The sequence below is a fragment of the Dreissena polymorpha genome, chromosome 11 (genome assembly GCF_020536995.1).
Source record: "Dreissena polymorpha isolate Duluth1 chromosome 11, UMN_Dpol_1.0, whole genome shotgun sequence".
Classification (NCBI taxonomy): Eukaryota; Metazoa; Mollusca; class Bivalvia; order Myida; family Dreissenidae; genus Dreissena; species Dreissena polymorpha.
The window spans coordinates 9,762,351-9,834,439 of NC_068365.1; the positions used below are offsets into that span (position 1 = coordinate 9,762,351).

Sequence of the window (72,089 nt, forward strand, 5' to 3'; positions counted from 1 at the left end):
CCATCATGGTAAAAAGGACATGTGGAATAGCCTGTAAGTCCTTCCCGCGAAGGGCCAGCTTTTTCTGGCCCTTGTACATGGGGTCAGCTATCTCAACGCGCATGCGCAGTTCTTTTAAGAGTTCCTTGTCCATATACGATATGCGACTGGATCGTATCATGTTTTTCTTTGTAAAATCCCGCTGTGTAAATCTTTAAAAAAATATCTTATTTATATTCAGCTGCAGTTATCTATCACCCGTCTTCCTTACAAAGATTTTAAACTATTTCGACCACACATGTTCCACAGAAAGACTATATTATTTCTTACCGCGCATTTAAATATGAACATTTGTTCAGATAGCGCCACATTTGTAAAAGCACACAACGACAATAAGCCTGTCCATGCGTTCGTGAAAAACGTTAATACAAGCGCAACAAATTTATTACCACAGCACTTTCTCATAACAAACTTTATTTAAATCCCGCTTAACTCAAAATGGATCAATATTCGATCGTTTGCAACAAATGTAATTTTAACAGTTCGCATCAAAGTTGAAATGCCAAATGCAGCGTGCTGTAACGTATAAACATATCACACACGTGACATGTTATGACTGAAAGGAAAACAAATTGCTGGTATTAGCAAACAATGAAGTTCTAATGCGGTTTGAGAATATCCGAACAAATTGCAAAGATTTTTCCGTGGGCAAATTTAAAATGGAAATCTGATAATACAGCGATAAGTTTACTTTCTTATCTAATATAAACATATGTAAATGGTAGAAGCGTTTAAAAGCAAACACAAATCAACTGCTGTTCGGTTTGAATGTTCTAACCAATAAGCTTATGAACTAGTGGGTAAATATAAGATGTTGATAAAACACTGAAATCCGTGTGATTATTTAATGTTTAATTTATTCAATTACCTTAAAACGTCCTTTTGTTTGAAGTAGAGCAGATTTAACTTGAATTTGACTTATTTATGAACAAGTTCCCATAAGTTCCCATAAAGGTCATAGCAAATAATATGACAAACAATCAAATTCGTTGAATTTATATCCTCTGCAAAACAAATGTTTATGGACGGGTGCAAATCTCTTGATATACGGTATAGTCCTATAATTACAATTGTCCTCGTGGATACACCCATGAAGTTTCATGTGGAAATCTAGTAGCTTATTTGACTTATAACCCTGAAAAGTTACATAATACGAAAAATGGCAATAACTCTTACTTAAGAGAGTGTATGGTTAAGGATTTTTTTGGAAGGAAATTCTCCTCAGTGATATCTACACACCCATGAACTTGCATGTTGAAATCTTGTCTTATATCTGAGATAAAGCACTGAAAAGTTACATCATACAAACCAACAAAAGGCAATAACTCAACATGTAGAGTATGGTTATTAAGCATGGTATCAATACACTCATGATGATTCATGTCGTGATTCATGATTCATGTCGTGATTCATGTCGTGATTCATGTCGATGTCGTATATAGTTTCTGAGATATAGCCATTGCACGATTTTGTGACAGACGGACGAACGGACTGACAACGTCAATTCTATATCCATTCGCTTTTTGCGGGGTATAAAGAGTCGATGCATAATAATAAGATTTCCCCATAAGAGTAACTGTTTTAAGCATACATAAAGCTGGTGTAATGAAACGGGATAATGGTGTATCTATAAAAAACAAGAATCACTTTATATTAGATCATTATATGATAAGATATTTAGCTTGGCCGGGTAGACTTGTATAATCAACAGCACTAAAAACTTCTAGCTATACAATGTCATCAAACAAGTAAAATACTTTGGTTCATTTTAAACTTTGAATAGAATCCGACAGCACATATGACGCATTAATTTAGAACAACGGTGTATGCAATCGTGGTATATACTAAATTTAGAACAATACCATTTTGTTATTTGCAAAAAGATAAAGAATAATGCTCTGTGAAAACCAGAATTAATTCATGTGCGTCAATAGTCGCCAGAGATTAGCGGACTTCTTCCTACTAGCTCAACTATCCTATGCGGACTTAAAAGTCTAATCTGGGACGACTCAGTCTAATTTGGGACGACTCAGGCTAATCTGGGACGACTCAGGCTAATCTGGGACTACTCAGTCTAATCTGGGACTACTCAGTCTAATCTGGGACTACTCAGGCTAATCTGGGACTACTCAGGCTAATCTGGGACTACTCAGGCTAATCTGGGACTACTCAGGCTAATCTGGGACTACTCAGTCTAATCTGGGACTACTCAGGCTAATCTGGGACTACTCAGTCTAATCTGGGACTACTCAGGCTAATCTGGGACTACTCAGGCTAATCTGGGACTACTCAGTCTAATCTGGGACTACTCAGGCTAATCTGGGACTACTCAGGCTAATCTGGGACTACTCAGGCTAATCTGGGACTACTCAGTCTAATCTGGGACTACTCAGGCTAATCTGGGACTACTCAGGCTAATCTGGGACTACTCAGGCTAATCTGGGACTACTCAGGCTAATCTGGGACGACACTTAACGAACATGCATTAAACTCCGTTTTCCCAGAGCTAATATAATCTCATATAAATATAGTTTTTCAAATACATAATTAAAAAAGTCATAGTCCATGAAAATTTCACAAATATGTGTCATATCATGATGGAACTGAAATAATTTACCACTTAATTTGTTTATCGGCGATAAAAAAAAACAACTCTTTTTTATATTCTGATTTGTGTATATTAATTTCCGCGCATTGGGCACAGTTTGTTAACATACTTCTTATTCTGAATTAAATCATTGACCTTAGTTTCGCTTCATCAGAGCAATTTTATAGAAGATATCAGTTGTTTTCGACAGATAATCGATTTTAATTAACAATTATTATATGACAATCGACTGGCGGATCTGCGATATGGCGTAGTTTATTACCCATTCATGCCTAGCGTCTAGAAAAAGGCCTTGGCAAATAGCGTAGCCCAAGATGAGACGCCGCATGATGAGACACACACTGTGTGTCCGTCAGTCTGTCACATTTTTCTGGATCCTGTGATAACTTTATAGTTCTTAATATTTTTTCATGAAACTTGGAACATGGATAGATGGCAATATGGACATATGCACGTCATTTCATTTTGTTCCTACGTCTAAAGTTCTGGTTGCTATGGCAACAAATAGACTAGAAATACTGCTGAAAATGGTGGTTTTCTGGATCCTGCGATAACTAAAAGTTCTTAATATTTTTTCATGAAACTTGGAACATGGATAGATGGCAATATGGACATTGTGCACGTTATTTCATTTTGTTCCTACGTCTATAATTTTGGTTTCTATGGCAACAAATAGACTAGAAATACTGCTGAAAATGGTGGTTTTCTGGTAACTTTAAGTTGTTAATATTTTTTCATGAAACTTGGAACATGGATAGATGGCAAAATGGACATAATGCACGTCATTTCATTTTGTTCCTACGTCAAAAATTCTGGTTGCTATGGCAACAAATAAGAAAAATATTCTGACAATGGTGGAATTTCTGACAATGGTGGAGCCGGTAGGGGACTTTTATTGCTTGGCAAGTCTTGTTCATACGATGTCAATTGTGCAAGTCATAATAAAACACATGTTCTGTTCTTACATAACACATTGGGATGTCCCCGAAATATGATCTTCAGATTATAATGTGACAAAGTCATTTACTGGTGTTGTGTCTTTAAAATTGTATCTGAAATCTGGCTATATAAGCATATTTTAATTCTTTACTGAAAAACAGACAACGTATTACATTTTTAACAAACGTTTTATTCCCATAATTTGAGAGACATTTCACCCAGCTGTGCGACTGATGTTTTAAAGTCCTATGCATCGTTCTGGAAAAACTAGGCTAAATTCATTTGCATAAAGTGTCGTCCTAGATAAGCCTGTGCAGTGCACACAGGCAACTTGTGCAGTGCACACAGGCTGATCACTGACGACAAGTCACTTCAACTGGACTGAATTCTGTTTATGAGAGACTTCTTTTAGAGCTCACGCGGATCTGGGACGACTTTATAAGTACATGCATTAAGCCCAGGCTCTGTCTATTTTTTTATAATCCACAACAATTTTCAAACTCGGCAACATGCACCACAGCTGATGTCAGAAGGGCCGGCATTTTGAGCGTGTTTGGTTCGGTAGCTACACACTAAATATGTGTATGTGCGTGCGTGTGAATATGTAATAAAACTAATATTAACATAAAATGTTTATTTGTAAAATTGTATTGGATATTCACAAATTTAATAATTCAACAAAACACATGTTCCAATAATAAATAATCTGTAATGTTCTAAGATACGACATAATTACATATGCTTTATTTATCATCAATAGTTTTTGCTTGAAACAATCCAAAGTAAATCTCCGCAACCTTTGTTGCCTTTTCCATTTTTGATAATCATTAAAAACTGTTTAAAATTATTCATAAAATTCAGTTAATCGAATTAAGTCTTGACACTTAATTATACAATATCCAAAAGCCCGCTTACCGATATAATATTGATGATGAATAGCTTCTTATATGGACTAAATGAGAAACAACAAGGCTATTGTCAAGCAATATGGTCCCCTACCGGCTCCACCATTGTCAGAAATTCCACCATTTTCAGATTATTTTTTTTGGTTGCCATAGCAACCACAATTTTTGACGTAGGAACGAAATGAAATGACGTGCATAATGTCCATATTGCCATCTATCCATGTTGCAAGTTTCATGAAAAAATATTAAGAACTTTTAAAGTTATCGCAGGATCCAGAAAACCACAATTTTCAGCAGTATTTCTAGTCTATTTGTTGCCATAGCAACCAGAATTTTTGACGTAGGAACAAAATGAAATGACGTGCATAATGTCCATATTGCCATCTATCCATGTTTCAAGTTTCATGAAAAAATATTAAGAACTTTTAAAGTTATCGCAGTATCCAGAAAAGTGTGACAGACAGACTCACAGACAGACAGACAGACGGACACACAGAGCGCAAACCATAAATCCCCTCCGATGAAATTGGTAGGGGACATCGCAGGATCCAGAAAAGTGTGACTGACAGACTCACAGACAGACAGACAGACACACAGAGCGCAAACCATAAGTCCCCTCCGGTGAAACCGGTAGGGGACAAAAATGCCATTCACAATGACAACCCAATGATGTACACAGATAATCCATATCCCTGGTGTTGCAAGGCTTTGGAACATCTTCTGGCATACAACCCTTTTTAAGTCCAAGTGAAATGCTCATTTCTTCTGTTTGCCAACTTTCTCTTTTCGTCTTTTCACATGCTTTGGAATCTTTGTCAGACGTTTTTCCTTCTGGGCTTCTTTCACTATTCGTTTCCTTTCCTGAAAAGACATACATTATGTTTAAATGTCAAAATACTTATTTGATACAATGACTGAGAGTCAATACATTCTACTCATATACTTTAAATACTGTTCAGCTTCTTTTGGATATTTTTTTATATTGAGGTAGGCTTATCACGTATACAACTCTAAACTTACTTATTGTAACATTTTAAAAAGGTTATCAGTAAATTAAAACGATTTCAGAACTTTGTGAAAAAAAAGAGTTGTCAATTCAAATACAAAATGTCACTGATGTATGTTGACACCATAAAGTGTTCATGATTATGCATTCTTCATGTACATCACAATGTCTATAAAACATACATGTAGTTTTATTTGAATAAGCAAATAAGCGGAATTGATATCACCTGCCAAATAAATTTTCTTTGCGAATGGATGCAGAACTAAAAGAAGAACGTACAATAACTCTTATTTAAGAATGTGAAGAGTTATAGTTCTTGTGCATGGCATTTCTCCTTGTTGATATCTTTACACATATGAAGTTTCATGTTAAAATCGTACAGCATGTGAGATATACACCTAAAAGTTTAATCATACAAAAAACAAAGAGGAATAACTCTTATTCAAGAATGTTTAGGGTTATGGTTCTTGTGCATGGTACTTATCCTCGTTCATATCAATACACATATGAAGTTTCTAATTAAAATCTTACATAGTTTCTCAGATATACCCAAACAAAGTTTGTGACAGAAGGATGAATGGACAACGCCAATCTATACCCTCGGCCATTAGCAGAAGATAATAATGCTCTGCACAATAACAATATCCCTAGGGCAATACTTCAATTAATATTAAAGACAGAGATACGGTCCTTATTCATTGTACCTCCTCTCATACAACCTTGTACAATCCTATTTTATCTATTTTAATATCAATCCAATCCAAGAAATTTCCATACAAGGACTATTAATTGATGGACAAGGTATGATAGCTTTAGCAATGATTGCTTTAGCATTCATACCTACATAACCATTTATAAACTGCTGAATGGTACCTTTCTAGAGTTTGGTGATTCATCTCTATCTCGAATGAATAGTTTTGTTTTTTCCTTTTTATTCTCGCAATCAGAGTTGTCCTCATTCTCTGAGGCATTTTCATCGCTTTCTGAATTTGTATCCTCCTGCTCTTCTTCATTTACTGACTCTGTGACAACGCTTTGTGTGTCCTGGGTGTCTTCTGTGAGTCTGGTGTCTTTGGTAGATGATGGGTCATTCGCAGTGTCTTGTAGTATAGTAGGCATCTAGCAACGATTGTTGACATTAGAACGCAAAGCTCAAAATACAAATGCAATCATGCTCCAGTGTGCGTATCATTTCAGTACCAGATGAGTCAAACTACTGCATTCTAGCTATTATGCTATGCTGAACAAATATTTTAAAATGTAATGACTCAGCCTGGTTCATGCCGTCAATAATAAAAAAAATTGCTTTCCCTAGTCTCTTATTTGTGTACATGTATATAAAAATGTCAATAAGTTAGTACTGTGTCCATATTCACATAACTACTAAGGGAAATCTCACCTGAAGTTGAACTTCATTTCAGATACAATATTTTTTACAAATTCCAATTATTTCTGCTTACAAAAGGTAAACATATAAACCATTAACCCTTTCCCAATCAGAAGCAAAGTGAAAATGGCTATGTGCAAACAGCATTAACCCAGAACAGCCTGCGAGTAACTCGCAGTCTGTTAGGTTTCATGCTGTCTGCTGTCTTAGCTAAGAGTTGGAAATACAGCCTTTTAAACTTAAATATAGTAAGATAGGTCTTTAATTAAATTTAACTTTCTAAGTGACAAATGTGTTAAAATATGTATCTAAGTGGTAAAGGGTTAAACAAACATTAACTTGTTTAAATTATGTAAATGTGAAAAGACCTACACAGGCAACAGTCCAAGCGGTAAGAAATTTCATCAATCTAAGAAATACTCTCTTGTTTACCCCAAGGACCTTTGTGAGTACGCACCCTGGTATTTATATTCCATTACAATTGCACAAACTATCTCTTTAATACAGAAACTTATTAAAATTTGACAGTTAATGTGAGCTGCAGTGAACAAGTACTGTACATAATTATCAATCTCTAAATGAATGGTCAAGACAATATTGTAATTTAGTATACATTTACACATGTTCTTTCTAAAACTATGGCAAATTTCCATTATAAAATACTAGCTACTGGAGCAGAGTTCGACATTTTACAGTGTGAAATCAGAGGCCGTAAAGCTGGGAAAGCAGACAACTTGTATGTGTTATGAATCGCAAGGGATCCAGACATAAGCCCCCCAGGACAAAACCCCCCCAATGAAAAAATGAACATTTGGACAATTGCCCCCCAGTAGAAATGACAGGTAGGATATAAGCCCCCCAGTGCTTATTTTGCATCTGGACATTTGCCCCCCAGTGCTTATTTTAGAAGTGGACATTTGCCCCCCAGTGCCTAATTTTCAATGACATTACTCGATTGAGCAGATAATCATGTCCAATTATCACCACCTGATTACTCAAAACCTTTGAGATGATAATCCATTTATCCAATAACCACCACTGAAAGGCTTAAATAATGGAAGGGATAAATAAGGCGACACTGGATTTGATCTCTTCTCTGACTTTCATAACTTCTATGGCTAAGTGGTCAGCATCCTTACTGTGTGTTGTGGATGATGTGACCATAGTAACCTGAATATATAAAAACAATAATTTAATATTGTAACTAATGATAATAGAAATGAAACATTTAATTTATTATATATAAAATTATTTTGTGACGTTTTGTATATCTGTTTGGAATTAATTATGTAAATTAATTGATATTTTGAATGTTGGTAAAGCTTACAAATACTACATTTACCTTTACTTCAAATAATTAAATTTGTGAAGTTATGCAATACTGTCTGGAATTAATTTTGCAAATCGCTATTTTAAAAGTTATGATAGCAAAGATAACAAATAGCATTTTAATATTATACTTACATCAAGATTAGTTGTCAAGGTTCCTTTACATGAAGCGCTTCTGCGCTTGGAACATTCCCAATGTATTGATTCTTTACGAGACTTCTTTTTGGTGTAAGAGTACCCATCCTTCAGTAATTTCTCAGACCCTTTATTACTCTTAATAATTTCCATGATGAAATGTATCATTTGAAATGTGATAGTTTCGTTATATACTAAGTTTTAGTTAATTGTCACTCAAACAATGTAACTACAAAAATAATTGCCTTTAAATGTTGTTATATCATATGTGTTCACTTTAATTATCATTATTTGTACTAAGTTATGATAATTATTATTGATAATCCTTTTGATTGATTAAATAAAGAAGCCATTAATTTTCATTAACAAGTATATGATCAAAGCCACATGTCACACCTTTAACAAGCTGATTATCCTTTTGATTGATTAATTAAAGAACAATTCTTTAAGATGTTTGTTTTACCTAAGATTAGGAAATTCAAGTGAGTTTCTGGACCTTTTTTATTTCAAATTATAATGATCCAAGTTTCTATGATTATATATTTGTGAGATATGAAATAATAATGAATCCAAAGACAGAGATATACTAGTTTAATGGAAACAACATATGATATTAGCACTGGGGGGCAAATGTCCTCTTCTAAAATAAGCACTGGGGGGCAAATGTCCAGATGCAAAATGAGCACTGGGGGGCTTATATCCTACCTGTCATTTCTACTGGGGGGGCAATTGTCCAAATGTTCATTTTTTCATTGGGGGGGTTTTGTCCTGGGGGGCTTATGTCCTACAATCGAATCGCAAATATCTCTTAAGTTCCAAGCAAAATTGAGAAAACATTACTGTATTTGTAAAAACACTCTAGACTGTGTGCGTCGTCATACAAAACATTCATGTCTCTCACTCACCTGCTGGGATCCTGACAGATCTGTCGTAAGACCTGTGAGCTTGCTGTACAGCAGCTGAAGGGGAACATAATATATTAACAGTATTAAAGAAGGATTCTCAAAGCAAATTCGTTTTTAATCAAGTGTCTTTTAAAATCAAATTAACAACTATAGACGAATCTTTTATTAATTTTGCATAAAAAAATAATGTGTAAATGCAAAGACGATTCAAATTAATTATTTTGAATGAGTAATGAAACTTTATGATGGGTCAGCTGAACAAACATTTACATCAAAAGTGTTTTATCACACAATTCTGAAAATCCATGCATTAAAGATCCAACAAATATGTCAGATTTTATAAATCCATGAAATTTTATCTCAACAAAACCAAATAAATCTATGGTATTGTTGTATTGATGGATTGTACGCACTTTTTTAAACAATATTTCAGTATCACATCAGTCAGGCTCACTTACCCAACTCCAAGGCATGCTAAGTTTATCAGTACATATGCGCTTACTTGAGACAGTAACTTACAACAGTCCTTCGAGAATCAATGGTAGTGAGAAAATGGCCGAAGAAATATCTTCATAGCCAATCCCCACATAAGTAATGTGGTGAGAAATAGAATGGGAATTCTCAGGGAAAAAAGCACTTAATACATGTGCCGTCCCAGATAAGCCTGGGCAGTCTGCACAGGCTAATCAGGGACAGCTCTTCATGCACCAACTTGATTTTCAAAGAGAAGAGACTTCCTTAAAACAAAAAATTCTATAAAAGCACAAAGTGTCATCCTTGATAAGCCTGTGAAAAATGCACAGGCTAATCTGGGACGACATTTCATGCAGATGCATTGAGCCCCATTTTCCTGAGCATGGCTCAATTATAGTGGTCACATAAGACCTGAGGTTATAGGACTAAACAACAGGCCCTTACCTCGGTTTCATCCCCTTTCTTCTGTCTGTAGAAATCCCTCTCAAAGTCTACCACCTGATCAAGGGTGCGGGGGATGAACACATTCTTAAATACCTGGGGACAGAAAACACAGACACAACACAATCAGTGCAATCGGTTTCTCATCAAATGTATACATTATATAACACAGTAGTTCAAGAAACACAGATAAAACAAACTGAATATTCAACAAAATAATGCTTAACAATATTTTGGCAAAAGTAACAATTTCAACTGTATAAAACAACTGGAATGGAATGGATTAAAGGTAACAAAGTGCCCCCTATTGTTCATTAGGCAGAAAAACTTCAAAGAACAATTCTCAAACAAATTGTTCAGCTTCCCAAAGAAACAAACTTAGAAGAGTAATGATAAATAGATAATAGACATTTAAACAAATAGGCTTAAAACAATGCATGTGCGTAAAGTATCTCCCAGATTAGCCTGTGCAGTTCGCACAGGCTTATCAGGGACAACACTTTCCGCCTAAACGTGATTTTCTGTAAGGAGGGACTTCCGTGAAACTAAAAATACCATAAAAGCGGAAAGTGTCGTCCCTGATTAGCCTGTGCGGACTGCACACTCTAATCTGGGACTACACTTTACGCACATGCACTAAGCCCAGTTTTCTCAGAACGCGGCTCACATTAAAATTCCACTGACCTCTTCGTTAACCTTGTCCTCCTCGGTGACATCCTCTGCAGTTCTGCCGGCCGTGAGCTTCATACACTTGTCCAGATACTGGTCCAGATTGTCAGCCGTGATGGTCACATCAGTCACAAAGTCAAACAGCTCCTTCACTGTCAGTGTGCTCACACCCTTCTTACGGAAGTATTCTGTCAAGCACATTTCACATATCAAAAAAGTATTCTATCAATTACATGTCCAAAAAGTATTCTTTCATTGACATTTCCTGTATTTATTTAGATATTATCCTTCATAAAAATAAAAAACCCCATTTATTTCGCACTAAGTTTGAGGTTTGATGCTAAGTTTGGCTAGATTGACTACTCTAACATCTTTTAGTTCTCTTAAACAACAAGAGATGTGTTGGCCAGAAACACAATGCCCCCTATTGCGCCGCTTTGAAATAAAATTTCAATATATCATTTGGCAGGTTTAGAAATTATCTCCCTTTTAAAGATTATTACTTCCCTTGGATTGTATTTTTTGACTTTTGACCTTGAAGGATGACCTTGACCTTTCAACACTCAAAAATGTGCAGCTTCATGAGATACACATGCATGCCAAATATCAAGTTGCTTTCAATATTGCAAAAGTTATTGCAAAACTTTAATGCAAGGTTAAAGTTTTGGGACAGAATGACAGACATACAGGCCAAAACAATATACTCGCGAGTATAAAAGCATAACATGTCGTTTTAGATTGGCCTGCGGGGACTGAACATGGTAATCTGGGACAACCCTTTACGCACATGCACAATGTTAAGTATTCTGTCAATGAAATTGTACATCTAATCATTCCTTTTAACACAAAAATCCATACAAGTGGATAGTGTTGTACCAAGTCCTTGATTAGCCTGTGCTGACTGCACAGGCTAATCTGGGACAACCCTTAACACACATGCTCATTAACATGGGGCAGATCAATTTAGGACCTTAGTGACTTTATAGTTATCTTCCTTGACAAATAGCAAGCAAAGTAGACCAAATTAATGTACAAGCAATAATGTTTTAAATTATATACATTCAAGAGCAAGTATTCTGTCAATGACATTTCACACAATGGTATGAGGCAAATAAATTATGGATCTTAGTGACTTTCCAATTATTTCCCTCGACAGGAAAAGTCCAAGGTAAAACAAAAAGCACATACATGTAGGTCAAACTATTTGGAATCTTCTTTTTTGACTTTCCAATTATTTCCCTTGATAGAAAAAGTCCAAAGTAGAACAAATAGACATGTAGATATACATGTAGGTCAAACTATTTGGAATCTTCTCTTTTTATTGTTGTTCTCCATAGCGATATGTTGCCTATTAATAAGTAGTATAATTTGTCATGTCTTTGATAACTAAAGCAGCTAGAAATAACATTTTGTAATACAGATCAGTAAGAAAAACACTTATCTATAAGCAGAATTAATTACGGTATACATCACCAAAATATTGTATATAAACATGAACTATGCAGCACATAATGATCAACAATAATAACCAAGTAAGCCAACTATACTGACTTGTCTATTTTTGTGAGGATTCAGGGGAAATAACCGACTTAGGTCTCCAAATCAAGATTCAAGCATTTGTTCTAAAGATAAAAAGTGTTTTTTCATTACAAATAAATGTCAGTGTTATATTTTGGTCCTTTGGTGGAAGTTTGGCAAGACCCTTTGAATGGGGAACATGACAACAGGTTTTATTTTTTATATTATTAATTTTGATGAATAATTGACGGTATTTATTTACAAAAACACCTCCATCATTCGGATAAGATTGGTCGTACATTATAGCACATACAATCTGATGGGGATTTTGAAGTTAACAGCAGGAACATTGGATAAACAAGCAAGGATCATAACAATACATTATGTACAGCCAGAGGTTTCGTAACTATTAAAATCCAGACAGAAAAAAATATAATAATAAGACCCAATATATTGCTAGTTTTTCAAATTCAAATTTCAAATTCTTTTTTTTTTTAATCATGAAGCTGATTATACTGTAGTACATAGTTTGCAAACATACCACACCTTCTTCAAGATGACTCTCACAGGCCAGCCTTCCCTTTTAAGCATGACAATATATTTAAGCCTTACTCTAGGAAATCGAGGCTTCATGCACGTGCATTAAGTGTCAACCCATTTTAGCACTGTCAGCACAGGCTTATCAGGGATGACACTTTCAGCCTACACTGGATTTTTGTTTAGAAGATACTTCCTTTCATAAAAATCCTGTAAAAGTTGAATGTGTCTACCCTGATTGGTGGACTGAACCGGCTAATCTGGGACACTTTACGCACATGAATAAAGCCCCGATTTCTCAGAACAAGGCTCATCTATACAAGGTATGGGCCAGTAAGAGTTGTGTGCCGTACCTGTGACGTTGGTGCAATCTTTCCTCAAGAACTCCAGGGCGTGTGGGTGGTCATGTTCCACGGACTGGGACACGTCTATTACATACAGGCTACCCTCGTGCACTCTGGTGTAAAGAAACGCAACTATGTATGTGGAAAAGAAACACAACTATGTATGTGGAAAAGGAACACACCTATGTATGTAGAATATGAACACAACTTTGTATGCTGAATAAGAACACAACTACGTATGTCGTAAAGGAACACAACTACGTACAGTATGCCATATAGGAACACAACTTTGTATGCTGAATAAGAACACAACTACGTATGTCGTAAAGGAACACAACTACGTACAGTATGCCATATAGGAACACAACTATGTATGCTGAATAAGAACAAAACTAGGTATGTCATATAGGAACACAACTTTGAATGTTGAATAAGAACACAACTTTGAATGTTGAATAAGAACACAACTTTGAATGTTGAATAAGAACACAACTACGTATGTCATATAGGAACACAACTATGTATGCTGAGTAAGAACACAACTACGTATGTCATATAGGAACACAACTTTGTATGCTGAATAAGACCACAACTACGTATGTCGTATAGGAACACAACTATGTATGCTGAGTAAGAACACAACTACGTATGTCATATAGGAATACAAATCTGCTCTAAATTAGTTCTCAAAAAAAAGAGGAGTTTCTTCTGTAATTTACACGCCTGATTAAACTCAACCTCAAGGCAATTTTTTATTGAACAAATTAATAAAGACGTTATTTTTTATTTCCAATTTACAATAACACTTTTTATCAAAGGGAATTATGACAATTATCTCTGTTGTTCTTTTAGATGCTTTAGATGCACCTAAATCACACATTCCAGACCACTTACAGCAGGTTAAACTCACTGAAGTCTGCGTGTATGAGTCTACAGTCGTGATAGAGGGATCTTAGGATCTGTATACATTGTAGGTAGAGTTCACGGGCCTTGGACTCGCTCACCTCACTGTCCTTCAACAATGGGGCAGGCCTAAAAACACAGCACAGGAGATTGTAACAGTGGGGCAGGCTTACATACACAGCATAGGAGATGGTAACAGTGGAGCAGGCCTACAAACACAGCATAGGAGATTGTAACAGTGGGGCAGGCCTACAAATACAGTATAGGAGATTGTAACAGTGGGGCAGGCCTACAAACACAGCATAGGAGATTGTAACAGTGTGGCAGGCCTACAAATACAGTATAGGAGATTGTAACAGTGGGGCAGGCCTACAAACACAGCATAGGAGATGGTAACAGTGGGGCAGGCCTACAAATACAGTATAGGAGATTGTAACAGTGGGGCAGGCCTACAAACACAGCATAGGAGATTGTAACAGTGTGGCAGGCCTACAAATACAGTATAGGAGATTGTAACAGTGGGGCAGGCTTACATACACAGCATAGGAGATGGTAACAGTGGGGCAGGCCTACAAACACAGCATAGGAGATTGTAACAGTGGGGCAGGCCTACAAATACAGTATAGGAGATTGTAACAGTGGGGCAGGCCTACAAACACACCATAGGAGATTGTAACAGTGTGGCAGGCCTACCTATACAGTATAGGAGATTGTAACAGTGGGGCAGGCCTACAAACACAGAATAGGAGATTGTAACAGTGGGGCAGGCATACAAACACAGAATCGGAGATTGTAACAGTGAGGAAGGCCTAGAAACAAAACATAGGAGATTTTTCATGCGAATCTAAAATTATAAAACAATCCAAGCTCACCTTAATAGCACATTCGAGGTCCATTGTGCCTGTTCTGAGAAAGATGGGCTTAATGCATGTGCGTTAAGTTTCATCCCAAATTAGTCTGTGCAGTTCGCACAGGCTAATCAGGGACAACACTTTCCACTTTTATGGTATTTTTTGTTTAAAGGAAGTCCCTTCTTACAGAAAATCTTGTTTATGCAGAAAGTGTCGCCCCTGATAAGCCTGTGCGGACTGCACAGGCTAATCTGGGACGACACTTTACGCACATGCATTATGCCCAGTTTTCTCAGAACGCGACTCCAATAATAATTGTATGGTTATTTGGGAATTTGGCAACAATTGTTCAATGTTTTAAGAGTACTTTGATGCTCCAGGAGTATGTTAATGTTCTTAATATACTTTTATCATTTAAGATTGCTTTGATTTATGAGTAATACGAAGTTTGATTCTCCAGAATACTTCTAAGATCTATAAACACTGATGCTCTAAGCATACTTTGATGCTCTTTAAAAGCACTTAAATGATCTTAAAGTGCTTTGATAAGTTAAGAATACTTTAATACTCAAAAAGTACATTGACGTTCTAAGCGTACTTTGATGTTCAACGAGAACTTTTATGTTCTAAGAGTACTTTAATGCAACAAAAGTACTTTGATGTTCTGATAAAGCTTTGATGTTTTAAGGGAACTTTGATGCTCTAAGAGTACCTTAATGTTGTAATAAAACTTTGATGCTCTAAAAGTATATTGACCTTCTAAAAGAAAGTTGATGCTATGCGCATCAAGGTCACAGGACTTCCTTGATCAAAGTGAGATGGGATACATAATTTACATTTTTTTTCCGTTAATCTTTGATCCCCAAATCTTTAAAATATAAACAGAATTATAAAAATAAATACATTTACAACTGCAATTGCCAACAGTCACTGGAGGATTAAAGCTGAATATCTAAGTAGCTGGTCACGTGCATTTTCGTTTGCCCAAGATTACTCCTTGGCTACACTAGACAAGCTGTTTAAACAGTTTTTGTGAGTGTACAGTACATTATTTTGCACATGAGCTATGATTTGGCAGCCTGTAATTATCTTTAAAGGGTTAGGAGGTATAATGACTGAGCAGACAAACAGTTTAAGTGTACCATCCTTCTGTTCCAATGAAGTCCATCACCAGGACATGGCTGCGTAGCAGAATTGGCTCTGGACAGGGTACACCTGCTTGGTGGAGTCTGAAAAACAGCACACATAATTCAATAGCCAAAACAATTTTAAAGAACTTTTTACGTCATACCTATTTGTATGACTTGCCAAGAAAAGCATGATTTGCATAAAAAATGCTTTTAATTATTTATAGGTTTTCTCAACCAAATAAAATGCAGGTACATTCAAACAAGTACAACATTGTTATTTATGTCCAAACTACTTCCATAATCACTTTTGGGATGGCATAAGCCAGTAGTAGTTAAGAGACCAATGTATATGCTAATTTATCTTATAGAAGATAAAAGTAAACAAAGTGGTATCCCAAATAAACATTTATTTCAACCCCTAAAATTTTCCCCTAAAACATACTAGGCACTCAGTCCGCACAGGCTAATCAGGGACGACACTTTATGCTAAAATTTGATATGCATTGATACGCACATGCATAAAGCCCCATATAATACCTTGTGAGATTCCTCATTTCTTTTTCAGCCCAAGTTCTCACCATCTTACGTGGGTTGTGTTTACAGTAGCCGTGCCTGAACCGGAACTCTCCACTAACATACTTGTCACGGTCCTTGAATATCAGGATGGATGTCTTATACACCTGCAATAACAGAACACAACATAAATTTCCCGATGTATCACTGAAGGTTACAGTAGTATAGTCTTATAAGGGTGGTAAGTTGTCCTACTCACTACTCAAGCTTTTGGTAGAAAATATTGGCAGTAAACCAGTGCTATATAATATCACTGGCACCCATGTCTTAAAGAATTGGCAAACAATGTGGTTTCTATAAAGTTGTGTAAACCTAGATGACAAAGCACAAAACAAAAGCTGTCTCCATTGGAAGACATATGCCCCCGAAAAACGCTTTTTTGAAACCTAAACGCAGATTTCGAAACCTAAGCGCTGACCTTAAGTTCAAGGTCAAGGTAAAAGGTGTCAAAATTTGTGTGCGTATGGAAAGGCCTTGCCCATATACACATGCATACCAAATATGAAGGTTACATCTAAAGCGACATAGAAGTTATGAGCATTTTTCAATGATTCAAGGGTCGTAACTCAGGAGTGTATGGGTCAATTCGGCTGATTATCGAACTTGACCTAGATGTTATTACCTTACACATTTTCATGAAGTGTGGCCAAGATTCTATGACATTTGCTCGAGTTATTGAGCGGAAACAAGAAAAACCCAATTAAACAATGATTCAAGGGCCATAACTCAGGAGTCTCGGGTCAATTTGGCCGATTATCGAACTTGATGTACATGTTATTGCCTTACACCTTTATATGAAGAGTGGCAAAGATCCTGATCATTTGCTAAAGTTATTAAGCGGAAACGAGAAAAAACCCAATTTAAGGATGATTCAAGGGCCGTAACTCAGGAATGTCTGGGTCAATTTGGCCAATTATCGAACTTGACCTAGATGTTAATGCCTTAAACATTTTCATGAAGTTTGGTGAAGATCTGATGACAATTGCTTGACTCATTGAGCGGAAACTAATCTGGACGGACTAACTTACTAATTTACTAACAAACGAACAGTGCGATTTTAATATGCCCCCAGAACCGCTGGTTCCGGGGCATAAAAAAAGACAGAAGGCAAACACAACAGCTAATCAAGACCATTAGACAAATGGGTGAACAAATGACACAAGTATCATTAAATCAATTTCTTTAACTACATGCATAAAACAGCGCCTCTCTCTGTGAAAATCGAGCTTAATGCATGTGCACAAAGTGTTGTACCAGATTAGCCTGAGCAGTCTACACAGGCTAATCAAGGAGGACCCTTTCCGCCTAGACTGGATTTTTGTTTAGAAGATACTTTCTTCAAACAAAACAAGAGACGTGTTTGTGAGAAACACAATGCCCCCTATTGCGCCGCTTTGAAGCCATTAATTTGACCTTTGACCTTGAACAATGACCTTGACCTTTAGCCACTCAAAATGTGCAGCTTCATGAGATACACATGCATGTCAAATATCAAGTTGCTATCTTGAATATTGCAAAAGATATAAAACTTTAACCAAGGTAAAAGTTTGTGACACACACATACAATGACTGACTGACACAATGACAGACAGACAGGCCAAAAACAATATACCCCAATATCTCTCAATCAGGGGGCATAAAAATTCAATAAAAGTTGCAAGTTTTGTCCTTGATTAGCCTGTCAGGACTGCTTATCAGCAAGTATAGTTCATGCATCAAGCCTGGATTTCCTAGATTTTCCTAGAGCTCAACTCAAATGTCGATTGTCATCCCCTACCTTGATAGCTTTATCAGAGCCGTCCTTTGTGTCGATTGTCATCCCCTACCTTGATAGCTTTATCAGAGCCGTCCTTTGTGTCGATTGTCATCCCCTACCTTGATAGCTTTATCAGAGCCGTCCTTTGCTGTGGCGTGATACACGTTAGCCTCCTTGCCCGTGCTGATACAGCCATTGACCTCCGTGATGACTCCACGACTGATCATCTTGAAGAGGATCATACGCGTACGCGGGTCCATCACCTGCTCAGCAGTGGCACGGTCTGACTTATCCTTGCCCCTCAACCTGGGAGAACAAACCATCTAATTGAGCCTTGTTTTGGAAAAACTGGGCATAATGCATGTTTGTAAAGTGTGGTCCCAGATTGCAGTCTGCACAGGCTAATGCATGTTTGTAAAGTGTGGTCCCAGATTACAGTCTGCACAGGCTAATGCATGTTTGTAAAGTGTGGTCCCAGATTGCAGTCTGCACAGGCTAATCAGGGTCGACACTTTCTGCATAGAATTAATTGTTGTTTAGAAGAGAATTTCTTTACTAGATAAATTCTAAAAAAGCTGAAAGTGCTGTCCCTGATTAGTCTGTGCAAACTGCAAAGGCTTACCTGGGATGACACAGAGACTTAACATACATGCATAAAGCACAGTTTTTCCAGAACAATAAGACAATGAGGGTGAAGATACTACTGAAACACTTGTGTGTATTTATTTCATTGTGTGCAAGCAAATGTTAGAATTTATAATATAAATATATTATGTCTAACACAAAAAGCATAAATAAGAACAGGTTAAGAAGCATTAAGTGCAGGTAAAAGAGAAATACATTTTTTTACCATAACACAGGCAAACATCACTTTGTTGTTTAGTTTTGTAAAGAAATGCATTTATCAATAACAGTATGATTCAAAGTATTTTAACAATGTTTCTGTTTCCACATAAACTGGTAAATATAAAAGATTCAGACATTTTATTTTCCACAACATTTACTGCATGCTCCTGTATTATAACTTCATACAGCCTGCACACATATCAGATGTTCTGTAACATATGCTGAAGATTTTCTTTTTCCAGCACCATGTTTGAATCAAAGAAATACACCTTACGGTATAAAATTGTTTGAGACAGCAAACATGTGCAATATATTTTATGACATAATTTTGGTTAAGTTCCATTTTATCATTTCAATTTGATGTTATTAATCTTTTTTTCAGCCATTTTATTTATATTTTCTAAATATAGGTAAACAAAATAGTGGGATAAATAGAATACCTTGTAAGTGTTGACATCAGCGTTTAATTGCTCAGCACAAAAACCCAAGCCTTGTGCCAAGGTGTTCTATGCATCACCAAGTTAAATCATCTGTATTAAAGAGATACCTGATATAGTGTTCTCTATACTTTTTGTATAAAAGCTGATTTTTTTTTTTGAAGGACGTTACTGTTACCCTTTTCATCCCTACCTCATATGATCCTGCTGTTTTCCCTTTGATGTGAGAGCTGAGGAAGCAGAGCTTGTCAGTTGTGGACCCGTGTACTTCTCTATATAATATAAAAAAGATACATGGCTTAACTAGTAGGGTATTTTGTGGTTTCTGTCCAATTTAATTTACACATTTTATCACGAAAGGGTTTAACATGAAAACAGAGTTTTATCAACGAGTGACAGAATTTGACGGCAGAAGCTGTTGCTTTTACAATTAAACTTTCACAATCCTGATACAAACATAAACAAGAGCACCGCCTTGCGGGTGCAGACCGCTCATCTTTTTTCTTTTTAAAGGTGAAGGGACTCTCAATTTCAATCACAAAGGAGGGAGGGGTGGAGTGAAGAGGGGTGTATAGTGTGGGGGTGTGGACATTTATTACATTATCTTCCAAAAATGCGAAGAAAAAAAAAGCAAAACAAAATTTAAAAAAAATCGGGGGTGGGGGGGGGTGGGTGGGGGGGGTGGGGGGGAGGGGATTCTTGGGTGCGATGGTTGGACGGTATTTCAAAAATAAAATAATAAAAATAAATATTTGTGTTTTTTAACCGTTTCAAAAAAAATAATTTGGGGGGTCGGGGTGGGAGGGGGGGGTAAAGTGTGAGGGTGTGGTGGTCATTTGTGAGATGATCTTACAAAAAGGTCAAGGTAAAATTCAACTTGCCAGGTACAGTAACCTCATAATAGCATGAAAGTATTTGAAGTTTGAAAGCAATAGCCTTGATACTTTAGAAGTAAAGTGGATCGAAACACAAAATTTAACCATATATTCAAAGTTACTAAGTCAAAAAAGGGCCATAATTCCGTAAAAATGACAACCAGAGTTATGCAACTTGTCCTTTTACTGTACCCTTATGATAGTTTGCGAGTGTTCCAAGTATGAAAGCAATATCTATGATACTTTAGGGGTAAAGTGGACCAAAACACAAAACTTAACCAAATTTTCAATTTTTTAAGTATAAAGGGCCCATAATTCCATCCAAATGCCAGTCAGAGTTACATAACTTTGCCTGCACAGTCCCCTTATGATAGTTAATAAGTGTTGCAAGTATGAAAGCAATAGCTTTGATACTGTAGGAATAAAGTGGACCTAAACACAAAACTTAACCAAATTTTCAATTTTCTAAGTATAAAAAGGGCACATAATTCTGTCAAAATGCCAGTCAGAGTTACATAACTTTGCCTGCACAGTCCCCTTATGATAGTTAGTAAGTGTTGCAAGTATGAAAGCAATAGCTTTGATACTTAAGGAATAAAATGGACCTAAACACAAAACTTAATCAAAATTTTCAATTTTCTAAGTATAAAAAGGGCACATAATTCTGTCAAAATGCACGCCAGAGTTATCTAACTTTGCCTGCCCAGTCCCCTAATGATAGTAAGTAAGTGTACCAAGTTTGAATGCAATAGCATTGATACTTTCTGAGAAAAATGGACCTAAACGCAAAACTTAACCGGACGCCGACGCCAACGCCGACGCCAAGGTGATGACAATAGCTCATAATTAAAAAAAAAAAAAATAGATGAGCTAAAAATGGCAAGCAAATTCAATAAGAACAACATCACTTTTCCTGTTTAATTATAATATTGTATATTTTCATTTACTACACTTGAATTGACACATGCTAAACATGAAGTATTATCAAATGTTAGATTGTTAAATATAAATATTTAGATGAAAATGAGTCTCAAGAATCAACAAACAAATCAATACACAAATGTAACAGCTGCCATACCAACATTGATCTTGTCAATGTATTTCCTCATGACTTTCTCGCTGGGTTGCAACGGTCCAGCTGTCTTCTGTTGTTGATTTGGCGCGCTCCTACTGTTGCTGGACGTCACAGGTTTCAACATTCCACCGGAATCATCATCCCAGTCTAGGTAATCATCATCGTCATCATCATCTTCTTCATCATCATCAAAATCATCACCATGATAACCATTTGTACTGTCCATTTTACCTTAAATTAATGAAACCTAGTGATATAATATAAACTAGAAATGACGCGGCAGAGGTTGATGCGTATCCCCACGCCGCATGTTTGACCCAGGGGGCACCCCAGGGTTGGAAATGGGGCCATGCATAGTTGAGATTGACCGTATTGTCATAAGAGATGTTCAGTAAAAAATTTATCATTTGGCAGGTTCATTACTTACCTCCCTTTAAAGCTTATTACTTCCCTTGGATTAGTTTTTTGACCTTTGACCTTGAAGGCTGACCGTGACCTTGACATTTCACCACTCAAAATGTGCAGCTCCATGAGATACACATGCATGCCAAATATCAATTTGCTATCTTCAATATTGCAAAAGTTATGGCCAATGCACCATACCGGGGGCATAAAAATGAGTGAAAATCTCTGACCCGGCCCCACCCCAACCCCCATAACTTTTAACCCAGGGGTCAGATAAAAATAGTGTAGGGTCGCACATATGCTCATAGCTACCATGTGTGTAAGTTTCAAGGTTCTAGTGCTTATAGTGTAGGAGGAGATAGTGGCCAGGACGGAAGGACAGACAGACAGAGGAGATAACCAAAATATCCCCACGCTTTTTGAAAAGCGTGGGGATATTTTGGTTATCTCCTCTGTCTGTCTAAAAACAACATTAAATGAAACTGTGAAAATATGAGATAAAATATTTATGTAAAATATGTGATAATAGATCATAATACTTGCCAATGTCAGTGCATTCAAAAAGTAGCTTGAACAGTCCTATTTATTTGTTAACATGGATCTCCATGGGTTTGTCTAAATTTCAATATAAAATGCAGTCAGTTAACCTTCTTATATATATACTAAATATTTTATAACTGATTTCCAACATGCACTAATATACCAAGAGCATGTGTAATAGTTCATAATTATATTTAGCACATGTTAGAAATAAAAATACTCTTAGCATTTGCATAGTACATGTTTTTTAATGCATTACCTACCTTTGAATAAATTCATGGTCGACTCTATGCAGTCTGCTTTACTGAAAAGACATATCATAATACTTTCAACTTCTCTTTCTTTTGAGTTACCAGTTAATTTCAATTAGCAAGTAACTTTAAAAAAAATAACTTAATTATTTAATAGTTGAATAGATTCTTTGCAAACACAGATTAAAATAATGGTGCTTTAGAAAAAACAGTACCGGAGATACATGAATTTTTACTGTACACATAAACAAATATAAACAAACAGTACAAAGGTTCAATATTACTTAACAAGAGATTAAGATGTGACAATCGTTGTTAATATAGTTATTTTCACATTTATTTAAATTATTAAGCTTCCTGCTCTCTGAATGACATATCGATACAACAAACATTAATTGCTGATTTCAGGTGAAACAGAAAATAATGTAAACTGTGTATGAGGTAGTGCATGGAGTAAATAAAACAAAATCTGTGACTCAAAAACACAAAACATGTAAAGTGATAATAAATATTTACAAATATTTATGGCACGTTTAAATTCAACTTGGTTACAAATTGACAACATTCTGTAAGCATACTGTTGAACCTGAAATTTTTTAAAAGTCAATAAAAATGAAAAATTGAAATTTGATAACATCATTATTTCGATTGACAGAACACAACATTATGAAACAAGAGATGTGTTTATCAGAAACACAACGCCCCCTATTGTGCCGCTTTGAAATAAAATTTCAATATATCATTTGGCAGGTTTAGATATTATCTCCCTTTTATAGCTTATTACTTCCCTTGGATTGTATTTTTTGAGTTTTGACCGTGAAGGATGACATTGACCTTAAAATTTGTTTCAGATTATATCCTTTAAAAAAATATTATTTCCCCTGTGAAAATGACCTGTACCAGCCAAATGATAGAAAATAGAAATTATGTCCCTTTAAAGCTTGTAACTTCCCTTGGATTTTGTTTTTTGACTTTTGACCTCGAAACATGACCTTGACTTTGACCTTTCAACACTCAAAACGTGCTGAAATAGACGTCATGATGGCGAGTTGTTAATAATGTTTTGGGTCGTTGAATAGATAAACGAAAGCTCTTGACGGTTCACTAAACGTTCTATTTTTCCGTCTTTAAGTCTGGATCACCAGGCACACTAAACAAGTTTAACAACATTTGTAAATATAACGTGAATAATAAAGTACATCTTAGGCTCACCCTTTGACAGTTAATTTCAAGTTGTTTTAGTTTGGTTATAAATTTACGATTTATTTAGATTATATTTTATTTATCTCATTTTTACTTTTTGATGTTGTTGATTCAGAGATGGAAATTTGAATGACCCCGCCTTCTGAGGCTCGCCTTTATATAGACAGTATCAGCCAATCAGGTTGCACATAACAAAATCCGGACCAATGAAAACAATTGTTACAAAGTAACATTGGCGTTCTAAAATAAACATTTCAGAGAAAATTTAGCTTTTGATAGGAAACTATAATTAATTACAATTTATAATGTGGCGTTTACTTGATATTTAGAAAGAACAATATTTAAGGAATAAAATGGCACCACATATGGTTTAAATAGACCAAAATATGATATCAAACGCCGGTTTACAAAATGGACAGTGACAGCTTCCAAACAAGATGGCGGATGCGAATTACACTTGACAAGTAAGTTGAGTTCAATAAAATGAGAAAAACTGCATTAAATGCATTTACAAAAACAACCCCATTTAGCCATCAGGCTTTAACAACAACATGTTATATTAATAAAGGGTGGCCTGTTCAAACTTATATAACTAATATAAGCAAAATCTTAAATAACAGCATGTAAATAATTACGTTTGTCCCAGTAATAAAACCACATTTCAATATTGGTTATGATATAACCGTTATATAAATATATTAATTATGCCTCATTGAACTTGAGCAAATGCTAAGTTGCGTAAGAATAAATAACATCATTCATTTGACCACAGTAACATACAATAAGAATAAATATCATGACATTATTCATTGGAATAATGTTATTCAACTGCTAAATAAATACAATGTAATATATTAATTAGATAACTATAATATTTGTGACAAGTTACACTTGTTACAGTGCAGCTTCATGAGATACACATGCATGCTAAATATCAAGTTGTATCTTCAATATTGCAAAAGTTATGGCCAATGTTAAAGTTTTTGGACAGACGGACGGACAGACTGACAGACAGTTCAACTGCTATATGCCACCCTACCGGGGGCATAATAAACAAGACTTGTTTGAGAAACACTATGTCCCCTAGGGCTACAACGGATATCCGAAATATCCGAGATTCGCGGATCCAAAATGGGATTCGCAGATTTAATCGTGATTGGTAAAATCGGTTTCAAATCCGGATCTTATTTGAGTCTAACCTTTCCTTTGCGGTAATTGTTTCTTTCCCCCTAATACTTTTCGTTAAATTGTTTCTTTCTGTTTGCAAGGCTGGCTGGTACGTAGTTTGTCACGATTATTGCTACTTTTTAGACAAAAACATGGTACTACACAGTCTACTTTCGTTTTCGATGGTGCAAAATGGAGCAGAAGAAAATTTACGATGCACCTAAACAATTAAAATCCTCGGTGTGGAAGCATTTTGGGTTTTATCAGCATACTAATTCTGGCTTATAAGTGGTCGTTACGAAGTATTTTATTGATACTTATTGCAGATTGCGTATGGTGCGTTTATTGCTTGTTAAAATACAGTGTTATTCATATTATATCTGACTGACATAGATGTGTTTTATATTAGACATTATTATTAATATTTGTCATTCAAATGCTTACACTTTTTCGTGTATGTGCGATTTTGATAGTTTTTGAGAAATTTGTGGAATCTGGACCCGGTTATAAATGTTTGTTCGAACAACGCAAGTCCATTTAATTTTTGTTTTCATCTACTTAGTATTTTTTTTTGATGTCGTCAGGCTTGTTCTGCCCTATGCCACGGGTCCGAAATTCGACCCCATTCCCAATGCAAATCTGGTTGTTTTTTCCCAATTGAAAAAAAAAAACCCAATTCCAAAAAAAAAAAATATTTTTTTTTTACCTTAAAATATATAAGTTAACCTAATCCAGTGTAGAAAATAGAAAGTGTTGCATAATTAAATTATCTGTTGCCTTTAATTTGTTTTAAAAACTGTAAAATATGTTAATGATTATTTAAGACTTTCCTTATTTTCCTCAAAATTCGGCGCTTCGCACAATTTTTTTCAACTCAAAAAGGCCAGGCCTTTTCCCCAAATTCAGATTAAAAAACCTGCACTTATCTCACATGTTCATAATACTTTGTTAAATTTTAATAATAAGTTATCAAAATAGTCGTTATTTACCAGTTAACGGCTTCTTTGAAATATAAGAAACACTATTTACATGCGATAATTTTTCCCAATTGAGCCAATTTTGCGAATAATTTTTTTCCCAAAATGGGGGTTTTCACGACGCGAAATTCCCAAAATTCCAGTGTGGCGTATTCCCAAATTGGAGCGGAAAAAGCCTGGTTGTTTTTTCTGCTTCCACTACTGCTGCTGCGGCTGCATCTGCATCTACTAGTGCTGCTAAAGTAGTATGAATATTAGTAGCTGTAAAGTTTATAATAATAATAAAAGTTAATTACTTTTTTTCATAAGAAATATATAAGTTCTGGTGTTTCAAAACATAATTTTGGTTATAGCAATTTAAATTATAATTTATTTTGCGTATTTTTACTTTCAAATTAGGATTCGAACCGATATTCGATATCCTGGCCTTTGGATTCGAATCCGGATCCGATTGAAATTTTGGATTCGCTGCAGCACTAATGTCCCCCAATATATTTGACCTTTGACCTTGAAGGATGACCTTGACCTTTCACCACTCAAAATGTGCAGCTCCATGAGATACACATGCATGCCAAATATGAAGTTGCTATCTTCAATAATGCAAAAGTTATGACAAAATGTTAAAGTTGGAGCAAACAAACACACAAACCAACCAACCAACAGACAGGGCAAAAACAATATGACCCCCACTATAGTGGTGGGGAACATAAAAATAATTTCTCACATATCTCTATGAAATCGATTTCAATTAACCTAATACATCGTGCCAAACACAATACCTGTTATCATCTACACATCAATTGTCGAGTCATTTGTTGAAAAAAACTCAAAACAAAAACTTTACACAAAAACCATTATCAAACCGAAAAAGCCGAAGTTTTGAATTAACGATTAGATCTATCTTACAGAGGTTCCGGAGAAAGTTGGTGTATTACGATTGGTTGATTAGACACGAGATCTTTCTCAAAGAGGATTCTGGAGAAAATTTTCAAATTCGGAACTCTCAGCGTTTTTCATTGCAAAAACTAACACATTTTCATGAAACTTTGGATTAATGTCATTACTTATACTATGCGAGCACACCACAGTGCTTTCCACAGGAATTTTTTCAGACGCCCCGGGGCCATTTAGGGGGGGGTATTTATTACTTTTCTCGTATATTCCAGTTTAAAAAGGAAAAAATCTGGTAAATATTTACGATAAAAGTGCTCAAGAATTTCAAGAAACACAAACATTCGCCATTTTCTTAAGTATCAAATAAATTTTGGCATATGTTACTGTTTAAAGATGTGATGAAATGTCCAATCGGAGCGTTTTGTTTTCCTCTGAACACGCGTTAATCGCCTGACATGATGTTCTCCTTTTTATACAACACAAAATACACCCACACTAGAAGTTATGAGCTTTTTTCGAAACGGGGACCCTAATTTCAAGGTCACAGGGGTCAAAATGCGTGTGCGTATGGAAAGGCCTTGTCCATATACACATGCATTCCAAATATGAAATTGCTATCTGAAGCAACATAGAAGTTATGAGCATTTTTTGAAACCTAAACGCAAAGTGTGACGGACAGACGGACGGACGGACAGTCCGATCACTATATGCCCTCCTTCAGGGGCATAAAAATGGCGAATTTTTGTGTTTCTTGAAATTCTTGAGCACTTTAATCATAAAAATTTACCAGATTTTGCTTTTTAAACTGGAATATACAAGATTATCCGGTAATCAGTAGCGACGGGAAAAGTAATAAGTACCCCCCCCCCTAAACGGCCCCGGGGCGTCTGAAAAAATCATGTGGCAAGCACTGGAAGTGGCCGAGACTCGTGGTATGCAGGTATTTGATCTTAAGAATGCCTAGTTGCAGTATGAAAAATACACACTGATCAGAAAATTTCAAGCGCCCTGCTGACTCTGATTTCGACTTTCAAGCGCCCCGGCGAGGGACCTATAGTGGCCTGTGGAAAGCACTGCACCATATCCTGTTAGTTGTTTAAATTTGCGCATTATTGATATATATGATCTTTAGTGTTTATTCATGCCAGAAAATAGTTAATGTTGCTAATATTACCGATTTAAGTGCCGCCTGAATCTGGACCGCACATTTCTATGAAATATCTTGTTACCAGCACAGGTATTTATATATATATCAGAATTTTTTTTATATTATTTTTTTATGAAAAAAGTTGTTTTATGACATATTGATAGTGTTAAAGTGACTTGGCGATGTGCCCAATACCTGTGGTTACCAGTTGCAACTCCCAGTGACCTGGAGGGTCAATAGCCGAGAGTTGGATTATTGCAAGTATTTATGGCCCTATCAGACAATAACGCGATGAAAAAATGTGTGCAAGCCTGAGTCTGCATTTTGTAAGGGCCTGAAGTGTGTTGTTGCACACCTATCTAGGGAAATTAACTTCCTAGGTGTTGGATGTCAAGGAAAACCAGAAAACCCACTGAAAAACCCACCGGTTCTGTAAGGTTACCATTTACCAAATGCAGAGGAAGTGATACAGGGGCTGTACCAACCACTGCACAAGGACAGTCTGACAATATTTATAGTCCAACTTTTGCAACTGTACAAAACACCTGTCTAAAGAGGAATCGCTTCAACTTTCATCAGTTTTACCCATTAAAAAAACACCAAAATTTCAATAAAAACTTTCATAGATCAATAACTTGTTGCAATAATCTAACTACCAGCTATTGGCCCTCCGGGTCGCTATGTACTTATAAAAGTTCGGAGCATTCAAGAAGAACTACAGTCAGTCACCAGTTTAGAATAACCCGGCAAAAAACATTATTTTTTTAACAAAATAATTTCTTTCGGGATTTAGTGTTAATGTGAGAAGATGTAAAAATAAAGGGTAAAATTTATTTTGTATGATAACAGGTTACGCCAGACGGCATATGCAGTTTTTTGTAAAAAATAGCCTATTAAAGTTCACACTTCGGAAAATTATTAAAAATCATTCAACTTTATACAGAATTAGTATTTCAAAACATGTCATGACATTTGTTTTCAATCAGCAAAAAGTTTATTTGAAATTAATAAAGCCTTCTATATCCATATGCACATTTCAAAACATAACTAATTTAATCAGTTCCGGTTAACTTTTTGCTGCATTTATCACCCCTGTAAGCATAATACAAAAGCTTTCTTGCTTAAAATTTGTTAATTTATTCCTTTACCTTATGTATACCGTAGACACTTATCATTTTGATTTTATTGGGGCATTATGGAAAATTAAATACAAATTAATCGGAACTGCTGATTATCCGGAACTGGTTGACAAACTGTACATCAATAACAATACAATTTGTGTTCAACTTCAATTCCATAGAAATTAGAACTTGCATAAACATTTATTTACACTTTTGATCAAACAACAACACGTCGTTACCTCTGAGTTGTTGAGATGGGCTGTTCATTATCTGCATCGTCAAATTGACCACTTTCAATATCCATTTTTTTCTTCGACGTTCTCTCTTTATGAACGATTTGACAGAATTGAATTGCACAACTGTTATGATCGCGAAATTATGTGTCATTTGTCAAAACGTGGTTCCGGTTCAGGTTACATTACACATTTAAAAGACACTAATTATTTATGGTACTGGATTTTTGAAAATGGGACTTAGATGCAAAAACTAAATGGAATAAAACACGGTTACAAAATTCAATAAATAATAATAACAACATCAACAGCATCACCACTACTACTACTACTACTACCACCGCCACCGCCACAACCACCGCCACCGCCACCGCCACCACCACCACCACCACCACCACCACCACCACCACCACCACCACCACCACCACCACCACCACCACCACCACCACCACCACCACCACCACCACCACCACCACCACCACCACCACCACCACCACCACCACCACCACCACCACTACTACTACTACTACTACTACTACTACTACTAGTACTACTACTACTACTACTACTACTACTACTAATACTACTACTACTACTACTACTACTACTACTACTACTACTACTACTACTACTACTACTACTACTACTACTACAACTACTACCTACTACTACTACTACTACTACTTCTATTACTACTACTTCTACTACTACTACTACTTCTACTACTTCTACTACTACTACTACTACTACTACTACTACTTCTACTACTACAACAACTACTACTACTACTACTACTACTACTACTACTACTACTACTACTACTACTACTACTACTACTACTACTACTACTACTACTACTACTACTACTTGACATCGAATTTCAATTCGACCACTGAGTTTTTTATTTTTATATACTTGGTTTATATTATTGGACAAACAGTTCAAAATAATAACATAATGAAATATGTCCATTTTAAGAACACATTTATTTCATATGTTAACAATTATTTAAAGTACTATGTTTTCGCGGGTTCGATCCCAAGCCCCTCCACATCAGGAGATTACATCTATTATATGATTCAACGCAGTTTTCAAAAACTGAGAAAGGCGCTAAGCATGCAAGAGAAATGATGACTTAATATTCCTAATAAAAATAATTAGACGAAAAATAATAACAACGAAACGTTTCTTCTTGCCATGAAATCTTTCATTGTATTCATTAGTTGACATATTTTCTTATTTTGGAAGAAAAATGTCGCATTAAAATACTGACTGCACATATTGAGCATCAAGGTTTACTTAAACAAATTGTTACAATTTTGTCGAGAAAATAATCGAACGATTTGCCGAGTCTCAAACTTTAGTCTTGTTTTTCCTAAATTAGACTTGTTAACGTTAATGTGATTGCCAATGAGGTTGTGGTCCTTGATCTAGCACCGACTGTACCTTAGAAGGACGCGTGTCTGCATATAGCACTACAACAAGTCACCTAGCTAGTCGGGCATACTTTTAGAGAGGAATACCATGTGCGGTATCAGTAAAAGTGCATACTGAGTGCCTATTAATACCCTAATGCCGAATAAGATTAGCGCATCGCCATAAGGAAACAGGGCGTTATGCATGTGAGTAAAGTGTCATTCCAAATTAACCTTTGCAGTCCACACAAGCTTAGCATGAACGTCACTTTCCACCTAGACTGCATGTGTATGTAGTAGAGACTTCATTTAAACGAAGAACACTATACACGCCGACTGTACATGCAAATATGAGAGGACACTTAACATGCGTTTAAGGGACCTTTTCACGTTTTGGTAAATTGACAAAATTATAAAAACATGTTTCAGATTCGCAAATGTTCGTTGTAGTTATTATATTTGTGAGGAAACAGTAATACTGAACATTTACCATGCTCTAAAATATCCATTACATGCATATGCATCTTTTGACGATTTAAAAGCCTGAAAATCATAAAGTGTTGCAACGCGAAACGATTGAATAATTTGGAGAGTTTTGTTGTTGTCGTTATATTTTGTGACACTACGAGGATTGCTTATATAAAGTATAAAATACACCACTCATTGTATGAGCACGGATGGCCGAGTGGTCCCTTTAAAATCTGGTTTGACAGAGTGGGGTTCATACTTACATGAGTATTAAAATTGACATACGTTTTAAAGAAGTTTAATTTTGTTTAATGTTTAATTTGGATATTTTAAAACATTACAAAATATACGTGCATTTCATCGATTTTTTCGGGTTTCGAAGGAAAATTTTAATAATTGACTTTTTAAACGTATCTCATTCAATATAAATGGTTATATTTATTCAATATTATGGTTATATTGAACACGTTAAAATGGGAACGGAGTAATTATATTCACAATAAACGTACTCCAATCAAAGAAACAAGAATGCTATTTCGCTTTCAAACGCGTCGTTATTAGCAACTTTTTTAAAAACAATTCAAAGTCAAAGTTATATAGGTACATATATATGATGTGATGATATGTGGCAATGCATTGCGTAAATACTTATGTGCTACCCATAAATTAATCTTATCGGACATGTTTAATTTTGCTTTTCAACTACTTATCTTTATCCAAACAACAATTTACTACTAGCATTCCTTTCATTTAATTATACAAGTGAAAGTACGTGATATTTCTTGGTTAATTTGAAGATCTGAAACTATTCATTACAGTTTCACTATTTTGACTTTATTAGGTTGTATTAATAAAAGCCGACCAAATAAATTTCAACGCGCTTCAATACAATTTAGTGATTTGTAACCCCTCGTTTAATACCTGCACATGTTTAGAACAAACAAAGTTGACTCGATTTAACTGATAAGCAAATTAAATTACTTAAAATGTCTGAAATGGCATGATTCATGTTTGATTGAATGTTCAAGGACCACTCATGAACTCAATGTTTTTTTTCAAACGAGAGGTTTAACTTCGTTTTAAGTGCACGAAACCAAACAAATTTATGATCTACGCATACTGATGGGGATATTATTGCATATTGCGCATCAAAGGTTTCTAAGAACCCAACATCGTTGTGTGTGCATATTTTCCATTTTTTCCGAGCCACGTGGCTGTAAGTGACACCAATGATGAATTGCATATTAAATAGGTTTTAAAACGATTTTGCATTTTAAAATTATAATGTTTTCATCTGCAAACTGAGAATAATTGAGTTTAATATATAATGGGAACATTTTAATAAATGCTTAGGGACATAAATTTATGTTTGCTAAGAGTCAATTTACTTCATAAAGAAGAACTGAAATTCACGTAAACAGTTATTTTTTCCGACTTTCTTTGCAGTTTTACCTGTATTAACACAGTGCGACCAGCAATAGCCCTTTACAATGTTTTAGTGTGTTGTTGTCTGATAATACAAGTGTCATCACTCTTACCACGATTAGGCTTTTAAAATAAAGACACAACATGTTAAGTTTATACACATTATGCAATTTCACGTATTTCAGTAACTGATCGATCAAAACGCTTCTTAGCTTAAAGCTGCATGCCAGCAAATGTGTCAGTATCATTTCTGTTCACTTAATATGTATTAATGATTTTTCTACACGAAACTTTAATAAGTTCAGGCTATTAAACAAATATTATAGGGAGCATTCTTTTCATTCCAGAAAACAAAATAGTGTGATTGCTGAACAAATGAAGTTGACAGGTGAGATTTCTGGGCACCATATGACTAAAGATGTTTTTGACACAGGGCCCTCGATAAACTCGATTGAAATTTACAACAATTGCATAAAACACAACTTTAAATGCTTGAAAAAAGACCGATCAAGAGTTCATCCGAGCAATGTTTATATCAAATTGCGGTCACACACAGAGAGATTTAAATGCAGTTCGCAACTGCTAATAAGGGGGTGCGATTTTCATCTTGTAAGGTATTATTCGTTTAAAGCAAGTCTTTTCTTAGCGAGAATCCAGTAAAGGTGGAAATTATGGGCCCTGATTAGCCAGTCCGGACTGGGATGAAACTTTACGCACATGCATTAAGCCCAGTTGATCCGGAACGAGGATCAATTATTTATATCACTTACATGGATATTCCACATATTTTTGACGCGTATTCTTTGGATGACGATTTCATGTCATTACCCCAGGGAGTACTGCCGGTAATGATAATCCTCTTTACGTCATATTTTTATGAATAAAATATGAATATATATGTATACAATATTGTCTCGAGACAAGATTTTCACCAATCATTTTACTAAAATCGATCTTCTTTTATTACATGTCGATACGTTTCAACTATTTTGATCTGTACAGGTATATTGCTACAAACCGCGCACTGCTGAGCCGCGTTATGGGAAAACTGGGCTTAATGCATGTGCGTAAAGTGTCGTTCCAGATTAGCCTGTGCAGTCCACACACATAATTGTTAATTTAATGATTATGATCGCACTTATCTGAAAAAAAAGAAAACTAAACTTGGAATACAAAAAAGTTTAGAATCGGCACAACAAATTATCGTCGGTCGGTAAAGTGAAAAAACTAGTTACGCCTTATTTCATAATAACAATGTCTTTGACAGTAAGTGATTTCTTTGATATGTATGGCAATATGTCGGCGCAAGACAATTTGAAAAATGTAATACACATTTTTATCGTTACTTACATTAGACAGTTTCTTATTTTATTATGTAATATCCTATATGTCTATCCGATTTTACGTCAATTCATCGAGCGGGAATGAAATATGAATCGCTAAGCAGACGTCAAATGATGCAAGGCTACATGGTTTAATAATGGACATCATTTTCCTATTTGAGGTCGGGCAGTAAACAATGAGCATATGAAATATACATAAACCTGTAGAACATTTCTTAATTTAAATTCCCTTTGTTTGTTGAAACTCACGATCATCCGATACACGCTAAGGTTTCGCATCACATTGCTACGGTTGCATAAAACATTGTGAAGTAAACAAACGGAGCGAGCGCTCTTGCTTGTGGCATATAATTGTTTATCACTCGAAAACAAGATACTCTGTTGTTGTGATTAAATTAATTTAAACGATACATTTCCGAAAAATCTTTCAATCGGAAAAAAAGATTTATCAAAACGCTCGAAACTTGTGCACATACGTTCACTACATCTTTGCAAACTGCACAGTGCATTTTGTGAGCGACGTTTATGCGACGTAAAGCGCAGGAAATAAGCGCACTTATTAAACAGTTGGAAAAAGAACAAACTCATTTTATTTTTGCTTCACTTATTTTAGGCCTGAATGCAATTCTTTTTTAGGTTAAATTCCATTAAATAAAGCACTTACAAGAACATACAATGGGATGTAACGTAAGCAAAGGCGCGGGACAACAGACGACATCACATAACGGGCAGCCAACACATAGTGCAGCCGATAAACAGGGGCCGTCTGGAACCGAGCAGACGACAACGCAAAGGCTAGAAACAGGTACGTGTAGTTTGCGATTATGGTGTTGTACAATGGGCTGTTGTGATTTGATTTGAACTTTTTGACTTGACCTCGATACTAAATGCTAAGTGAGACAGTCTTGAGTCCGTTGTCTGAGTAGAACAAGAAATTGGAGTTTTAATTCAAGACCCTAAGAATGTTTCAAAAGGGGATCGAACACAGGACCCCCTGAGCGGACACAATTTCTACAAACACGCAGCGCTCAAACTCATGGCAAATATATATTTTATAATATTATGTTACAAATCAATTAAAGTTCATTAAGATACGCTTGTGACTTTGCGTTTCAATGTAATCTTCGTACATATATTTATACCTGCATTAAATAAATATGACCACGCACTACTTGCGATCGCTATTAATTACTACTGTTGCTCTGTACACTTTTAGTTTTAATTTGAAACAAAGTCTCCATTCACCATTTCCCCCATCAAACACGCCGAAGCATTCATTCTTCTGTGACATTTCTTCCTAAGATTTTTCAGCAATCTTTTGATACACATGAACCACTAGGCATTTCGCCGTCAATACTTTTTTTTCAAATTTCGCGCATCAATTACATATTTTACATGTTATGAAACTAATTTTATAAAAGAAGGTACAGTATCACATTCACGTGATCTTACTCCCTATAAGTGTCAGGTAGAAACAGAGCAGTATATTAGTCACTTCGTGTATTTACAAGGCATGTTTCCAATTCGAGGGCAGTCCAGAAAGTATGTTCCCGGTTCGAGATTTGTCAGGAAGTATGTTTTCCATTAGAAACCTGGCAATGAAGTATTCCATTCGAAACCTGGTCATAAAGTATGTTCCCAAACCGAGGCAAGTCCAGAGAGTATGTTCCCAATTCGAGGGCGCCACGTTTCCTCATTACAACCCACTTCATCAATTTTCAGTGTATACAGGTTATATGTTAGCTTCTACTTTAATACCAAGGGTTTCTTTTCTTAGTAATGTGGGAAAATACATGTTGTCACGAGCGCTTGCGCATATTTTTCATCAACGTTGAGACAGAGACCCAATTGAGCCTTGTTCTGAGAAAACTGGGCTTAATGCATGTGCGTAAAGTGTCATCCCATATTAGCCTGTGAAGTCCGCATAGGCTAATCAGGGACGACATTTTCCGCTTTTATGACATTTTTCGTTTTAATGAAGTCTCTTATTAGCAAAAATCCAATTGAGGCGGAAAGTGTCGTCCCTGATTAGCCTGTGCGGACTGCACAGGCTAATCTGGGATGACACTTTACGCACATGCATTATGCCCAGTTTTCTCACAACGCGACTCATATGAAATAAGTACTCGAGGCGATAAAAATGGAAGATTAAAAATGGGTTTACTACATTTATAGTTATACATATTTTAGATGACATGCAGATGATTTGGCATTGTATTTTCGTTTGTTATAACATCCATTTATGTTACTTACGAGAAGAGTTTTAATTATGGTATAGGGCAGAGTTTGGTTGCCTGTTGAAATTCGACAAATGAACAATAAAAGAAAACAAGTACACCTCTTAAATGAATTATGCAAAACGTGAGTTTGAAATCGTAATTGGTTAACTACAATCAAGAAAACATGCGTTTTATATCGCGTTTACATGACTTGCTTATTGTGCAGAAAAATTGTCCAAAAACATGTTGTGTTTGCCATTAAATTTACCGCTTTCAAATTCTTGTGTTTTCATTGTAAATCAACGATGATAAGTGATTGGACACTTACGCTATCCCTCTGTATGACTGGTTTGCGTAACTTATTCACAACTGTCAAGCAATAGTCGGATTTTTTAATATCATTTTGTAGAAACATCCAGATCCATTAAGTTATATCTTTCTTTTTAAAGTTTCAATTGCTGGAAATGAACCACACAGCAGACAAAAGGCATCCACAGTAATGTGTGCATGTATGCAATTGTTTATGCGATTTTGATGAATACCTTTACATAGTTATTCTACACATTTATTAAGGGAAGTCTGTAAATATTATGTATTCAGTTAGTTGCCATTAAGTCCACCTGTTGTTACTATGGGGAAATATTTAAAGAATCTTTGTAAAGTATACAATTTGAAAATATTACTTTGTTATTATTTGATGTTCGTCCTCTATATAGACCATTTTGGAAGTATAAATTCATACCTATTATTCCATTCACTTTTATGTTAAAAAAATTATACCATATACAAGTAAGTGCTTCTCAAGCCAAGTTCCCCGTTGTGACTTTTTGTGAAGTTCTGAAAAGTTTGGAAATTAAACGTTTCGAAGTTGCATTGGTGCATCCAAATCTAACCTTATAATGGATATGCTTGGAATTAGTACAAAACATAAACCAGGATTAAAATACTATTTAGCGATGTCACAACCCGTAATACTTAAGTATTGTTGACGCATGACACCCAACTATTTAGTCACTATTTAGTCATCTCGGCCACTGTCTTTTTCCATTTTTTTATCAATAATATCCATATTATTAAGGTCGAAGCTTAGAAGCAATAATTGCTAAAGGTACTTGAAAGATGGGAATTTTTTAAAGGGATACCTTACAATTTCATTTCAATTTATGGCGGGCTTGTTCGTGGCTTTATACACTGTACTGAATTATTTGTTTAATCTATATACGTAGTGGTCTGGTCAAGGACAGATAGTGCCAGAGTGAAACATTAGCGGCATGACATTGGCCTTTGGTTGCAAAATTGTTTGGCCGCCTATGGCAAAACTATGGATAGGTTTTGTTTGCAGATCTACTTTTTGACAATCACAAACAATCCTGCAAGTAAACCTTATTAAAGCCACTAGATTAGGTCTAGGAGATGAGTCAGTGGTTAGATCCAGTCTAAACATATCGTTGAGTACTTGCGCGATGGTGTTGCTTAGACGCGTTTGTAAGTTTAATGCAAACGCTCTAAAAACATACTAATGCGAAAGTGCTAATTATCTAAATACGGTTGCTATGCTTTTATATCTTCTATTTGGTACTTGAAACGTATATTATTCGATAAAGCATGGATCACAGTTAAACTCTTTTTTAGGTATGGTCTCTCAATATATGGATAAAACCTACTGATTTGAAAAGAATGTGTGAGTGTAGTACACACTAAAATGTGTGTACACTTATTTTTCAGAACACACTTTCTTGGCCATATTATTTAATGTAATTTATCAAATAAGTTTATGTTGATCATTCTAATACTAAAAAAGTCCCAATGCTGCCATTGCATTGATAAATAGTTAAATACATTTCTTTGAAATTGTTCTTACAGTATATGTAAATGTTCTTATTTATTTTGTATCGTTCAATGCCGTTATTGATACTAGGGCTGTGAAGCCTTATTAGTATATGATTGCTTATACAATGTATGTTATATTCAACCATTCTTAAGAAAAGCGTCTTTCTCAGAATCCTTATCGGACATATCCCCTCCATTAAATATTTTTCTTTTCGTTGTCTTGGTGAACATTTGCATTGACACATTTGCAACGTTATTTTCACTGACATCGATCAATAAAATATTTAGTTACTGCACTATAGATTTAACCTTTCCGAACTAAAAACAACTACCGGTATGCTATTTTTAGACAATCCGGAAAACAAGAACCACCCGTCAGATGAGCAGACGCCACTTGAACCAGCAGACGTTTCCGAACCGGAACATACGACATAATGAGTTGAATTTTAGTGGAAATACAGATGATTGATAGTTTCAAACATAGTCTTTAAAAAACATTTTTGTTTAACCCATTTATGCCTTGTGGACTCTCCCATCCTTCTAAATTGGATCAATTTATTTCCAAAATTAGGAATGTCTAGTATATCTATTTTTATATTTACAATATTTCTTACAGAAATTCCTTTAAGCAAACAGCGCAGACCCAGATGAGACGCCGCATCATGTTTGCCAAGGCCTTTTTTCTAGACGCTAGGCATAAATGGTTAATAGTGTCTGAAATTAATATTTTTTATTAAACCCACTAGGGAATTTACATATTAACTTAAAACCAGAGAAATCAAACGAGAATAAGGCTAATTACCTATTTATGAATCATTACATGTATCCATTTATGTGTTATTTTAAAATTGTAACAAACATACATGTTTAATACCTTCGTCCGTCCATTTTGCATAAATTCCCAAAATACTTCAAAAAATTCCATTACTAATTTATTGATATTTTGTAAAGTTAATTTATTATATAAACATGTTTGTCGTATTTTGTAGCAATAACACATGATTATGAGTGTAATACTTTTATGATGCCATTTTGATATTATAACGTAGCATGTATACCTATTATTATAAATGCAATCGCAGTATCCAGTGCTGATGGCTATGTTCTGTTCAATGGCTTTATGTTGTTTAGGTTGTTACTACTAATTTTATTCAAAGGATTTGGATACTAACACTCAGAGAAAATATCGGCAAGTGCTTAATTGCGTTGTTTACTTTATTGATAGCCTCATAGCTTTCAACATCTTACAGTGATAATGGAAATATATTTTAATCGAATGTGTAATTTTCAAATGATATTTTCAAGAACATTTTGTTGGCTACCTTATGTGCGAATTGATTCCCAATTATAATGCAATGCTTTAAATCATAATTTAGTTCTGAAAGTGATTGCTGCAGATTTTGTCTTCTTTCGATCCGTCCATTGAATTCGTCTGTGATAGTTCTATCATAAATTGGAGCTGTATAATTAAATATTAATAATATTGCAATCGTGATACACCGGCTATCTCCGGACTCCTCCGCAAGATTGATTTATGGAATAAATCGTCTGCTGATCCAGGGTGATTATACGAGTCGTGTTCTGAGAAAACTGGGCATAATGCATGTGCGTAAAGTGTCGTCCCATAATAGTCTGTGCAGTCCGCACAGGCTTATCAGGGACGACACTTTTCGCCTAAATTGGATTTTTGCTAAGAAGAGACTTCATTTAAACGAAATATGTCATACAGGCGGAAAGTATCGTCCCTGATTAGCCTGTGTGGACTCCACAGTCTAATCTGAGACGACACTTTCCGCACATGCATAATGTCCTGTTTTCTCAGAAAACGACTCATATAGGTGTGAAATGTTCAATCAAGGTTCTATTGCTTTGTAGGCTCCCTTTAAATATGAATCGCATTGCCCATGCGTACGTGTCTGTCACGATGGTAATTTATTTTTATATGGATAAACCAGTTGATATGTAATGTAATGCACAGTTGGTATTCCATCTGTAGACTTCATTAGGATATTTGTCCTAGAATTATTATAATGTCAATTTATACAGGCACGCAGATTATGAGCACGTTTACTATATAATGAAACAAATAGACCACTCATGACTCACTATTATTTTAATTTAACTTTCATGAATAGAAAAGGACATTACAAAGTCGCCAACATACATGATATGTATGGGTTTCTGTAAATACAATCATCATCATCGTACTCGTCATCAACATAATCGTCATGATCATCATCATGATGATGATGATGATGGTCATCATCATCATCATCATCAGCAGCAGCAGCAGCAGCAGCAACATCATCATCATCATCATCATCATCATCAGCAGCAGCAGCAGCAGCAGCATCACCACCACCATCATCAGCATTATTCATATTCGTATCAGCATCATCGTAATCGCTATTTCCATTATTATTAGCTTAAAAAAATCATCACTCAACCCAAGCAATAGCATTTAATTCATTATTCATATGAAATATGCGAAACATGTAAACACAGCGTCATTCTTTTCGGGAGAACTATAACAAGGGGGCCAAAAGCCCAGAGCCCTAGTATGTGACTTCCTAAGTGTTCACAAGGTTTCACTTTAACTATAAACGAGAAACTTCCCTGCCTCTTTGCCCCTGTGTAGCCATGTTTTGAACGAACAGGAAACATTTTCAAACTCGGCCGAGAAATCATTAAAACATATAAAAATGGACAAAAATGTCACTTCTAGAGTGTTCACAAAACTATCATATAGCCATTTAAGGAAAAGTGTCTCGCCCCGTGGCGTTCATGTTTCCCAACAGATCGGAATCATTTTCTACTCGACTGAGAAAAATGTTCTAACTAAATTCTGATTATATTTCATAAAAAATAGACTCAAAATGTGACTTCTGTGGTGCAAACAATGTTTCACTATAGCCATATAAAATACACTGCCGCGAACAAAGATTTTCAGCACAAGGGAATCATTCAAATAAAGGCCCTTGGTAAGTTTTACGAACTCTGAGACACAAAATATGACTTCTAATGTTTACAAGGATTCACTAAATTACCATAAAGGTATAACTGCCCCGACACCTGGCGGCCACAAAATTTTTCAAAATACCCGAATTTTCGAACTCCTCCGAGATGTAATTGAAACAATTGGTCTTACCAATTTCATGAAAATAAAGATTAGAAATCAAAGTACTGACAGTACTGGTGTTACGATGCTTTTGAAAAGGATGGATATAAAAGCATCAATTTAAGTTTATCTACATCACCACAAATGTGTATGTGGGTACGACAAGTTTGGGTACGAAAAAAATGGGTACGAACATTTTGGGTACAAAAATTATGCCAAAAAAATTGGGAACGAACAAAAGTTGGTTACGAAAAAAAAATTGGGTACGAAAAAAAAATTGGGTACGAAAAAACATTTGGTTACGAGCAAAAATTGGGTACGACACAAATAGGGTACGAACAAAAAATTGGGGGGTACGGGGAAGTAGTACCCGTGGGGAACCCATTCAGCGAAACTGGGAGGCGGGTTACATTCTCGGCAAGAAATATCTTTTAAAAGATATTCGACGTGTATTTTCTGTACCACTTATCTTAAAAAAAAAGTTCTGTTACAGTAAAACGTTTGTGGGTTATAACATTACGTTACGTAGCAGATATATTCAAAACTTGACATGCGCTTTAATTGCACCATGCTCTTTAATTTCACGTGTATATCATACCAAACTTTATATATTACGTTGTTTCCTCTCCTAAGTTAATAATGTTATGTGTACGGGCGTGATTTCACATGCCCATGTGCATGGACATATACTTTTTCTCTTTTGATTTTTTTTCTCTAAATCAATAAGCTTAGGCATGTTTGTTCGTTAAGTACGGCAATACTTTCATGATGATTCCCGAAAGTAGGTATGAGCACATAGTCGAATACGACTTGAATACGTGAGTTCGCCCATGAACACATGGTAAGGTTAACTAAATCTCCGCGATATCACCTATTATGTGTTTAAAAAACAGAAAACAATATCCAACAAACGAATGAATTATCAAACATAGTGTGTGCACTGATGTGGCTCTGTAATTTCTGTTTGAAAAGTTTATTAAATATGCAAAATGAGAAAGCACGCATAAGAGCGAGTTTCATAGATATCGCACGTCTAGTATGCTGTTTATATACCATACTCGCTTTAACGTTTACAAATGGCAGGTTCGAAATAATTCGTTTTCTTTACACTCATGATCTAGTTTAACGTTAATTTTACACGTTTTCATTCGCAATTTAATTACAGAAGTACGGCAAATGTCAAATACAATAAAGAAAATGCATAGTTGTTTCATTGATCTATAAACATATGATGGATTGAATATAACTGATTTAAAATAAACGTTTTCAAAATATTATTAAATCTTTTCCCCAGAATATGCTATCCTATTTATAGCCGAGCTTCCTTAACCTTTATCAATGAAAATCAGCGAGGTATGCCGTTTAGAAAAATAATTGCGAGAAAATATCGCGCAAAACAGTACGTAAACTTCTACCTGGTTTTTCTCTGAAATGACGTCAGCGCCAAATGGGTCAAAATCGCTTGTATAATTATGATATATACAAGAAATAGCCGACAACAACTGATTTAGCATTTCCCGGGTACGGTAGAAAAATCGAGCTATCACAATCGGACTGGCTCGGCCTTTTACATAGGTCTTCATTGTGAAGAATTTTTCCATGGTATGATTACTTAGAAGTGCCGCTTCGCAGCATCGTCAAAAACTGATATTGCTCACGTACAATCAATCGCTAAATTAATGACATCAAATATATCCATAAAATTCATAATTACATCAACAGTCTAAAATATATATCATTCACATTATTTACAGCGCTGGCTTCAACAGACATCCTTTCACATACTTCTTTCGCAATCTCGTCCTGGCGTCTGTCTATCTCCACCAAAATGATATCAGATTCATCATATTCCCAGTTCTCATTTCTACATCGCAGGGATCTGCTCATCCACTCCAGCATCAGCATCTCCGCCTCAATCTTTCTCTTGCTGAACCACAGCATCGGCTGTGGATAACATATACCGGCAATCTCAGTATTACACTGGGACCTTCTTCCATCATGTTCGTGATGTCTTCTACCCATTTACGTTTCTGTTCCTCCTGCAATCCACACGCTGCCATTAGATTACGCTCAGGAATCATGTAATATGACAGCTGTGTAGAGGATATCGCAGTTAGCAGTTTTCCCAGTGCATCATGTAACCAGTAGCTCATATTTTTTCTTGAAACTAATAGGATGACTTTCTTTCCGCTTGCCAAAGGATGATATTTTTATCACAAATGATGTAATTTCTTTATTGTTCGATTTCAGTACGTCTTTTACAATCATTTTAAGAATTACATACACTTTTGCCTGAGTGATATTCAGATTGTTAACGAGTTCCGTTTCACCCATGTTAAAGCAAATTCTCCACTCTAATTCATTGTTTTTACTACCTTTAAATCCTACCGGGGTAACAACAGAGCCCAATGATACAACTTTCTGCACGACCTCCGCTGGCGGCCAAAGTCGAGGTCGTTGGGCCCATCTCTGCAGGATGCTGGGGCAGTGACAATGTACTGCAAATACTTGGTCGACTTTTAATCGTTTTTCGTCCGATCTCGGTAGTGAGGGCCCCGCGCGTTCAAGTGGACCTACTCATTCACCTCTAAATGTTGACATTTTATCAGGAAATAAACCGCTGCTTATCATAACGTTCCCTTGTCCGTCATCACACACAACATTATTAAAACAGTAGTACGTGTGGAATTAAGTCTCTCCAGTAACATCTTGCAGTGTCCTGGGTACACGTCAGGTGTATCCATTCTGCACACTTTTATGTCGTCGGGTATGGTGTTTAGATCGACTTCAGTTTCCAGACAGAGGACTTTGTTTAGCTCATGTTAATGATCATAATCGCTTTCACGCCAGCAGGTAAGTCCTTCGGTCTTGCTGCCGACTGTGATGAGATGTCCATTAATGGATTTTGAGTTCCACAGCATATCACATTCACTGAACTTCTCAATCCGTCTCCGTCTGATCTCCTCCCCGTATCCCAGCAGGGTCATTATATGGCAGACTCCACGGACACATCTTCGACATGATTCTGAAAATAAACATGATCAAACTTTTAGATTGTCATTTACTAGTATCATATTCGAGAATTGTACAGATTTGAATCAGGAAACGCTTTAAGTTCACCCGATACGACTCGAGTTAGTCTGTTCACGGACTCTAGATTACACGGATATGAAACGGGACCGTTACGCCAAATATCTTGTTGTGTCTAAGTCACGTGACCGTGTCGTATCTGTCGATCTTTTATCGAAGCGCCGATGTTATACATTTGATGTACCCATTCACGTATTTTGTTAAATTATAGTTTCATTTCTATGCCGATTTTGACAAATTATATATCATTAGAAAGCTTACGTAATGTAGTTTTCAGATATATAAATATATATTAAGTTTTTCTTCTGATTTTGGCAGCTCGGCGAGTTATAACTTTAACTTTTGCAAATATCATACCGTTTTGGAGTTTTAGAATCTAGATTTACGGTTGACATGTTCGTACTTTATACCGATTTGTAGCGTTTATATTTGGAGTTCAGTTTTAAAAATAACATCTTGCTTAGGAGAATAGAATTCTGTATATGATAGAAAAAAAATTGGTTTAAAAATGAAAGCAAGTAAGGAATGAAGGCGGAAATAAGTAGCGCGCGGTTCTAACGAACCGAACTGATGGCGATTATGCTTTTGTTTAGATACCGGCCATTGAATTTCCTTTGCCACGATTATTATATTTTTTATGGAATATATTGAAATATTTTGTTCTAGAGACATATCCATAAAGCTAAGTATTAATGAAGCTTAATAAATTTACGATTTCAGCTCTTGATTATAACACAGAAAGGGTGTTAATTTTATGATGAAACAGCGTATACAAATGTATAGCGGACCCTCTTGATATTTTTCGGCTTTGCATACTTCAAATATAATGGGTGTCAAAACATTCATCGTTTGTTGTTTATTATCAAAAAGGTAATTATGTAAAATTATATGAAAGGTTATTAACCATAAATTATCAATTAATTAAAATTATTTAAAGATTCTTGAAAATCACGGCCAACTGTCTATGCATGTATTTTGAAATATCTTTATAAGTTAACAGAGTTATAAATATATAGAATTCTAAATTAAAACTCTGTATTATTTGTATTTTTTGGAAAGATTATTTAACCCCGTTGTGGTCAAATGAGAATGCTGTTTTTAATTATGTTGTTCCGTACACTACCATACACTCTATATAGGACTACGAAATGACGGAGTTTTTTTACCGGTACCCGCTAAATACGTTAAATGTTAAGTATTAGATTTTTTAAATGTTTAAAATGTACATGTATAGGTATTAAGCACTAATAATTATTGTGATTTAGCTGGCTGACATCTATACAGTATTTAGTTTATGGCAATCTGTATGGGCAGATGACTATAAATGTTTTCAATACGCTACATATCTTATAAACGCAAAATTGAGTATTTGGCGTTACATTTCTCCAAGAAATGACCACTAATACCACGAGAAGACATGGAGGTATCATAAAAAGTGTAATCTGACCAGACATTGCCATCTGTGGTTAGGGACCAATATACAAGTATAGGTCCCTGCTGTGGCGTATGACACCATAGTGTTATTTAGTATTGGTCGGCACAGTTTCTGATCATAACGAGATAATTGGTTTGTGCTGAACACAGGGGCAATAAAACCACAGATCTATCAATAAACAAGATTATTGAGATATCTTTTTTTGAACACCGCGATAAAAATGCTCAAACCATGGACTCTAGATTACACGGATAAGAAACATGGCAACATTCTCAGAATCATCACTGCTATATGTGTAATCACCTAACAATTCGTCTAAAAATAATTTATATATTTGAGTTGAAGACGACGTACTGTTGTTTAAGTCTGAATAAACTATCTGTCTGCCTGTCTAAATCCAAGCCGTCATCGTCCCGGTGAAAAAAATCTGATTTTCAATAGTTGGACATGATGCCCTGATGTCAAAATACGAAATGACCCGCGTAACACCCAAGTTTATTTATTTCACGGACCGTGATTTTCAATACTCTTTAATAAATTGATAATTTAAGGTAAATAACATTTCAAATAATTATACATAATTACCTTGTTGATAATAAACAGCAAACGATGAATGTTTTTGACACCCATTTTATTTCAAGTATGCATGCAAAGCCGAATAATATCGAGAGGGTCCGCTATATACGCTGTTTCATCATAAATTTTACACCCTTTCTGTGTTATAAACAAGAGCTGAAATCGTTAATTTATTAAGATTCATTTATAATAAGCTTTATTGATATGTTTCGTGAACAAAATACTACAATATATTCCATAAAAAATATAATAAGATGGCAAAAGAAATTCAATGGCCGGTTTCTAAACAAAAGCATAATCGCCAAGACCGTAGCATCAGTTCAGTGCGTTAGGAACGCGCGTTACATTTTCCCGCCTTCATTCCTTAATTACTTTCGTTTTTAAACAAATTTTTTTCTATCGTATACAGAATTCTATTCTCCTAAGCAAGATGTAATTTTTAAAACTGAACTCCAAATATAAACGCTACAAATTGGTATTAAGTACGAACATGTCAACCGTAAATCTAGATTCTAAAACTCCAAAACGGTATGATATTTGCAAAAGTTAAAGTTATAACTCGCCGGGCTGTCGAAATCAGAAGAAAAACTTAATATATATTGATATATCTGTTTACTACGTAAAGTAAGCTTTCTAATTATATATAATTTGTCAAAATCGGCCGAGAAATGAAACTATAATTTAACAAAAGACGTGAGTGGGTACAACAAAATGTATAACCTCGGCGCTTCGCTGTACGCTAATCGTAAAAGATCGATAGCCACAACACGTTAAAACGCACGGTGGTAAAACATAAAATGTGTATTTCTTGTGTTTAACTCGCTATAAATCCATTAATAACAACGGGAATATACTAAAAGTTATATTTTTTTGAAAGAGGAATTAATAAGCAACAAGATAACGTATAAACCAATAAAATCGGATGAATAGTTTTTGCATAAGATTGAATTTACTACAGTAAGGGTCAAATACTCGATTCATCTCCTGTCAATATACACTCCGTGGTCTGTTCAACAGGCCTAGGTTAACGGAGTTAGCCTGTACGGACAGGCAATGGTATTACCATCATACCGTTTGGTATGGGGTTAGCCTGTAGATAACATGGATAAAAGATCTATAAATAAATAGTTTTATAGATAACGAATGAAAAAGGATTAGGTCACGGTATCTCGATCTCTCGATTATTTGTTGAAAATAATGAAGAAAAACGCCCTTTTAGGTCTTGAACTTAATAAAGGTGTGAAATATGGAATGCAAATATTTATTGTATTCAAGGAATTTAGAACATTTTAAGATTGAATATAATAAATGCTAAAGTGAATCTTGTTACCGCGTGGTTTATTTGTAATACCTGTGAAATGTACAATAGATTCATAATATTGAAAAACACTATGCATTTGTTGATACATGTAGTTAAATTATATTAAATGATGCAATGGCAAAAATAATAACAAACAAGAAGTATGAACGTAATTTTATTTAATTACTTTTTTTATTATTTACCCATCTATTTATCTTATTATTAATTAATTCATTCATTTATCCTTCCATCCGTCCGTCCGTCAGTCCGTCCATCCGTTTGTTTGTTCGTTTGTTCGTTCGTGCGTTGGTTTATTGTTTGGTGGTTGCTTCGTTCGTTCTTTGGTTCGTTCCTCGATGCGTTCGTTTGTTTGTTCTTCTGTTATTTCGTTCTTTTTTGGTTTGTTCTTTGGTTAATTCTTTTTTCGTTCGTTCGTTCGTTCGTTCGATCATTCATTCGTTCGGTCGTTCATTCATTTATTCATTCATTTATGTATTTATGTTTTTTATGCTTTTTTGTTTTGTTTTTTGTTTTTATTTAATTATTTATTCGTTCATTCATTCATTAATCTTTCCATCCCTTCGTCCGTCCGTCCGTTTTTTTCCCGTTACTTTCTGCGTTCGTGCGTTTGTTCATTGGTTCATTTGTTTGTTCATGAGTTCGTTCGTTTGTTCTTCCATCGATCGATCCATCCTTCCTTCCTTCCTTCCTTCCTTCCTTCCTTCCTTCCTTCCTTCCTTCCCTCCTTCCTTCTTCCTTCCTTCCTTCCTCCTTCCTTCCTTCCTTCCTTCCTTCCTTCCTTCCTTCCTCCTTCCTTCCTTCCTTCCTTCCTTCCTTCCTTCCTTCCTTCCTTCCTTCCTTCCTTCCTCCTTCCTTCCTTCCTTCCTTCCTTCCTTCCTCCTTCCTTCCTTCCTTCCTTCCTTCCTTCCTTCCTTCCTTCCTTCCTCCTTCCTTCCTCCTTCCTTCCTTCCTTCCTTCCTTCCTTCCTTCCCTTCCTTCCTTCCTTCCTTCCTTCCTTCTTCCTTCCTTCCTTCCTTCTTCCTTCCCTTCCCTCCTCCCTCCCTCCCTCCCTCCCTCCCTCCCTCCTCCCTCCCCCCTCCCTCCCTCCCTCCCTCCCTCCCTCCCTCCCTCCCTCCCTCCCCTCCTCCCTCCCTCCCTCCCTCCCTCCCTCCCTCCCTCCCTCCCTTCCTTCCTTCCTTCCTTCCTTTCTTCCTTTCTTTCTTTCTTCCCTCCCTCCCTCCCTCCCATCCAGCCAGCCAGCCATTTATTCATTCATTCATTTTTTGATGTATTTAATAATTTATTTACTTATTTTGTGTTCAACGTTTTAGCTTTATTAGTTAAGTAACTTTATTTTCTTTTTAAATATATTGGTGTAACAAACATACAAAATAAAATAAAATTATAAAAAAACGTTCTAAATTGAAATAGTGTAAATTACTAAAAATATATGCAAGACATCTAATTGGACAGAGATTCAATGATATTCCTTTATAAAATCCGATTTTAGCCTGAACATATCTGTTGACGTTTAAGTAAGATATTATCTGCCTCCATGGGATGCTTATTAGTTGATTCAGTATTTACTTAATTGTATGTGTCGTCCTCAGTTATCTCCAGGTGTCTAGAAAATCACTTCTTTGATGTCATCTATACTCCTCAATTAAAATTCAAAAGTTCAAAATTGGATTCCATATAACTTTGCCTATGCTTTCTAAACAAACATGTTACAACAATAAAACAGCGGAAGTCTACACTGTGTATTAGCAACCTGCTGTGGTGATCCCTTTCTTATCCATTTGAGCGTCAAGTTATCTCTTATAGATCAGGCATCGGCCGGCTCCCTTATATATTAGTCTGACTTCAATTTTCTGTCGTAAAGAATTGTGGTTAGATTGTCCAATTAAGAAACGCAAGAAGTCATACATGTGTGATTAGAATGTGTGGAAAGACAACTGCGTCTAAATGAAATACTTAAATACCATATAGTTCAATCGTTGAGAACAGACGTATGCTACATACATACATGCCATATGACTGATATGAGGACGCATATAACAGTGCTTAATGTAGTTCAAGTTATATGTACGCACACAAGTGTGCAGTTTGATTACACGGTAACATTCATTTACTTGATACTTCCTATACGGGTTTCTTTCGCGGCAAATACTATAATAAGTGTATAAAAGTGCACGGGAAATGTGATATGCCCTTTTTATTGATTTATAAATTATATCAGCATGACTTCAAACTGTCATACGTAAATATACAATACACTACATAAAACTTTTGATGTGTTTGATATGCGACGTAAAACTTAAAAAATCAGTAATTTAAATATAAACGTTTTATTTCAACCTTAATTTTCACGATCGGGATATGTACCGAGCATCTTTAAAAAAGGATATTTCTTGCCACCATTATCGGAGTTTCATAAAAAAATAAACACATGTAAAAGAGTCAATTGCTTTGGTAAATTACCAACTATTTTTTATGTTATTTCATATTAAATCTTTAAACTAAAGACAGTCGCACTAAAGATAATCAATATACTTTTAATTTAAATTGAAACAAAGAAAGAGTTAAATAAATAACCTGTGTCATTTATTTTCGCAGTCTCGTATTGTTAAGCTTACAGTTATCACCATTGTTAAAAGCGGCTTAATCGTATTAAGGGTCCAATAAACAGGACAATGTAGCATAACACACCGACATCAATCACCTTGTCGGCATGAGATGTCATAAAGTACCCAAGGCAGCCTTCCACCTGCTATGTGGCGATATCACCAATCGATTTTTGTAACTTCATTCAACATTTTTTTTTGTTTTAACGTGGCAGCATTAACATAATATGCATTTAATATAGTACAGTACAAATAATACAAAATATATAAAGAAATGAAATGAAAATAAATAAAAATAAAAATGATGATAATGATGATGATGATAATGATGATGATGATAATGATGGTGGTGATGATGATGATGATGATGATGATGATGACGAACGCAGAAAAGCTCGAACGCACAAACGAACGAACGAACAAACAAATTGACGGACGCATTGTCACGTAATCGTTCATAGTTCATGGACGACACATAGTTACAAGCAATGTTCATTTCTCTTAAATTACTAGTATGTAGCCTACCATTCGATTTCTCGTCATGCGCATATTGTCATGATGACGAGATTTGCTTTAACTACCATTTTCCCGTGTCGCGCATGGGACAAGTCCGTCCCTCTCTATTAATGTTCATTTCTCTGCATAATGTGGGATAAAATATTCAACAACACCATATATCAGTTTCTTATCCAGTTTAATGTCTGACATAACTAATATTTTCAGTTGTACAAATACGTTGTGATTGCTACATGATTGTGTCTTTTTTCCATCTGTTCACCTCTAGATCTAAATGCTAACAGACTATTTCCCTCTAACATTTGCCCCGTGAAACTCAGTTATGAATCCCATTGGTCAGTGTTTTATGCGTGCTTATTGCTGGTTGGCTAGATTACTAAAGATACTGAATCAATGAAGCCCAATACAAACATAACCGGCCTTGTGTCAACTATACTATTCTTTAATCTCCACCTACAAATTCCTACCATAACGTGACAGCATGAACGAACGAACAAATTAACAAACGAGCGCACGAACGACCGACCGACAGGCCGGCCCGCTCGCTCGCTCGCTCGCTGACTGACTGAGTGACTGAGTGACTGACTGACTGACTGAAAGAAATTACGAACGAACCAATAAACCAATGAACAAGCTCACATACGCACAAATGGAATGAATAGATAAATAGATAGATAAATAAATAAATAGATGAATAAATAAATAAAGAAAGAAATACATGAACGAATTAAGAAACGCATGAATGAACGCATGAATGAATGAATGAATAAATACATACATAAAAAATACATTTATACATAAATAAATACATTAATACATTAATAAATGATTGAATGAAACCCTGTTCTGTTTACATTTATTGATTATTATTTTTTGTATTTAATACTTTAATATAATTAAACTATAAAAAAATCCTTAGTGTTTTCAAAATTATTAAGCTATTCACTATCAGTGTGCAATATATTTAATCTACAAATGTTCTAAAGTCATTGAACAAAATATAAATTCAAACAAATAGAGCTATTTCCATTCTTTATTCGTTTAAGACCTAAAAAGGCGTTTTTCTTTCATTATTTTTAATAAATAATCGAGAAGATCGAGATACCGTAGCCTAATCCCGTTTCCTGCGTTATCTATAAATAGACTATTACTTATAGATCTTTGAGCGAAGGGCGTTCAATTACAGCGAACGTTCGCCAATGATCGTTCGTTTCCGATTCGGTCTTATTGAACGATAAGTTCGGCGCGAACGTTTCAAGATGGTTCATAGCTAATGGAGTGATCAAATATACAGTTTAACACCCTTATATTCCACATTGTTTTTCCTGAGACAAGATAAGTATGTGCCTGGTAAGATTCTCCCTTTGCTCTCATTGGAATATACGGCCAGAGAGTCAGAACGGTTAAAAACAAAGGTACGGTTACTCACAGGGACTTACATGCTCCAAACAAAACGTCAGAACTTTAACCAGTATGACATAAACCCAACATGTTAGATGTGTGGTGAAGAGAACGAAACCGCAGAACATTTTGTGCTCAAGTGTAGTGCCCTACATAGTGTTAGACAGTCAATTATGGTAGACATAGAACGTCAGTGGGGGGCGATAACAGAGACTTCATTTAATGCTTTACCCGTAGACGAACAGCTCTACATACTCATCAACAGTTGGCCAACTTTAAAGACTTTCCTGAAAACCCATTTGTCTACAGAATTTCACGAGGTTGAGAAGCATTGTGGACGGTTGTTGTACGGTCTGGACAGGACACGTCAGTTGCTCTTGGTGACCAATGCAAGCCAGCGACCACCCCGTACCAAACACACACACAAAAAAACTAAAGAAGGGCATAATTCTTAATTAAACTGGCAATAGTGTTTATTGGGTATATTTATTCAAGGCAATACAATTCTTATGTATGTACAGAAGCACTCTCCGACCTTCCGTAAATTCACTTAATGTTTTATTTTTATTTTTATATCATTTAATATTTTAACAACTAATGAAAAATCGCGCGTACAGTTCTAAGTCGCATATATTCGCGATTAGTGGATAGACTTATATTCTAGTGAAAGGTGTGTGATTTAAGGAGTGAATAGTGTGAACGTGTAATATAGAGTGTTTATATTCGGTGGAGGATTATTCAATGTCTACAAACGATTGTTTGGTTCCTCTACAAAGGGGGTTCAAGAAGAACACAGAACAGAACAGAACAGATGGCGGCTCCCAGAAAATTGATTGCGATTTTGATGGAGGAAATCGCGAATAACAACATTGTATCAGAGAAAAGGTCGTCGGAAGACTAAATACTGACAATTTCATAATACAAAACTATACATACCCGTATTCTTTTTTAGATTAAGACTTAAATAAAAGATATTTAAAAAATAATAAAACCTATAATAATTTTATTATAATTATAAGTGGTGTGGATGCGATAGTGTAATTTTTCATTAGCGATCGCAATTTAGTGTAAGAGATGCATTGAATCAGTTATAAAACAAAGCCCTAAAATAGCGCAATACATTACAATCTTCAAATGTAGTTGTAATTTACTTTTACATTGAAAGAATTTTCGTTTCGTTTAGATTTAATGAAAATATTAATAAATTTTAGCATTCAAATGGAAAAAAAACACATGCATATTTTGCGAATTGAACTGTCTTTTAATGTATATGTATTTTGAAAACTCTTTTGTAGTGATTATGAGCGATACAAATCTGGCATTTTATTATACCATATATCTATATATTTATTTTACCCAAGTATTTTCTATCCATATTATGATCAAACGCGATTGCTTGTTTTCACGATGATGTTTCGAACGCACGATCTTTACACGTTATATTTGCAGGTACCCGTTAAATACGTTAATTGTGTAGCAGTAAATTTGTACAATATTTAAAATGTCTTGTTATTATTAAACACTTTATTGTTATGTTTAAACAATTTGTTGTTTGTTTTCGTACTTATTTGTGTTCGTTCATTGTATTCTATTTAATCTGAAACAATTTCAATTTCTGTGTTTTTTGTTGTTTTTAAAAAGTGTAGCGAATATGTTTGAAACCTTATTACGATGCGGCTCATCAAACGCAAACAATAGCAGAATGGCCGAAGTATTGACGGCCAAAATTTGAGCATGCGCAAACTTGACGTCATAATCGGAATCCCCGAAACCTCCTATACACTTTGTTTATAATTCAATTCATTTTATGTACTTAAAAAAAGAAAAAATATCGAAGTTACACTGAACAACAACGACAACTTATATGTCCGCCATCTTGGTTTCGCTAGCGAACTATAGCGAACTACCTCCCGAGAGGGTTCGCTTCGGTTCGCGAACGTTCGCTGCGAACCGAGCGTTCAATAGCGAACGTTCGCGACCGTTCGCGAACTATAGCGAACGTTCGCTGTAACTGAACGCACTACTGGTTATCTAGAGGCTAACCCCATACCAAATGGCATGATGGTAATACAATTGCCTGTCCGTACAGGCTAACTCCGTTAACCTACGGCCTGTAGAACAGACTAACTCGAGTCGTATCGGGTGTTCAGTTTTAGGCTACCTTCGAGTGATAACTGTGCAGGCTGCTTTGGCTTGGTACGCTTACAAAAATCATTAAATTTCCCGATATTAACGATGTACTACTGTTTCTGTTCAGGCTGCTGTGTATGGGAAACATTCTGGTTGCTGGCATGCTACGATCGGTGCCTCCATCTGTCATTTTCAGGCCGCTGCAAGTGCACATTTATTACATAATTTAAATTAAATTTAATGGGAACTTATAATTTAACATGTTTGCACAAAGATTCCATTTTGTAAGTATTGATCTTATAGCGGTTTGTCCCATGGTCTTTTAATTGTGATTATCTGGTAAGGGATCTCTCTCAAATCAGTCTATAAGGTCTTAAGGTAGCGCACCTGTAATGTGCACCTTTCCAAATATAATCTAATGTATTTTTTTTAATCAGCGCCATTTCACTGAACTACATGCACATTTAAGGTATGCTTTCCGTGCTTTCACCACGACATTGACGGTATAACACCTTATGGAATATACTAGGCTGTCTCCAACACTGTGGGATATACTAGTCGCGCGCACGAACTATTTATTACTTTACCACTGAATGATTTTTTATAAGAAATATCTTGAGTCAAGAAAACTTTACACCAAAATTATACGACCTTCAACCTTTAACTCTAGTCAAGGGACATAATTTTTTGCCATGCGTATACTGAATCAGCTGATTGATGGCGTCATAAAATGACATACTTATTGCGTCATTTTCCAAAAATATGTGATGTCATATTTTGTTGTACACGACACTAGTATGCGATGTCTGGGAATAAAGCATTGAAGGCGCGCATTTTTTTCCGTGTAAATTTATTCTGGATGTAATAATGAAGTGCATATTTTATTGACTACTTAGGCCAGAGTTTTATTATCTTCCGTTTAACGGGATTTTTTTTTAAGTTTGGGTAGGAGGAGGAAAAAAAATAAAAATATAAACTCAAAAAAGTTTCGTAGGAAAAAAAATAAATAAATAAAAAACAAAATATGTTATTTTTTAAAGTTACTAAAACCAATAAAAAATACCTGTAAACTTGCCTGTTATAGCCAGACAGTCCCAATTCAGTATAAAGTGTGAGGGGTCTCAAAAAAGTTCAAAAACATGAAAAGAAGTTAAATGTTTTAAGTAGCAACCCATATATAAATTTCAACTCACGAAAATCTTTAATGTTTTGATACTTACTAACTTAAAGATCTCATTAAATCCTGCTCAGAATCAGATCAGTTTGAATTATTAATTTATCTCAACTACTTTCAAAGTTGCATGTATGGTAATTTGAAACTTAGGAAAAATAGCCATTTTAGTGATTTTTTTCCTTATATTAAGCTTTCAAGTTGTTAGTCGATTCGCGGATCCGCGTTTTATAACTTTATGTCTCTTTTTTCTGTATTATTGTTTGTTCTATACATGGTACAAAGTTGAAATTTGGCATACTAATGTCATTTTTCCTGTAGATTACAATAAAAGCATTATTTTCTTGATCAGAAATGGGTTTAGTTCCCTAATGTTATTTGAGTGACAATTTGGGTTTGTTTTTGTTTCATAAATATATTGTCCAATAGCAGAACATAGCAACATGTTCTTTTTAATGGTGAAAATCTTAAATAAGTCAATACTACATTAAACAAGTAAACTGCAATAATTTCAAGTGCTTACATATGGTACATATGGTACGATTCAATAAAACATCTCAATATTTCAAAATTTCAAAACATTCAAGGCCAATTTAGAGAAGTATTTTTTGAGTTCCTTTAATGAGAAATAACACTTCCTCGTTTGAAATATATTTGCTCAGAGCCAATAGCAGTTTGCACTGAGTCGACTGACTCACCAATTGTTTAAACAGTTTTTTTTTACACACATTAAAGTCTTTTGTTAGTAATTGTTCAACAGTTTGAAAACTAGGAGCTTTCTTCTTGCTACTAACTTCTTTTAACACTCAAGAATACTGTTTACTTTTGATGTCAGAAGGGACCTGGATACTCCATCGTTACTCTTTGCAGTATTTCACCTTTTACACAGCCAGACACACTGGAAAAATAACAAAACATATCAAATATTTATTAAATAATAAAATGCATATAAAAATCGTATTGATGTCGTTTTCCTCCATTATATGGCAGCATTGCAAAATCGCGAAAAAATGGTACGAACAAGTGATTAAATTTTAAGTTCGTACCCGATTCAAGCAATCCATTTATTTACGTAAATACTGATAGAAAAACATAGTCATTTATTTGCTTTAATTTGTTTTGATATAAACAGCCATTTCAATGCGATTTTTTGAAGCATGCATAACACGATACTGAAATATTCATTCAGATAAGGATTTGCGTGTCAAATTGACAAATAGCGATCGTTATTTGCCATCGATCCGAAAAGCTGGTTTTAATATTAATATTATGTTTTTTTAATATAATTCAACCATAATTAATTAGAAAATGATCATAACAAACCTTTTCTGGTGTTTTCTGTATAGTTAATGCGAGTATGGTTTAATTAAATCCGACTATTATGAACGATACCGATTAGCGAAGCAAAACAAAAATGGAGCCTCCCTCATGCAGTTAAATCGAGGTCAAATGGTATAAATGCGCGTCTTTGTTTAAAGATGCGGATATCTAATTCTTATTTGCGGACTATAATTTTGGTAATTTAAGTTAGACTTTCTAGTTTTTAGACCTACTTTCGAAATTTCGATCGGTCCATCGTAAGTCATTTTATTTAGCGTCACATTTGGGTACTATTTTCTCGGCGAAGGGTGGTCCTACGTCAATTTTGAAAACATTGTAGTAAGTTCAATCATTCATGAACAAGATGACGTCATTCTCACGAATATTCATGATGTTTGACATATCCGCATTTGTATCGATAACACACACATAATCCGAAAATCGGTATGACGCGTTAGTTAACTTACGAAATAATAGTGAAATAAAATTTAGATGCATGATAAGATAAAATATTTCTCTTTTAATTACTTTTTTTTTGAAGACCACTTTTTGTTGGATACGGAGGAAAAAATAATAATAAAATTATTTTTTTCTGTTTTATTTTTATTTCACTTTTCGGAAAATTGGATACGGCGCTCCCGTTAATCAGAAGATCAAAAAACTCTGGCCTTAGATCTACCTCGGATGGAAACGGTGAGACGAGGGATTAAGATCTACATGTAGATCTAGCTTATTCGTTTTATTGATGTTCAGAATGTGCCTGCCTATTTGGATGTGAAATTGTGTGTGTTAAACATATTGAAGGGTGTGTATTTTGGTTCAGTAGTCTATTCAAATTGTTTTGCTTTTGGATGTAAGTAAACGTAAGGGTATTTTCTTTGATGAATAAACTTTGTCTTTGTTATTTTATCAAAGAAAGTCTATTTACTAAGAATAACCCGTTTGCAACAAGTGTTTCAAAGTAAATAGAATTATGACGGATTAACTTGTGTTGGGTCGAAAACTACAGAATGTGAAGGCTAGATCTAGACGCCATCAAAATCTGCACCGCCCATGAAAAAATAAGGCGAGTATAGTTTTTTTGATACTTTATGTCTAGAACGACTCTGTTTGTAAATCTACATGCACATGTATTTTGACATCGACATCATTTTGTCAGGAGCAATTGCCGTCATATTGGATTTTGATCATTTTCTTTCGAAAATAAAATGAATTAAAGAAAATTAAAATCTTCTTTTCGCGGTCGTAATGTGTTACTATTCGCATGCTGCGTACAATTGAATCGAGGCATATGGTGATATTTTTCTCGTTTTACAGTTTGTGTGTGAAATTTTAAAGACTATTTTGCGTACCAGAACATATACATTTATATTACTACGCATGGTTACATTCGTTAGATTTTAAGCGCTTTTAAGAATGCATTAAAATTATTGTTAAGGTTATTAGATCTATTTATGTTAAATATCACGTTGAAAAAAATCAAATGGGATAAATAGAATACTAGGTATAGCGTTGAATACAGAGAAGTTCATGTTGTTCGGCTCGAACACCGAAAGCGCTCGCCAAGGCTCGCGCTCCCTGCGTTCTAAGCCTCGCAACATAACCTTCACTGTATTCAACGCTAACCTAGTATTCTCTATATATCTCCCTTTTCTAAAATGCTCAAAGGTTTGTTCAGTTCATACGAGTTATACATATGACAAAAAGTTAAAATCATCAATAAATGAGTGTATGATTGAAAGTGACGGGCGGACGCAAGGGAAATGCACAAACGGAAATCTTTTCTGAAATTTCAGCACTAAATTGGAAGCATGGTATATGGAAGTAAATAACTATTAGAGAAGTCCTAGGTTGCCCTTGTGGGAAGCCCGAAGGCTTAAAAGAGTCAAAACGTGAAGTTAATATATCATAAAACAAGATGGCGGACGCAAGGCATGTACAGAGGTTACCATTGCTTCAGAATAACACAGTTCTCGTTCCTCCTCCGTCACTCATGATGGTTGTAGACTCACACACGCGTGATTAATTATGAGTATTTGAATGAATTAAAAGTATAAAACGTTAAAATTAGATGCAATTTCTAATTTTGTTTCCCTTTTTTCTCTCTTCGTCAGAAGCACGTCCGCCCTGGTCGCTGCCTCGGTCTCATTTTGATTGTTGGTTGTTTGCTTCCGGTTTCGTCTAACTAACGAAATTTTGTATTTGAATGACACTCATAAAACGGGTTCAGCTTCGTATGTAAAACGCAATATGAACTTATTTATTAGTTTGGGAATAAAATCGCAATGTATATTATAAAATCAAAATTGAATTGTCTAGCGCGTGAATTGTCTCCTGGTGGTGAATTGTCTTGGGGTTGATATGAATGCTTCCGAACAAGCCGTCATTTTATAGCGATTGCGCAATAAAACACACTCTTTCGTGATTTTATCAAAACAAGATTTTTCCCAGTAATAACGAAAACACCATCATGCAGATCGCGTTCTGTTCCTTATACATGTCAAATTTCAGCAAAAGTGTTTGGCCAGTTTTCAATTGACTCAAATCGCTGCTATACCATGGAGCTTTGTTACAGCCCGTTTTGTAATGTTATAGACGTATTTAAATTGTCGTTGTTGTAAATATATTTAGTTCCTAAATATATTTATTCTTAATGATATTGAAGTAAATTATTTTTAAAGGAAACATTGCTCTGATTGTACAATGGTTGGACAGAGTAGATTTTAACTGTTAATAGGATTAGTAGCTTTCTTTTGTAGTAGTTGTTTAGTTTTCAGTATGTAGAGACTGGGTAGAAAGGTGAACTGTTTTTACTAACATTTTAATACGTTAATTGGCTTGTCAAGCATGAGTTTATTCACTCAACCACATCCGTTTTCATGAATGACTATTTCGAATGTCATTCTTTGCATATCATTCATGCTGTCAACCTGTGTGTTTATGATATAAAAATCATAAATATAATATATTTAGGTAAATATGCATTTTATACATCTTTTATATTCGTGTCTGTCGGTTGTATTATTGTATTTATTTTGTTTTAATAGTTGTATTTGTGTATTAATTCTGTTGGTATATTACCGTCGGAACCTTTCTTTTTACATACAATTGCAATGTATACTTATTATAAGAGATGATTCTTTGCATATTATTCATGCTGTCAACCTGTATGTTTATGATATTAAATCATAAATATAATATATTTAGAAACCCATACGTGTTGTTCGAAGAAAGATAAGAGGTTTCATCTAAAGTGTAACCGGCCTGCTATCGCAAATGACGTATACATTACGTCAAACATACCAATTTACTCATTAGCTATTTATATATCATTTACGTGCATTTCGCTGTTGCGATACTTCAGTGAGTGGAACAGTATGTACTGAATAGGCCAAACAAAAGAAATTGTGTGAAAGAAAATATCAGGAGAATGAAGAAGTGTAGGGACTATCGCTTTATATTTGAAATACTATTTATAAAGGCCGTAACCGTTTTCAAATACAATCCGATCAGCAGCATTTTCGCTCGTAAGTATAGTATACCTACTGTCTGTCTGTTTGACAGCCTGGCCGCTTGCAAACTTAAAACAATAAAATCTCTCCCTCCCTCCCTCCCTCCCTCCCTCCCTCCCTCCCTCCCTCCCTCCCTCCTCCCTCCCTCCCTCCCTCCCTCCCTCCCTCCCTCCCTCCCTCCCTCCCTCCCTCCCTCCCTCCCTCCCTCCCTCCCTCCCTCCCTCCCTCCCTCCCTCCCTCCCTCCCTCCCTCCCTCCCTCCCTCCCTCCCTCCCTCTCTCCCTCTCTCCCTCCCTCCCTCCCTCCCTCCCTCTCTGTCTCTCTCGCTCTCTATCTCCTCTTTCTCTCTCTCTCTCTCTCTCTTTCTCACATTGTCTCATCCCACTTTGTAATATATTTTTACATTGATGATTGTTTGATGAAAAAATATTAAAACTAAGGTCTGGTGAATTGTCAATACCTACTCTAATACTAATTTAAAATTGTAAAAACCTTAAACAAGACTGTATCTTGGACTTTATCGAACATGGTACAATTTATTACATTTCGGGTTTTATTACAAAACGAGTTGTTACTGTCAACCCGAAATGTAATAATGTATCGCAACCCACTTTGTAATAAATCATTACATTCATGATTTGTTGATGGAGGCTATAAGAACATAGGTCGGGGAAATACCTACCTTAAATACCTACTCTAAATACCTACTCTAAACAGTGTTAATACCTACTCTAAAACTAATTTAAACTTGAAAATGAATTTAAACAAGACTGTATCTGGGACTTTATCGAACATGGTACAATTTATTACATTTCGAGTTTTTAGTACAAAACGGGTTGTTACTGTCGACCCGAAATGTAATAATGCATCGCAACCCACTTTGTAATAAATTATTACTTTCATGATTTGTCTATGGGATCTATGAGAACAAATGTCTGGGGCAAGGTAAATACCTACTCTAAATCTAATTTAAACTTGAAAATAACTTTATACAAGACTGTATCTGAGACGTTATCGAACATGGTACAATTTATTTCATTTCGGGTTTTTATTACAAAACGGGTTGTTATTGTCAAACCAAAATTTAATAATGCATCGCAACCCACTTTATAATAATTATTACATTTATGATTTGTTGATGGAGTCTAAAAGCACAAAGGTCGGGCGAATACCTACCCTAAATACCTACTCTCAATACCTACTCTAAACAGTGACAATACCTACTCTAAAACTAGTTTAAACTTGAAAATGAATTTAAACAGGACGGTATCTGGGAAAAGGAAAAAGGCTTAATCAAGAAAAAGCTTTAGTAGAAATCGAAACCGAAAGTATCATGGCTGATCACCAAATTAAAGAAGAACTGAAAGCGATAAATGCAAAACTAACAAACATATTTTCCGGAAGCGATAGCTCGTTCAAACAAATGATAGTAGACATAATAAATCAAACAAAATAAGAATTCCTGAAATCCATTGAAAAAAAGATTGAAGTATTGGAAAGCAAACTTTTTGACAAGAAAACCGAAAATGACAAATTGAAACTGAAAATCGAACACATAGAACAAGAATTAAAAGAAAAAGCAGACCAGGAAAAACAAACACAAAAGCAAACAATTGAACTATCCGAGACAAACTTCGGCTAAATCAACGCGCTAGAACAATACGGTAGAAGAAATAATATCAGAATCTTCGGAATACCAGAAGAAACACACATAATCAACAATGGTAAAATTGAAGCAGAAACGTCTGAGATCACAGCACAAAAAGTTATCAATCTTCTAAATGGAAAAATAAGCGAACTAGATTTGAAAACACAAGACATAGACATAGCCCACAAGCTAGGGAAAAGCAAAGATGGATATGTCAGGCCAATTATAGTTAAATTTGTTTCGCGGCAAAAACGAAAAAAAAGTGATTGGTGGCCGGAAAGTGTTTATAGATACAAATACATTCATAAATGAAGACTTAACAATGCTAGATTAAAGTGTGATGATGATGATCAAGAAAGCCGTTTCAAAACCTGCGTCAGTGTGGTCCTGGGACGGCAAAATCTTCCACAAAAACTCAAACGACACAGTGAGGCAAATCCGTTTCCGGGAGTATAAACAATGGGCGGGGGCAGAGTGGGCAAAACTTTTAGCCCAATATCAGACCACGATATAATTCAAAGAGCACCTGGCAACGCCTCAACACGTCACCTAAGAGTGTAACACCTTTCCTTCGGCGGAAAGAATACATTCTAACCCCGGACAAAATAATCCTGTCGAGCGCTAATCCATTTAAATCAGAAAACCTGTCTTGACTAGTGTAGTAACATTACCGTACTGTGTACCACAATGCAGTGAATCAGTGAAATTGTTCATCCTATATCTCTTTTTAATTTAGACAAACGAGCATTTTATAATGTTAAAAATGACGTTAAAAACTTTAAATGTCACGTCAAATGTTCATACATCGCGATGCAAGATGACCGATTACACAAAAATACATGCATACTGTGAAATATTTTTTTTTTTTAAAGAATATGTATAAAGTTATTTAAACATAAAAATAGAATATAAATTGAGTTTGAGGGCGTATTAATTTGAAAACATTAGCTATAATAGCAAATTTATATTAACCCCAAAGTCTATAATAAATATATTTTTGGATATAAGATTTTGGGAGTAAAAAATAACATATAGAAATACATAAATAAAATTGATAACGCATACGTGTATGTCGATGTTTTTTATGCATGAACGCACAAGAGTTTGTATGTGTATTAAATAGCACGTGTATTATTGCATGAAACAACAAGTAAAATAGGACAGCATGCAATATTGGATATAAGATTTTTGGAGTCTAAAATAACATATAGAAATACATAAAAAAAATAGATAACGCATTGCTCGTATGTCGATGTTTTTTATGCATGAACGCTTAAGAGGTTGTATGTGTTTTAAATAGCACGTGTATTATTGCATGAAACAACAAGTAAAATAGGACAGCATGCAATTTAATTTATTAGCTTAAAAATGTTCGTTTTATATATGAAAACAAAACTTAACATACCTTAAGTATATATACATGTATGTATGCCTATATATATATATAAACGTTTTTCGAAATGTAAATGTATGTATCAACAAGGTTGTGTGTGTGTGTGTGTATACATATGTGTGTGCGAGCTTATAGTGTTTTTTTTACATGCAATGTATATTTACATGTATATATGTATGTATATATGTATGTGTGTCTATATATATAAACATTTGTCGAAATGTTACTGTATGTATCAACAAGATTATGTGTGCGTGTGTGTATACATGTGTGTGTGCGAGTTTATACATTATTTTTTTTACATGCAATATCAGCAGACAGTCGCGTTGTGCGCACTCGAGCTGTATACATATATATGTGCGAGTTTACACATTATTTTTTTACATGCAATATCAGCAGACAGTCGCTTTGTGCGCGCTAGAGATGTTTTTTTCCCCTCTTCTTTTGTGATCCTGTAATGTTTTTGTATCACTCATTTATTTGTGTATTTTTGCAAAGCGGGATAATGTGCTTTTCTGCTTGGCGATTAATTTGCCTTTTTACGTACTAGGTCATTAAACGGGAACTGTTCCACTATGAAACCTTCTTCAAAATAATTATCATAAAATCTTCAAAATAAAAGTAAACAGATTATTTGGAAGAAATATGCCACATCATACTTTTCCAAAAGTTCATAAGCGTTTAAATATATTGAGATTTTTGTGTAAAGTCTCACAATAAATCGCAAAGCAAAGTTATAACTTATCAAATTCAATTTAGCAAATATCTCGAATTCTACCTTTTTGGTAAACTATTTTTGTCTTCTTTTCTATGAAAACTTCATGGAAAAAACAAGTACAAATACGTTTTTTGCCCTTTTTTTTCTCATTTCTTTTTTTCTTTCTTTCTTTGCATTTATTCCACTGTATATGTCATGATGAAATGTTTACTATATTTGTACATGCACATCACTTTTGCATCGAATACCAAATCAGAGTTAATTTACCTATATATTATAATAGAAATCAACTGGACATGTTTTAAAATGGAAACTAACTGGACAAGCACACACAAATTATCATTAACATCACCCTCCACCTTTTTAAATGATTAAATTATGCACTTTGAATGTGAAAGGGCTACAAAATAAATACTACGCATACAAATCTTTAAATGGTTAGACGAAAACAAAAAATAGTATATGCCTATTACATAAAGTCACTTGACACATTCTTTAGCACAAACCTTAAAAGACGAATGGGACGGAGACATCTATCTCAGTGGACATCATACTAATAAACAAGGCATTGCCTTTCTGATAAAAAATAATATTGGGATCACAGTCGATAATTTTAATGAAATAAGAATTGGCAGACAAGCAAGTATAGATATCAAAATACACGAAACACAAATAACATTAATCAACGTCTATGGCCCTAACATAGACGATTCCACGTTTTACAAAACATTACAATCCTTTATAATTAATAACCAAGATAAAAATATTATAATCGGTGGTGATTTCAATACTGTCCTGAACCCATTAATAGATAAAAAGAATGGAAACCTTTATACTCATACTAAAAATAGAAACATTTTAAATAACATAATTGAAAACTACAATATGATAGATATCTGGCGTACAGTATACCCAAAACGAAAGCAAATTCACCTGGTACTCAAACACAAAACCAACAATATTTTGTAGATTAGACTATTTTTTAATATTTGAATCTCTTTGCAACATTATTGACACATGTAAAATAAAACCAGGATTTATGACTGACCACTCTCTAGTTGAACTTAAACTGCATAATATACAACCTGAAAGAGGCCCAGGATGCTTTAAAATTAACAACAGCAACTTATTAGATACACAATATCAAACACAAATACAACAGGAAATATTAAACACAGTTCAAAATAATAAAGATGCAAACTCAAACACCTTATGGGAAGTAATTAAAGGAAATATACGTAACACAACAATTAGATACACAGCATTTAAACAAAAAGAAACACACAAACTTGAAACTGAAACCATCAAAACCATTGAAACTTTTGAAAAACAATTGCATCAAACAAACACAAATGATACCACCGACATTGAAAATGAAATAACATTAAAAAAACAAATATTAGATGGAATCTATCATACACATCTCAATGGAATAATACTAAGAGCGCGTGCACAGCATGTTGAACACAATGAAAAAAATACAAAATATTTCGCAAACATTGAAAAACGTAGAAGTGAACAAAAAACTGTACACAAATTAGTAGTCAATGGCAAAGATATAACAAACAGAACTCAAATACTAGAAGAACAACGTTTATTTTTCGAAACCCTCTATAAACGAAAAAATGTTGAAAATAACACTCTTTTTAAAAATACACATCACGCTTTAAACCAGGAAGAAAAACAACTGTGCGACGGATTGCTTAATGAATATGAATGTGGATTAGCCCTAAAAGAAATGCAAAATAACAAAAGCCCAGGATCTGATGGCATCACAATCGAATTTTATAAAATATTCTGGAATGATATAAAATCACATCTAATTAATTCACTTAACTATTCATTTAACAACGAAAACTTAACTACTCTACAAAAACAAGGTATTATATCACTTATTCCAAAACCTGGAAAAAACTTAGAATCCTTATCAAACTGGCGCCCGATTAGTTTACTAAACAATGATTATAAAATTGCAACTAAAAGTATAGCAAACAGAATAAAAAAAATATTACCATCAATCATTTCAAAATATCAATCTGGTTTCATAAAAGGACGTTACATTGGTGAAAACGTTCGTCTTATCCAAGAATGCATAAACTATTTCAACAATTCAAATAATCCTGGTCTAATATTCTTTGCAGACTTTGAAAAGGCATTCGATTCGCTTGATCATTCATTTATGTTCTCTTGCTTAGAAAATATGAACTTTGGTGAAAGTCTCATTCAATGGGTCAAACTATTCTAAACCGATGTTAACAGTATAATCATCAACAATGGCTTCTTTTCAAACAGTTTTAACATCGAACGAGGGGTTCGACAAGGATGTCCACTCTCATCATCGCTATTTATTATTTGCATCGAGTATCTATCACATCACATCCAATCAAATAAACACATAAAAGGCATATCACTAAAACCTGACGAAGAAATCAAACAATCCCTATTTGCTGACGATGCCACTTATTTTTTAAATAACAATTACGATTCTTTCCATAACCTAATACAGTCGCTAACCCTTTACGGAATGACATCGGGTCTTAAACTAAACAAAAGTAAATGTACTGTGCTACGAGTAGGTAAATTAAAACAAAGTAATGTTCAATATAAAAAAGAAATGAAATTTAATTGGACATCCGATGAAGCCACAACGTTAGGAATTACATTCACAAATAATGAAAAGGATTCAGTTCTTAAAAACATACTACCTAAATTACAGAATTTTAAAAACTGCTTAAAATCATGGCATCATCGTAAACTTACACTAATCGGAAAAAACACAGTATTGAAAACGTTTGCACTTCCTAAATTAATATATGTATTAACAGTTCTCCCAAATCCACCAAATGATGTTATTAACGATATAAAATCAGCAATATTTAATTTCATATGGGACGGTAAGCCTGATAAAATAAAAAGAACTAATTCAAGAAGTTAATTCAATCTGTAGAAAATGGAGGTATCCAATTAACGAACATTGACGCATTCTTGAATGCAATCAAATGCAGCTGGGTTAAACGATACCTTGATAATACCAATACGAGTAAATGGAAATTATTCTACCAGAAAATCCTAAAAAATATGGTGACTCCTTACTCTTTGAATGTAACATCAGCAATACTATCTTACATGAAATTGCAAACGAAAACATATTTCTGTCTGATGTTCTATCAGCGTGGAGTGATGTCACTCATAACTTAGAAACCCAAACCAGCAGTAAAACAATTTTATGGAACAATAAAGACATAACTTCAAACAATAAGACGTTTTTCTATAAAGACTGGTTTGAACGAAGCATTAAATATGTCAACCAATTATATGGCTACATAACTAAGGATTTCTACTCTTTTGATGATATATGCTACATATACGGAATACCTTCAAATAATTTTCTGAAGTACTACACACTAATCAAAAGCATACCCATACATATGAAATCTGAAACCAATACAAATAATACACCATGTACTCAAACAACATTTGTAGAAAACATACTTTGAAGAAAAAACAAAACAAACAAAATATTCTACACACTACAAATTAAAAACCCTACAGAAAACTCCTTAATCCAAAATAAATAGCAAGTCCTTTTTGGAGAAAATGAACTTAATTGGAAACACATATTTACCACGCCATATAAAGCAACTATTGAAAGCACACTGAGAAATTTTCAATATAAATACATCCATAGAATTATAGCTACAAATAAATATCTCTTTAAATGCAAATTATCTAACTCAAATCTGTGTGACTTCTGCAGTGAAAACATTGAAACTATAGAACATCTTTTTTGGGAGTGCAAACACATCCATCCTATTTGGAATCAATTAATATCTTTTCTTGAACAACATCAACTAAACGTTAAACTATCTTTCTTAAATGTAAGTTTCGGAATTAACTCATTGAAATCAATAGACTGTAATAATATTGGGAATTTTATGTAAATATTGATGAAATATTTTATCTTAAACATGAAGTACAAAAAACAAGTACCAAATTTTAATTGTTTTGTCCATAGTCTTAAACTAAAAATCCAGATTGAGAAAGAAATAGCCCTCAGTATTGACACATTACAAATCTTTGAACAAAAATGGAATCGGATTAAATTCTCATAATGTCTACATATATACATTTCACTCTCATGTTAGTTTATCTCTCTAAAATAGTTTTGTTTATTTTTTTTTATTCTTATTTTTCAATCTGACAAGATCATTGGAAATACACAACAAAACACACAAGTCCAATATGCTTTCTTCCGACTTTATACAACTCATCATTTTTCATAACTATTCCTCTGTTGTTCTTTTCTTTTCTCTCTAAAATCAATAGATGACGTCCAATACATCACTCATTCCATAAGTTTAAAAGTGTTACGGTAGAAAAGTCTCCAAGTGTCTAATGCAATTATTCAGCTAAGTTTAATCTTCCATTGGAATGGAAACCTTCGTTCAAATCAGAAGCGCCCCGACATAAAAAGCTTGCACCAGTTCTACACACAAACGTTACTATTTCTTGCTTAATTAGCTTTTCATGGTTTACACGATTAATGTGCAATCACTGAAGTTCATTTACACCATTTTTACTCGTTGAAACTCGGTTATCAAAATTCATCATTTTTTCTTAACCGAATACTTTATTCCTGTCCAGTTGTTTGAAATAAAAAGGTTAATTTAGCATGGCATAAAATGCATAAATAATTGACCATACAAAGACGTATCGGACAATGAAACACTTTTTTATTTAAATCCTTTGATTGTTGCAATATGTTTGTATTTTTATCCTATGTAAGGACTATTTTGAATACAACTGGGTCGATACTTAAATAAATACTAATCATTGCACGCGTTTCATTACCAAACTATTCAAATAAAAAACACACAGCTAGCCCGTGGTATTCTGTGTAAATATTGCATCTTCCATACACATGAATCATTAATAAATTAGGAATATCTTATGCTCCCATGTCTCAATTACGCAAATACAGGTTTGAGCATATTGGTTAAAGTAACATTACTATTCAAAGTCAATGAAAATTTCGTACAATTGTTCGTAAAATAAACTTAACCAATTAAAATCAGTGTTCCTTATGGCAATTGCCGAAAATTCAACGGCAGATGCTGTCTGGTAAAATAGATGTTTGTAGATACAAAATGCTCGTTGTTATTATTGTTTTGCATATCTATTCATACGACACATAAACACTATAATGGTGTTCGTGTGTCGTATGAATAGATACATTCGCGGGAATTAATTGTGGCCACAAATAAATAAAAACGAGCATTTTGTATCTACACAAATCTATGTAATCATACCACATCTAGCGTTGAAATTTTGACTATTGCTATAAGAAACACTGATTGTTAAGGTGTTAACTTTATTTTACGAAATACTTAACGAAATTTTCGTTGATTTTGAGCGTTATAGAGACTTTAAATAACGGAGCAGAGTTTAAACCAAATTAAAAGCAAACAAATTGGTACAATTCATTATTCCATCTGAACGTTAGATATTATTGATTGCAGACGTAATTTTACACTTACGAAAATCATCTCGACAATTGCCTGTTGCGGTCCTTACACGCTGATGGTTCCTGCACTTAATTTAAAGTTATATTCATAAGATAAGTAAGACTTAGTTGAATTACTCGAATACTTGATTGATGTGGAAATGGATCTTTAAACTTTACTTCGATTTAGTTTTGTTTATGGTCATGTTTATTTATTCAATCAGGGTTTCTTATCCAGTCTTACCATAAAACTCTTGAAGTTTTCGGACACGTACACATTTTTAAAATATAAAGAACGCGTATCTGTCGCATTTAGTTTCATAAATTTAATGATTGGTGTATTAACGAAAACACTTGTTAAACATCGTTTTTAATATAATAGTTATTTTCATAAAATAAATGCAGGAAAGATTAAACCGTCAAGCATTTTATACATTTCGATATTGAATTTTTACAGACGTTTTGTGACAACAGTTATTATATATAAAGAGACGTATGCGTTTAAAAGGACATTCAAGATTCGATTTATGGTCCACCTAAAACCATAACTATTTACTACAGTCTTTACTAAATGTTATAGTGCTGTAATTGATCAGGCGGGCGGGCAAAAGCCTGTCGTGCTTGTTAGAAACGTATCCGTGTTTATTAGCTTATATTTTACTTTACGTCGGGCGGCACGGATTAAACTATGTCGCAGCAATAAATTGATATCACTATACAAACCCAAGTTATGAAAAAAATGTCGTCCGTCTGGAGGGAAACGAAACTCAAGTCCGCATCGTACGACTTCAAGCCTGACATAATAGAGAGGGTTTGGGTCTAGAGCTAGAAACACTTCCCACTGAAACCCCGCTAGCTACAGGGACGCAAAACATATTAATATAACACATTGTGGATCGTGGATAACATGGACCACCATATCCATGTGTAAATGGAATGTTCCAACCAATTACGAGACCGAGAAGACAGAGCAAGTGGTCGCAGAGATAAGGAAGTTAAAGTTCACTATAATAGGATTCCGCCAAGCAAATGACGTACGGGTAGTTTCTACTGTTCTCTGGGAATGAACAGGAAATATATATAACTTTACTTCATCAAGAGCTGAACAAATAATCAGAAAAACAGTTTAAAATAGTCTTACACTTCGCGAGCAATAAACAAACTTAACATTGACATTATAAACAACGTCAACTTATAAACGCATATGTTTGAACTATTATTGATTTGCGTGGAATTATATCAAATTGATATTGTTCAGGAAAATAAATATCCTAGAGGGCAACAAAACAGAAAACATTATGCATGTGATAGAAACATTAAATATTTAGTATCGCAGTGCGCCAGTATATAAGGGAATGAGCGAATACGACGTACGCATATCCGCATGTATTCTCAAACCAATGCTGATCAAAACATAAGCAAAAGTAGTATGGCATTCCAGGTACAACGTTCTATAATAACTTCTGTTTACTGTCCATGAGCTCATAGTGTATTGCGACAAGATTGATAACAACATAAGAAACAGACTGGTATTCAAGTAACGAAAAAGAAATTCTAGAATATTAAACCTCTGTTTAGTATTGATAATCAAAGTGTCAAAGCAAGTTTGCGTCTTTAGGAACGTATCCTTTCAAACCTAGATACAACGTTTTGAGCATTATCTTGTTTTACGCACCTGCTTTAAGGAACGTTTGGTATAAACATATGATATGCTTGTTGTTCAAGAAGTAAACTGCAGCATGGTAAGAACAAGTCTACCATGCAAGTTTGAATGACAATTTCAACCATGCATTCTATGTGGAGATTATTTAACGGGCAGAAAACCAAAACTAAGTTCTCAAGAATATTTTCAAAACATCTTGTCACTTGCTACACTGTCCCTCATACAATCTGTATAATTTACGCCTTACCGCTCTGTTCACCGATTTAACAAAGGGCAGAAACTCAGGATGAGATTTCGAGATTGCATATGGCACATACGGGTTACCGCCCTGCGGTATTACTATGGACACACCAGGTAATTGAGTGCATATTTCCGAGAACAGGCTTGTCTGGTCGGATTTGTCACGTGTATCCGGAGAATGCTCTTCCACTGCATTTTTTTTAAAACAAATGTCCCACTGCGCAAGTAGATATAGATACTCAGAATGCATTTATGAAGTAATTTAAATATATCAGGTGTATTTCCTTGGTGTTGATAATCATTGTTAAGAAACCGCATCACCCTATTCAGGAACAGGTGCTTAGCCAAGTCCAGAAAAAACTACAAAACCTTTCAAAAAATGTAAACTTCTTTCGTCAGCATCTCTGTATAA

General features: G+C 34.8%; 2 protein-coding genes across 2 annotated transcripts in view; both read right to left on the minus strand.

Moving 5' to 3' along the window:
- Nucleotides 1-527, minus strand: part of LOC127850161 (malignant fibrous histiocytoma-amplified sequence 1 homolog) — a 1,424-nt gene extending 897 nt beyond the window's left edge. The window contains exon 1 of the mRNA XM_052382983.1: nt 1-527. This exon is cut by the window's left edge and continues 897 nt beyond it. Coding sequence (XP_052238943.1) covers nt 1-160 — 160 coding nt within the window. The 5' untranslated portion in view covers nt 161-527.
- Nucleotides 528-4,801: 4,274 nt separating this feature from the next.
- Nucleotides 4,802-29,783, minus strand: LOC127850160 (serine/threonine-protein kinase RIO1-like). Its single transcript, XM_052382982.1, has 14 exons — nt 29,627-29,783; nt 22,891-22,931; nt 21,686-21,913; nt 19,926-20,004; nt 18,569-18,755; nt 16,658-16,800; nt 16,133-16,219; nt 14,131-14,268; nt 13,246-13,349; nt 10,853-11,025; nt 10,172-10,264; nt 9,254-9,307; nt 6,371-6,616; nt 4,802-5,352 (listed from the first exon to the last, which is right to left on the minus strand). The coding sequence occupies exons 1-14, from the start codon at nt 29,689-29,691 to the stop codon at nt 5,248-5,250; spliced, it is 1,743 nt and encodes a 580-aa protein (XP_052238942.1). The 5' UTR covers nt 29,692-29,783; the 3' UTR covers nt 4,802-5,247.
- Between the last annotated feature and the right edge of the window lie 42,306 nt (nt 29,784-72,089).

Excerpts from the sequence above, each read along its gene's own strand:
- LOC127850160 (XM_052382982.1), bottom strand. The coding sequence starts at position 29,691 with ATGGATATTGAAAGTGGTCAATTTGACGATGCAGATAATGAACAGCCC. Across the intron at positions 20,005-21,685 it reads CATTGACAAGATCAATGTTG|AGAAGTACACGGGTCCACAA; the intron begins GTATGGCAGCTG and ends TATATTATATAG. Across the intron at positions 5,353-6,370 it reads AATCACCAAACTCTAGAAAG|GAAAGGAAACGAATAGTGAA; the intron begins GTACCATTCAGC and ends ATGTCTTTTCAG.